We start from the raw sequence: 72,089 nt of genomic DNA on the forward strand, positions 1-72,089 counted from the left end.
ACCGCCGTCTGTTCCTAAAACAAAACCCCTTAGCGCCCCGGGACGGGAGTGGGGGACGGCCCTACGCAGACACCAGCAGCACTGGCTCTACGAAGTCCGAATCGAATACGGCTCTACGATGTCACACAAGATAAGCACGCCGCCCGCCTGCTGGCCAGGCGAATCGAAGTTATCTTCCAGTCAACTGTCCACCCAGTCAAGTGCAAAAAACACAGTGGAATCACGCAACGCACGCTGCTGGTGTGCTTCCTGCCCATGAGGAAAGAAGAGTGACAAGGTTCAGATTTGACTGTTTGCAGCATGGGAGCTGATTACCCAAAAAATCCCTGGGAAAAAAGAAAAGATATCTCGGTAACGAAAACCATAGGAGGCTGTATTGGCGAGATCCAAGGGTTCATAGCAGCCCAAAAGAAAAACCGCCTGGAAGTCCGAGGACCTTTAGTACCGTACCGAACCAGCAGCGTTCGCGCCAAGCGACGACCGCCCTTGTCCCTTTCCTTTTTCCATTCAGCCTACTTCTTAGCTTTGTTCCGTCAGTCTAAGGCAAAGCTTAAGTGGTTTGCCTACCTTACCCACTTGATGAAAGGTAACGAACTCCATTTCCTTGGCGGCTTTATGGATGGATTCAGTCAGAAAAAACTCCTTCCTTTTGAAAAAAGTGACGCTTTGCGTCTTCGCTTCCGAGGGTTAGGGTATAGGCCATTTCGAGCAAGATTTCGCTTTTTCTCCCAGCTTTCTACAACTTTCACTTTAGCTTCCAAAGGCGACCCAATGACCTTTCCGGAATTGGAAGTATTCGTCGCCCTACCCTAAGAAAGAAGTCACTATAAAACTGCTTGCCCTCCAGAAGTACCAAAGGTGCGCGGAGCCCGGTGAAAATGAATATGTTTGCTACTGAAAGAAGCCTGCCTATTGACTAATATTCATCTTTAGAATGAAAGTAGCTATGAAGCCCAATCTACTGTCGATTCAAAAGGGGGCATAGTCATATGGGTGGGGTGTTTATGGGGAGCTGCCTTGGATATGAGGAATTCCTCCAATCTGAAAAAAAGAATAAAGAAAAAGTCCGTGACGAAGATCTTTCTTTTCTATCAATAGATAGGAATGAGTGTTCGTTATAGGGGATAGGATCCATCTGCTCTCTCTCTCTCTATTTTCTTTGATGCAATTTAGAGAGAAAGAGCAGTGTGAATTAGAAAAAAGAGAATCGGGAGATGATTCCAAAATAGATACATAGACATCTAAAGTAAAGGGATGTATATATTATTCCTATATATATCATCTATCTATGAAAAAAGTAAACAGAGTTCGTTTTTGGGTTCCCCGAAGCCCCGAATGGATTGGATCGTTTCTGCTTCTGCCAACGAAATGAAGGCCTCGCCCCTTCCGAATGCTTCTCCGATCCTGAAGTTCTCGCGAAGAGAATAAGATGCAGCTCCCCCTCCCTCTGTCTTTTTCCACTTTGCTAATCTTCCCCTCTAACGCGGGCCGGGCTTAGGCGGGCGCGGGAGGAAGAAAGAAAGTCGAAGAGCGTCTTCTCCTTTGTCCTTTTTTAGTGCAACACAGGAAAGCACCCTCTTTTTGTAATCCCTGCAGCTTCCCAGAGGCTTGCTTTTTTTTATTGAACGCATGGCGTAGCTAGGACCCCTCCAATCATGTTTGAGCCTATGTTCACCCGGGGCCAAAAAAGGAGAATTCTGGAATGCATGCCGACGTTCAGATAAGGTGCATATCCCTTACCACTAAAGGAAAGGCTCGACGAAGGGGGGGATACTAGCTGGGTAAGGAAAACGCTTTCGGAGATTGAGATGTCGATTTGTTTTTCATCGAAAAGGAAGAAGGCCGAGGGGATAGCAGCCTTCCTTCGGGCTTTGCCTGCCGACGTTCTAATAAAGAATTCCGGCTCAGCCCGGGAAAGCACTGGCAACAACATAAAGAAAGGGGTCCATGTAGCTGCTGCGCCCGCCCACTGAGCAGCAGGTTCGGCATCTTCTACAAAAGAGAGAATCCACTTCAGATAACCACGTCTCTGCTAGGCAGCGTGTGGAATGGCCGAGAGCGGACCAAATGGATATATAATCCAAGCCGAGAGTGGAGTTACGTGAACAGCCGTCTGATGGAAAACAACTTTCACGTTCGGTTCAGAGAGCACTTTTTTCGTTGAGAATAAGTCCTTCCCTTTTGTGTGAATTCCCCAGCGGCGAATTAACAACTTGTGGGGCCCTATCTATTCAATCTCTCGAGCCCCAAGAAAACCCCCCTCTCCCTCGGACTCAATCTCTCTTTTGACTCTATATATGTGGGCACCTGATATCTATGAGGGTTCACCCACCCCGGTGACAGCATTCCTTTCTATTGCGCCTAAAATCTCTATTTCTGCAAATATGTCACGTGTTTCTATTGTTGCTTCCTATGGGGGTACATTACAACAAATCTTCTTTTTCTGCAGCATTGCTTATATGATCTTAGGAGCACTGGCCGCCATGGCCCAAACGAAAGTCAAAAGACCTCTAGCTCATAGTTCAATTGGACATGTAGGTTATATTCGTACTGGTTTCTCATGTGGAACCATAGAAGGAAATCAATCACTACTAATTGGTATATTTATTTATGCATCAATGATGATAGATGCATTCGCCATAGTTCCAGCATTACGGCAAACCCGTGTCAAATATATAGCGGATTTGGGCGCTCTAGCCAAAACGAATCCTATTTCGGCTATGACCTTCTCCATTACAATGTTCTCATACGCAGGAATACCCCCGTTAGCCGGCTTTTGTAGCAAATTCTATTTGTTCTTCGCCGCTTTGGGTTGTGGGGCTTACTTCCTAGCCCCAGTGGGAGTAGTGACTAGCGTTATAGGTCGTTGGGCGGCCGGAAGGTTACCATGAGTAAGGTTGGGAGACCGAAGGCAGTTTTCCGTGCACCAGAGATGTAGCTTACCGAATCAGTTGCAACACAGATGGGAATGCATGCTACGAAAGACAGGGTCGAGGCTGATACATCAACCGTCGACTCCATATCCTTGTACGAGTCCACAATCACTACACGAGATGAACCTGGGTTTGGTGAATGGAAGTTGGCCTTAGGTGTAATAGGACTCCCAGTTACTGCGCGTGATCGTATACTGAGGTGCTCCCCGTCGGTTGTTGGAACGACGCGAGCCGGGCCGGGCCTCGATTCCTTTAAAAAAGATGAAGGGACAGAGGTGACTAATTCCCCATCTCATTTGGGGCAGAAAACGAATCGACATCTCGATGTGATACAACCCTTTCCATTTTCGTTGGGAAAGAACGGCGAAGTCCATCCGAACCCTCCAATGAAGAAATAAGAGGAGAGCAAAGCGCCAATGGCGCGCGAAGCGCATGCGGAAGGGGCACGGAGAAATAAAGAAGTGTGGGGGAGAAGCAGCCGAGCTCATTCCCTTCGCTTCCTGGGCCCAAAGCAGTGCTTTGTTTCCTGGCCAAATCAAGGATTTGGGGCTGATTGCAAAAGATATCTGAATAGAAAGATAGATCCATCCATCTATCTAGATATCTAAAAAAGAATCGATTTCGATTTCATGAAACCTTTGATTCAAAGAACCGCGCTTAGCCCCCCCGCTCATGAAACGGCTCTGCTGCAATGGATGGCAGAGGGTCCGTAGTACCCGAAGCACTGGAGTGATCCAGTAGCTGGGAAGGGGCCTAGAAGTGCCTACTACTACACCACACTACACTTGGCTCTACACATTTACAGAGCTTACCCCTGTCCAGTGTCTGGCAGAACGTTGGGGGCTTCAATCGTCGACTCGTTATCCCCATCTCAGCCCAGGCTAACGGAGCCTGACTTATTCAGGGGAGAGAGTGGAGCCTATCGAAGCACTCTTGAGAGTAAGATCATTGGCTCCTCTTCATTCTCTACAGGGGTCTCTACCCACATGGAAGCGGGGCAGAGATGGATAAGATCAAACACGGGAATAAGAAGCATTTGAAATGCCTTTTTGATCATTTTGATAGAGGGGGATAGATAAAGTGGGCAAAACAGACTCACATTTTTCAATCGAAAAGATGGGTTCCTTTTTCGTCTCGACAAAGAAAGAATCATCTTGAAAACGCTCCTAACCCCTTCGTAGGGTCGTGTATAGTAAGTGATCCGAACCTGCCCAGAGCGAGCCCCCCTTAGAGGCAAGTGAAGTTGGTGAGCCGTATGATGGGCAACTATCTCCTGCGGTTCGGAGAGGACTCAGCTGTTAGTTAGTACCCCCTTGGTTTCGGGGTGGACCCTTTCACTCTATTTTATTATATACGCTTAGCGAAAAGAATGTTTTTTGATAGACCTAGGACATGGATTCTATATGAACCAATGGATCATGACAAGTCGTTACTACTAGCAATGACTTCCTCTTTCATTACTTCATCCTTTCCATATCCCTCTCCCTTGTTCGATCTTACTCATCAAATGGCACTCAGTTCATATCTGTAAGTTCGTTTGATCATTGACAAGGTTCAAAGAAAGGGTGGGCCATTCACCATGAAGGCTAAAAGCGAGATAGGCTTTACTGGACATTTTCGCTTACAAAGGAGAAGACAATTCCGCATTTTTTCAGCCGATTCTCCGAAATTTAAGACAATTATCCTCACTCAAACTTCAAAAAGTCCTTTTTTCTGATGTAAATTCTGTCTGTCTCCTTTGTCCTTCCTAACGCTAGTCTAGTCTCCGATTAAAGGATTGATATGGGCGTGCTTCCTTACAGAGGGTTGTTTTAGACACCTACCCACCAGAAACTTCGCTTTGCCACCCAGGTATAACCAAAGCCTTCCACAAAGGAATATTTACTACTGGGTCCATCACGTGTCCAGATACCGGTGCATCCCTTGCCGTTTCCCCATCGGCTGAAGTTGGATCAAAGTCCCCGGACGCGAATGCTCATTATAGAAAGAACTAGGCCTACTTAGGTAAACAGGCACCCCATCACTACCGTAGTAGTTGAAATCTCTAACTTAGGTGCGTTTGCCCATTACTTCTACCCATCTACGCGATTCTGAGATCCAGCCATTGGAACTGAGAGATCCCCGCTGTTTGACCTACTCAAGTAGGCTTTCTATTGAATATCCACCCGTGGTAATTGCTTGACTGGTAGAAGCACCAAGCTTTGGTACTATAGTCGTACTCGAGACCCTATTGAGCTGCTTAGTCTTCTCCTTTCTTTGGCTGGTGAAGGGACGGTGGACTTGTTGTTTCATTGCTCTCGCGCTCTGATCTTGATATTGATTGCCAACTCGGATAGAGGAAGTAAGCTGTTCTGTTTGGGCCATCGTTCTCTGTTCTATTGGATTTGACACTTTTTCTGATCTCCCTCTGCCTGTTTTTGAGCTCAATAAAAGAGAAAGTTTCATGCCAGTATGGGCGAAAACCATCAATTTTCACATTCCCCTAATAAATGGGTGTTTTTGAGGTCCTTTTTCCGATCAGTTTCATGCCAGTATGGGGTCAAAGTATACAAAAATCACATTCTCCCCGTAGAACGCTGTTTTTAGAGCTCTCCTTTTTTGGAAACTTTCATTGCGCATAGTACGAAAACCAACAGAAATCCCACTGGCAAGGGTGTTGTGCCGGTTGCCAACCAGGCGATCGACCAGCTTCCGACCAGAAGCGTTGGTCCAATGAGGTGAGCCACGACCAGAACAGAGCTGTTACAAAGGAAGCCCACTCCCTTATGTTCTGATGGGAAATAGGACTAGGATCTGTAATAGTTGTATCTGCTTTCCTTTGGTTTGCATGGGCACGTGATACATTCCTAGCATGACGTTGGAACAAGCAAGGACCCAGCGTGATCCAGAGGGCAAGCCCATCCCGGGTAACTTTGTATCCTGACCCAAGCCGGAAGTTTGTCGAACTTGTAGTCTAGGACATTGGTAGGGATCCGCATGGGCACGCTGAACAATCCGATGGCCACCCACAACACGAAACATCAGCCCCGCTCGTAGCGCTTGCCGATCATCCCTATCACTACCGGGCCCGTATTCCCCGCCTCGCTGATACTTATTCATTTCTTTGAATCGATAAAGATGGGTATCCATGCCTCTTAGTTCTGGGGAGATACTGGTTATGCCAGTGTGGACAAGTTTCAATGGAGCAAACCCGCAAGAGCATGGAGCATAGGATTTGAATTAGCCCAATGCGGATGGCAGCGATCGAGCAACTAAACGAGCGAACTCCAAATAGAAATCTTCTGCGCTTTCCTAATGTGTTCTAACAGGTGTTACAAGCTTCGATAATCTAGCGTGAACTAACCCGAACTATGGTTTCGCTTCCCTAAACTATGTGGTGTAATCACTTTAAGTGAAGCATGTCCCGATGATTCCCCGGATAGGAGAAGGCCAGCTGGGTCATTTGTTTGTATAATTACGAGTCAATTCACTCCTGCAGTTTTTGCCCGAGTCAAAAGACAAGCAAGTCCTTTGAGTACACAGCGAACGAAGTGCCAGAATGTGAGCCTAGGGTGAACAGTGGTGCTTCCATGGCAGTTGGATAGTAGATCAGAGAGGCAGGCCAGTAGAATATGGAGTTGTTTTCGTTCTCTTGTTATTCTTTTCTGGCTATAAGTATTTCTGTCTTGGATTCGTTTGGCCATTAGGTTTGAATTGCCTTCTCTTTCTGTCTTCCATTTGAATTCTATGATTTATCCTGCTATTTGGAGAGTAGTTGATATGGTCTTTCTTGGGTTTGGCTTTCAAAGTGCAGTTCGAAAAGAGTGAGTTGCTGTCAATGGCTGGAATGGAATATATAAATAAGATGGAAAATATGGCTTTCTTTCCATCTACCTATTTGAAGTAGTAAGCTTATCTTTTAGGTGGGAATAGTTTACAATCGAGTTTGAAAGCATTAATGAAGTGAGCCTATTACATCAAGTTCTTTTTTGACCTTTTCATTTGAAAGTAGCCATAGGCAAGGAAGGCTGCCTATTGATACGGAAAGAAAGCCATCTCTGGCTATTCTTTTTTAGGGTGGAAAATAGTGCTCCATATCCATATATGTGCTTGGAGGGAAGGCCACATCTTTAATTGTATTCTTTTTCGAGGTCATCCTCTTCAGCCTGTGTTAGTAGTGCTAGTTTTTTTTTTAGTACCTTACGGGTCTATAGAAAGGCTTAGAGGATCCTAAAGTGTCAGTTTATGTTGGAATTGCTTTGCTCTTTTTCAAGCAAATAAGCTTGAAAGAAAGTGCTTTTATTTGAGTGGAAATGAAAGAAGAAATCGTCTATCTAGACAGAGTATGTGTATTATTCGGTCCATGCTTGCCCTTCTAGCTAGGCCCTTTAGATCTATATCTATCTTACTATCGAAAAGGGTTTTAGGAGGAGCAGAGCAAGTCGCGTTTACAGCCAGCAGTTCTTATGGGCGTAACTCCCTCTAGTATTCCAATAATCTCCTTTCCTCCAATATGTCACTAGTATTCAAGTATGCGGCTCGTATTAGTATGCCAGGCGTTCGAGAGACCAGAATTCTTTTCATAGCCTTCCCTTCAATATGCCATCTTGTCTTGCGGCGCTCTATCCTTCCAAGCGAGCCTGTGCTCGAGGAGCACTCCTTCTATCATTCATAAAATATGCTTATCTCTCCTTGGTCGTAAAGCTTCGCTTTGCTTTCATTTACCGAAAATGCCATTGGAGTTTCCAGCCGGGAGGCGCAGTCTCGTACAAGCAACTTATCTTCCTCTTTCGAAAAGTAGCAAAGCGGTGTCAGGTTGGAAGCCTACGGGCTAGTCTGTTCTAGCGCCTCATTCTTTACATCCTTGCATTACTCTCTTCCTTTCCTCCTTGCCCTAACTTGAACTGGCTGAAACTAAAATGGCCGGACTTTCTAATGATGGCACTGGCTTGGCTGGATCGACATGAACTTCTATTAGGACAGCAACTGTTTTGCCCCTTGTCGAACTTTGACTGAGACATTGCCTTGCTGCTGCGGGGCAGCCGACTTATAATTCTAGTTACTGTCCTTCTTGTTCATGTAGTGCCTGCCTCTCTCCAAAACTCCTTCCCGCACTTGATTGAGCAAAAGATGCAGCTTCACTAATTGAGTTAGGCACCTGCACTTCCACTGCAGCTCTGAGTTCATTCTTCAGACCCAAAAGAAATTGTGTCACCAGTAGCAGTCCTCCTACATTCAGATCATACAATTTAACCTAGCGGAGCGGATTCAACTACTTAAGATATTCTTCCTCAGAGCCAGTCTGCTCTCTATCATCATCTATCGTCTAAATAAGTAAATAATGACACCGATATAGATCTTGTTGAGGACCCCCATCCAAGCCATAGGAAAGAAAGCCGCTGGAGTGCGACGCTCAAAGAAAAAGTAAGTAATAGGGAAACAAGGTTCTATTAGGCTTGCAGGGCTGCTGCTCTTTGAAAGACAAGGTCTAGTGGAAGAGGCGGGTCGGGCAAGTTGAGTACTTAGATTCAGCGCTTGCTTGACATCTCTCTTTGAATCTGAAACCTGACATGACCATTGATTCCGCCTCCATTGCCAGAAAGGATAACGATGGATCTTTAGCTAGCTCATAGGTAGAGGAAAGGTATACGTTAACAGATAAGGAAAAGTGGATCCGCTACCAAATACGTTGTGGAGCCGTGTTCTCCAGGGAGGTTTGAGGGTTCTTGGGATGGGTTCTATGTTGCTGCCCATTCATTTCCTATTAATAAGGAGATATGTAAAGCCAGTCATTCTATTAAAGAGAACTTCCAGTGGCAGATTTTAGATGGTAATTCGGTGAGATTGTTATAAGACCCTTGGCTCGGTGGGACTCCATTGAATAGAAGGCCTATTCCTATGAACATGTCAGAGCTGTTGGAAGGTTTGTCTCTCTCCCACTATCTCATCCCTAATAGGTATTGGCATCTTAGTTTATTAGCTTTTTTTCTCCCTGATGAGGTGGTGCGAGAAATTTCAGCTGTACCAATTCCTAGAAGCATCTGTTCTAATACTTTGACATGGGGGTCTTCTGTTCACTCTGACGATTAGGATGAAGGAAGTATACAGGGAGGTCTGCCAGCCATTTAATGAGGAAGGTGGTCTTCATTTCTCTTGCGTATGGAAGCTTAAGGTCATTCCCTGCATTCCATTTTTTTGGTGGAAAGCTTATTGGAATAGACTTCCGTGCAGAGAACGAACTTCTTGTCTCAAGGAATTTGCTCCCATTGTCTCAGTGTTTTTTCTATGTTCGTGAAGGGGTAGTGGAGGACATAGACCATGTTCTGGTGAAGTGCACAGTAGCTAATCAAGTGTGGATGGTTGGTCTTCCTGAACTCTTTGAGCTGGAGCTTTGGACTCTACGAGGTATTGGGTGCTTGCCCTATTGAGAGTATCTTACATTCTCTCTTCACCAGACAGATAGACAAATAGGCAATCCGATAGAAAGATTATGGCTTCCTTACTATCAGCAAGCTCCCACAGGCGATGAACTGCTTCTGACTTCTTCATTCGGTTTGTAGCCGTACCGTATAGAGTGAAAAATGCCTTTTTTTGGAAGTAGCTAGATTCAAGCAAGCATCCTAGCAAAACGATCTTTTGACAATGGGCTCTGCCCAACACTGGGACTGACTGACTTTATACAGAGATAGAAAAGGCTGCAATCCAAGTTTGATAAGGCGGCTAAAGACATTCATTGTGGTTGGTAACGTTGGTGAATTAGATGAACAATCGATATTACCATCTTGGACTGTGAAGTCATCCATCCAGACATACTTCTTAGGTTAAATAGCCAAACATCTGAGTGAGTCAGTCTACCAATGCCTTGTGACTCATGACAGTAGTCCACCAGATCCCTAGTTGCTATTTTTGTCCTTTTGGATACCACCTATTTTCATATTGAAAAGATTCCAGTACCTTCACCAAAACACAAGGCCTGCTGCTCCCTAAGTTGTAAAGTCGCCCGTTTGGTAATCGGAGTGAATCTATACTTACTCAACTACTAACTCTGAATGTTCTCGCTATCGAAGGATTTCTTTCTTTGCGTATGATGATTGAGGCTCAATTCCTTCCCGAAAGAATAGTAGACTGACAAACGTATCTTACTCGTTCCCTCAACTGCTCGACTGAAAGAACTCTTAGTTCTCATTCTGTTCTTTCTTGTTTTTTCAGGATCCAGGAAAGACTTTCTTTAAAAAGAGGAATCCAGATGGATAGATTGTGAAATAGAGTATCTCCTTCGATTGAAACATCAAGGATGAAATAGAGGACTTCTAACCGAATGATTGATGGAATTCAGGTGCGATTCCTAGTATTCAAATAAAAGAATATTAGATTACATACAAGTTATTCGTGTTCCTACTCCATTCTATTCTCTATTTCAATCTCATATGAGGTAGCTGGTCAAAGATAGGCTATGTCGACCCTTTCAAACTGTTTTCCATAAAAAAAGCATAAATCCGCTTATGGCATTCACCCAAGCATACAGAGACAGAGGAGAGCTTGCCTGCGGTAAAGGAAGGTTTTTACTACGAAGCATACGAGTCTGCTTTAACCAACAGGGGAGTGGGAAATACACTCCCCTGTTTGTTACAACTGATGCCCCGCCTATAAGCAGGTAGCTTGTGAGCTATCGATCAATTGTGAATGTTCTCATAGAATTGGATCTTATCTTATTCACATAAGTCTTTCATTTCGTACATGTTTCCAAGAAAGAAATTAGGACAACCAATTAAGCATTGGATGAGTCAAAGGCTTCTTCGAGCATTTCCAGATCAACTAGGACAAGACTCAATAAAGTCACCAATGTTGCTGCTTGCTTGACTTTGCTTTTTTAAATCTACTTCTTTGCTTGTCTCGCCAATGAAGATACTGCATCATCTCTATACTTGCTAGATAACCAACACTTTGCTTCCCATTTCTTTTGCAATTAGATCGATCTCCCAATGCTTATATATGTGGTGCCCCATAGTGATGAATGGAGCAAAAGCTAGGAAGAATTAGGAAGCATCAGCCCGGAATGACCCCAAGACTTATTTGCAGGAATCATAGCCAGCCAATAGAATTACTCTTTTAATATAGCAGCGGTGACGCCATGGATCAAGGAAGAAGGTTTTGTCTTATCCCAGCAGCAATGAGAGCCTCTTTCTTCTCCTGATGTGAATACACAAACCCCTATAGCATCCGACACCACTCACATACCCTGGAAATTCTTGTTGTAGGGAAAGTGAAAGTACTTTGATATGCCCCAGAGGTCTTCGAACCTTGGTATTTCGAATCAGATTGATAGCTTTTTGAATGGCTGCGGTTCCGGGACTCAAGTCTTTAGTTTACAGGTTCTACATTAGGTTCACGAAACGGATACCTATCTACACAGCAAGCTTCTTCAACAGGTCATTGGACATCACCCTCACTTCTTCTAGCAGGAAAGCGCATTAAGAGGTAAGATCGTACCTCAAGTCAAAGGGCCTCGTTATAGTTGGAGGCAACACAACACACGCTGAACAAACCTCAACTTGCCTATTTTGTGTAACTGGTTGAAACTACTAATTTCCAGTTCATCTTACGATGGTATACGGTGACGGGCCAACCTTCTATACTAGTGCATTCATAGGAGGACGAAGCAGGAATTAGGAAGCCTACACTTCAACCGGAGCGAACTTCACACTCGAACTTGGATATAGCAAATAGATCAAATAGGCTCAGAGAGATACGGGGCATAATCAAAAAAAAGAACCGTTGGAGTGGCAATACAGCTAGATAGATAGATAGATAGAAGGTCTGATTCTAAACGAAGTCTGATCTGTCACACCCAGCCATAAACAACCATTCCAGATTCCCAAGATGAAGTGGAAAGAAAAAGGATGCATTCAGGATCTCATACTTCGGCGAATCTAGGGGCTCAGAAGAGTGTCACCAACGACGGTAAATCGGTGGGCCAAACCAAAGAAAGACTGTCTCTTTGACGACGTGGTCACGGGGATACGATCCGACAAGAGAGATGCTGAAGAATATGCCCTCCTCAAGGGGTCAAGCACTCGATCAGAACTAAATCATCCTGCGTCACTCGCTGCATGAGCACATAGGGCAAGATGAAGAGAAGGATAAACGCTAAAGAGATCGTCAACTTCACCTTGGCATGCTTCCATCAGTGCCTCAAAACATTTGCTATTCTTATCTCTAGAAGGGTGCTTCTATTGTTGTAGGGTTTATAGCGAAAGAGGACAAAAGTCCAGCCGGACACCGTATAACTCCGGTATCGCGTCGCGGGTGAAAAGGGCCTGAATATTTCCTACCAGCAAGCACCCCCACTAACTCACATGTCATTCTTGCATCTCACTGACACTGGGCCCGAGAAACGGCAGAAAGGAAAAGGCGTGAACCTTGTAATCTTTTCTATACAGAAAAACAGACCCTCTTCGAAGCTGAACGTTGTGGGGCACTGCTGTCAGCAGAACATTTCCTAGTGTGTAAGCGAATTTTAAGGTGATAAAAAGGCAGCGAAGTGTTCCAGCGTCCAGCCACGACGCTCGCCCCACCGTCCAGACAGAGAAACCCCTCACCAAGCAGCGGAGCTCAGCATTTCCACCACACCGACGCCTCCGGTCTCCCCCGCGGTTCCCTTTCCCGAGAAGCAACTGATCTTGGCCATTGGATCGACGTATAAATAGCCACGGGCACGCAAGGCCGGACCTCTATTTCTTCACCTGCCTCCCCTCCCACCTGGGCATGGCGACCTTCTCCATGGAGGTGTTCGACAACGAGGTCGTCCCGTCCACGCTCAGTAGCATCGCGCCCATCCTGCACGTCGCCACCGAGATCGACCCCAAGCGCCCCCGAGTCGCTTACCTCTGTACGTGCATTCGTTTTCGCGGGGATACGTATGGTGCATTTCGCATGCTGTTTTGATGCGTTTGGGTTTGGATTTTGTGGCAGAGCGAGCACTCCTGGTTCATTTTTTTTGGCGTCGGATCAATGCCGCGTAGGCTGTGTGTACCTGGAAAAGTTTTGTGTTCCCACGTTCAAAAATGTTTGTTCTTATATTTTTTGGGGGGGCACATGCGCGCCTCGATTCGTGGTTTTCGAGGATGTTTTGCTTTTGATTCATAATCATACGAGTCTATGCAGAAAAACAGTTAGTGTGATTTCCTGGAGAACTTTTCTGGCTTTGCCATTTTTCCTTGCTTTGGAGAGCTAATTTTGGAGTATGTTCATAAGCGTCCGCATTATATTTTGCTTTCGGCGATCATCCATACGTATTACTTGTTCATTTCGGAGCACCTTTGTGTTTCACACTTGAGGGAGCAGATTATATGTACTAGATAGTGGTATTTCCGATACTTTCTTCGTTTTGTTGAAATCATGTTGCAATCGGATAGTTATGGTCAATTGGTTTGGCTAGAATAGTTTCCCGTATCTCGAATGGGGACTCGGGTAATTGGTTTCTAGTTTCTACTACATCCTGCAAAGTAAATGGAAGTTTCTAGCGTTTTGCTCGCTTTATTTTTCTTTTTTTTTGGAGAGGCAAATTGGGTTAGCCTTATTTTCTGGACGTCCTTTTGAAATGATTCAATTTTAATAGTTTGGAAAAGAAGCGGGGAAATAGACACGGTGAGAAAGATTGAAAGAAAATAAGATTGAATCTAACCTAAAAGCCAGAGCAAAATAGGGTCTAGGAGCAGGAAGATTGGGGGATTTTTTATCGGATTTTGCATAACTACCCTCTCGAATCCAAAGATGCCACTACATAATTTTATGTTTTTGCTCTTATGCAACACCACAGGATAATAGCCCCAGTCTCGCGAAGCGCGTGAAGAAGAGCGATGCCCGTGAAATTGAGAGTTTTTATCAGCAGTACTATGAGAACTACGTCCGTGCACTTGACAAAGGGGAACAAGCTGACCGGTAATTCTGAAGCTCCAAACCAGAGCTCTATCTCATTATAAATCTAATCCTAGCCATGACACACCCTGTCCCATGCCAATGTCGCCTTCAGGGCCCAACTTGGGAAGGCCTACCAGACCGCCGGAGTCCTCTTCGAGGTGCTCCGCGCCGTCAACAAGAATGAGAAGGTTGAAGAAGTCAACCTAGAGGTTTCGAGAGTGCCCAACTTCACCACCCGCTCTTAGATTCCAGAATTCGTGGTCTGAGCTTCATTCATTGATTTATTCGGGTGCATTCCTTTCGCACCCCGGTTATGAAATTCCGTACTCATTAAGTGCTGGCCAACTTCATCGTCAGATTTAGGTTCACTGCTAGCATAGCATTCTCAAATGCAGATTGCTCCCCGCTTGAGCTACCATACTTTGTTGGATTTACGACAGACCCCCCTATCATAGTTGTCCCTATAGATATAGAGATCGCCTTGGTGTTTTTAGTACACCTACCCTTAGCTATCAATATCAAAATCCCTACTTGTCTTTGGGTTCAACAATGCACACTAACGGGATGAAATCTACGCCCAGCGGGGCAGCTGTCCTTGTCCTCGGTTCAGTAACGGCAGTAGTGGAAATACCTGTTTCGGTTCCGGGAATCAGATCGGTTCCTTCCTCTGCTAAGGCTTTGGTTTCATCGTATTGACTACGAAAGGTACGGTGTAGGTTCCCACGATCTTTCCTACGATTTCTATGAATAGATGACTACGACTAATGCAAGAGGGATTCCTGCGACTAACGCTAGAGCAAAGGGAAAGGACAATGAAGCAGCAATAAACAGATTGAAGAGCTATTAGTATAGCAAGTATTAATTCAACAATTAGTTAGTTTGGGAAGACTGCTTTGCCTGGATTGATGGCGAGCCTGGAAGCCTTGCTTCTCCACTGGGGGCTAATTCCATAAACAAGTTGTTCTATCTCAAAAATCATTTTAGGAATGAATGAGAATTTCGTTAGATTTCGTATACAAGGTAATGCATCGTACCTCCGTTAAAGGCTCATTTTCTCCAATCTCTGAATTTCTGCGAAACGAATTGGCATATAGAGAATAGGTTTCTGGCATGACCAAAATGAACTTCACAGATCCGATACAAGAAAGGATCGATTCAAACAGCAAGTGTTAAGCGTCTCTGGATATTGTAGCAACCTACACGCCTGTCTAACCAATGTAGTTCTGTCGTCAAGTTGCTCTGCTTGTTCGTTCTGATCTTTCCATTTCATGTAAAGCACAGGAACGCGGTGGATCGTACCCCCCTGAAACCTACAGATAGGGAGCTCCCAATAGAAGGGAGTAACCGAAATCAAGCTTGCTCACTGAGCATAAGAACATTGAAAGCAGGCGGACTATCAGCAGCATTGCGATTCTTTATTTGGGCAAAGCCAAGGTATCACTTCGGGAAGAAATGCTGTTTCAAACCACAAATGAGTTGGAATGGTCAATTTGGTTTTTCAGCTACTAGTACACTCGCTATGAAATCCTAGATCTTCTTGTGAGCTGTCTCCACACCATTGAGAAATATTTGGATCAATGATAGCAGAGGCAGGCAAGAAAAGCTGCTCAAAGGGGACGGCACGATGATCGAGTTCGTGCTCGGGGAGTGCCATGTCTAGCTAGTTCGTGCAGACACCCGCCCTTTCCAATCAATGGAGAATGGTTACTAGAGCTAGCGCCTGTCCCACTTTAGAACACTAAGAACGTAATAAGCCTAGCCGGGACAAATGCACTCAGTGTTAGTCCGATCACCTCGGCTAAAATCATCTTCCCTTTATTAATGACCAAGGGTATCCATATCATGATATGTAGATACAAGAGGGCAGAGGCATTGATGCGGGTAGGATGCGTGTCTGCTTTCCTGTTGTTTGAAGGAGTAGGTACATTCATTTCCTTTTGCCAGAGTGAGAGTGAGAGTTGTGTGGGATGTTGACAATCACTATCTTGTCTAGTGACGAGTGCTAACCTTACATGAATCATGCCAAGCACAGAAGAAAAAGAGGGGCTGGTCTTAACTGAAAGTTGTCCTTGTCCGGCTGAGGAAAGAAAGGGATGACGAGACGGGGACCCAAAGGTTCCCGGTGAGGAGGCCCGATGCAATGTTCGAAACTGTTGTTCCAGTTGTTCCTGTATGAGGAAGAAGACTCCTTACGAAAGCTGGTTCAAACCTTTGTTCCTTGTTCCTCGGCCTTAGTTAGCATTTTTTTGAACAGTGAAATACACCTTTGTCCTGCGTTGCATGGTGAGAGTGTGAATGGAGATGGGGTGCCACTTTTAAATAGGGGCAATCCCGAATAAGAATTGAAGGAAAAACAGGCAAGCACTCAAGCGTGAGCTGAAATACCGGGTCCTCACATAGGAAAATTAGTATGATAGGCCGATAGATCCAGGGTCCCCAGGTCCAAATTCTTTCCAATCAAGTACGAGTTCAAAACAGAGTTTTCCGAGGCTATCGATTCGTAGTTTTCGAATCTATCGAGTTTCTCTGGATCAGGAGGCTTTACATACAAAGCCGACAACATGGTAACATTAAGCTTCTCTTTCTTATTCTTATTCTTATTTATATAATTTGTGCTACTTTCACATGAAGTGAAAGGGACGCTGTTCAGAAGAGCCTTCCTACATTTGCGCCCTGCTAAAAGCTATCGCACCACATGGTGCAGAGACACTCGACAAAAGACGAGCAACAGCCCTTGGCAGCCCCCATGGCTGCTGCCTCTGCGCCATCTTGCACTCGATCCTCCGGCCTTCTGCCTGGATCCAAGGATGAGGAACCTGGGGCGGGTTCAAAATGGCAGGGACTTCAACTGGTGGAGCAGGCAGAGCGGGGGGCGCATCCGCGGGTTGAGCCTGATCCCCCGCTGGATCTGGCAGAACTGGCGGCGCGTTTGCGGGTTGAGCCTGACCCCCTGCATGATTTGGTAAAACTTTCTCTCCGTCATCTAATAAAAAAGTTTCAAAACAAAATCCATGGGTAAACAAAAATCAAAGAAAAATAAAATGCAATTCGTGGGGGAACGGGTTACACGATGAATCATCCCCCTATTAAGAAACCAAAGTAATAATAATGATACGAAAATCAAAAGGAGAAGGAAAGACAATTCTAGGCCGATGGGAAAATGAAAAAAGAATTTCCTAAAAAAAAGGATGGGACCTGGAAATGGAAAACAAACCTACTATAATACGAATCCTCTGGTGTTAAGCTACTGTTGGTTAAGCTACTGTTGTTATGGTCGATGTCAGGATTACCAAGATCCATGGTGACAAGCATACCCTCATCAAAACCATACATCTTGCAAAATGCTTCCCAATTTTTGCAACCAAAATGGGTTACGCTCCCAGAATTATACAGATTTACTTCAAAGTCCACATCGTGATGAGTCCTTAGGTGAATTTTCTTTGTTTCAGAAATTTCATGGTCTTCAAAATCCATCCTCTCCAAGACATAGCGTCTTGCATGGCATGGGATAAGCTATACTCGAATTGTAAAGGATGAAAATTACACGTTGAAATAGTTGAAGTCATGCTTAATTATGAAAAAAAACAATTGTCGCCGTTGCGTACCATTTCAACTTCGAAGGTCTCCTCGAGCTTAATGCTGAAGATCCGATCATCGTCCAGGTGAGGCCTGTCGCACAGACCTCGATCGTCGTGGCACCAGTCGCACTCCCCCGGGAGACTTTCGTCGTCCGATGACGACATTTCCTATGTTCATAATTCAAAACTACATAGGATGAGTGGTTCCTCTTCCAGATTAGGGTTTATCGATGACGAGCAGCTGACATTAGTAATAACTATGAGTTGATATCACACTTCTATATGTATAACATAAGAGGCAGTTGATCCTACTTAATTAAGTACTAAGATACCACGGCCCATGCATTTGTCGCAAGTACCCCATATGTCCTATTTTTAGAAAAGTCATGCTAAAATTCACGAAAAATTTCAGCATGACCTTTGCTGAAAATAGGACATATGGAGTACCCGAATTTGCCGGAACGGAAGTTAATCGACATTCCGGCAAACTCAAGGGCCTCTCGGGGTACCTGCAAAATCATCACGACACGATGGTCGGAGACAAAACCTAGCAAACTCCTTCCCTTCACTCGGGGTACAACAATATATCTTCTACCATGAAAAATAATACCAACCAAGATCGGTATGACCTTCGTTTTTCATTTTTTGTATGATCAATTAAATCTTCTGCAAGCTTATATGAAAAGGTTCAGCAACTTGAAACGTAACTCTTGCTTGGTGTTCCAAATCATTTCATTTATATTTTAAATGACAATAGGAATTATTTCATAATAGAATTTACCCCCAAAACAAATTCCTTTAATGCCATTCTCAAACTCTGAGTTGCCTCTGTTGCACTAAAACTAATTCAAATAATTTTTATAAAATTGCCACAAATTTTTGGGGAGACCCTATAATTCCTATAAATCATTTTTGAACAAAGACCCATCCTACTCTTTTGAAATTTTTGAGAGAAACACCCACTTCGCGCTCGAGCTCCTCCTCCTCCTATTCCTCCCCTGTCCCTGCACTTGCCACATCCAGCAGCCTGGAGCAGACCCACCTCACCACACCATTCACCGCAGCAGGCAGCAATGCCTCCGGACGATGACGCGGAGCTGGCGGCGGACGAGCTGCAGAGCCTCAGCTTCGGCTCCTCTGAGCTTTCCCGCTCCGCCTCCACTGTCTCCACTGCCACGGCCTCCTGCTCCACCTCCTCCTCCTCGGGGCCAATCGCCGGCGTCCCCGCGTCGCACTCCTCCAACCCCTCCGCCCTCGCCCCGCGCCTCGGCACAGTGCAGCTCTCCGACATCCGCTTCGTGCGGCGGCTCGGCGCCGGGGACATCAGCAGCTGAAGGAAATATGCCCTAGAGGCAATAATAAAGTTATTATTTATTTCCTTATAATCATGATAAAAGGTTTATTATTCATGCTAGAATTGTATTAACCGGAAACATAATACATGTGTGAATACATAGACAAACAAAGTGTCACTAGTATGCCTCTACTTGACTAGCTCGTTAATCAAAGATGGTTATGTTTCCTAACCATGAACATTGAGTTGTTATTTGATTAACGGGATCACATCATTAAGAGAATGATCTGATTGACATGACCCATTCCATTAGCTTAGCACCCGATCGTTTAGTATGTTGCTATTGCTTTCTTCATGACTTATACATGTTCCTATAACTATGAGATTATGCAACTCCCGTTTACCGGAGGAACACTTTGGGTACTACCAAACGTCACAACGTAACTGGGTGATTATAAAGGAGTACTACAGGTGTCTCCAAAGGTACATGTTGGGTTGGCGTATTTCGAGATTAGGATTTGTCACTCCGATTGTCGGAGAGGTATCTCTGGGCCCTCTCGGTAATGCACATCACATAAGCCTTGCAAGCATTACAACTAATATGTTAGTTGTGAGATGATGTATTACGGAACGATTAAAGAGACTTGCCGGTAACGAGATTGAACTAGGTATTGGATACCGACGATCGAATCTCGGGCAAGTAACATACCGATGACAAAGGGAACAACGTATGTTCTTATGCGGTCTGACCGATAAAGATCTTCGTAGAATATGTAGGAGCCAATATGGGCATCCAGGTCCCGCTATTGGTTATTGACCGGAGACGTGTCTCAGTCATGTCTACATTGTTCTCGAACCCGTAGGGTCCGCACGCTTAAGGTTACGATGACAGTTATATTATGAGTTTATGCATTTTGATGTACCAAAGGTTGTTCGGAGTCCCGGATGTGATCACAGACATGACGAGGAGTCTCGAAATGGTCGAGACGTAAAGATTGATATATTGGAAGCCTATGTTTGGATATCGGAAGTGTTCCGGGTGAAATCGGGATTTTACCGGAGTACCGGGAGGTTACCGGAACCCCCCGGGAGCCATATGGGCCTTAATGGGCTTTAGTGGAAAGGAGAAAGGGGCAGCCCAAGGTGGCCGCACGCCTCCCCCCTCCCCTAGTCCTATTAGGACTAGGAGAGGTGGCCGGCCCCCCTCTTCCTCTTTCCCCCTTGGTGAATCCTAGTCCAACTAGGATTGGGGGGAGAGTCCTACTCCCGGAAGGAGTAGGACTCCTCCTGCGCCCTCCTCCTGGCCGGCGCCCCCCTCCCCCTTGGCTCCTTTATATACTGAGGCAGAGGCACCCCAGAAACACACAAGTTGATCCACGTGATCTATTCCTTAGCCGTGTGCGGTGCCCCCTGCCACCATATACCTCGATAATACTGTAGCGGAGTTTAGGCGAAGCCCTGCTGCTGTAGTTCATCAAGATCGTCACCACGCCGTCGTGCTGACGGAACTCTTCCCCGACACTTTGCTGGATCGGAGTCCGGGGATCGTCATCGAGCTGAACGTGTGCTCGAACTCGGAGGTGCCGTAGTTTCGGTGCTTGATCGGTTGGATCGTGAAGACGTACGACTACTTCCTCTACGTCGTGTCATCGCTTCCGCAGTCGGTCTGCGTTGGGTACGTAGACAATACTCTCCCCCTCGTTGCTATGCATCACATGATCTTGCGTGTGCGTAGGAAATTTTTTGAAATTACTACGAAACCCAACAGCAGCGTCTACCTGGCCGAGGTGAAGGGCAAGGGCGGGGCGCTGGTGGCGGCCAAGGTGATGGACCGGAAGGAGCTCCAGGGCCGCAACAAGGAGGGTCGCGCGCGCACGGAGCGCGAGAACCTGACGGGGGAAGGGGGAAATCGATCAAGGGCCTCACCGAGGTGCTCGACGATGATCTCGGGAGGTCGGGGGTGGCCGGGGCGGAGCGATGTGATGAGGTGGACGAGGGAGGCCGAGGTTGGGGAAGACGACGATGGCGACAATACGGTGCAGCTCCGGTTGATTGAGAACCCGTAGATGAAGAAGCAGTCGACGACGGTCCTCCTGGACGTCTCCGTGCGGCGTGGGGTGACTGGTGGCGGCGGAGCAGCAGGTCGAGGGCTCGGGTGATTGGGGATTGGGCTCGGCCGAGGAGGAGGCGGCGCTCGGGGGAAAGGGATAGAGGGGGGAAAGTTAGTAATGGCGCACCGTGGGAGTGGTGCGCCATTACTAGCCACGGTGCGCCATTACTAGTTTTAAAAAAAATTAAAAAAATTGAACTTTTTTTTTAAAAAAAACTTAGTAATGGCGGACCTGTGGACAGTGGCCATTACTAGTTTGTCTACTTGATGTGTCATTAGTATGTTTGGAAAAATGAAAAAAAATTGTTACTAGTGGCACACCATGTATCTGATGCGCCATTAGTGTCTTCCACACTAATGGCGCACCTACACATGGTGCGCCACTGCTATATTGTAGTGGCACACCACATGTCAGGTGCGTCATTAGTATCCATTTCATCTATAGACCTTTTTCTAGTAGTGGAGAGAATATGATTAGTGGATGAGTCATTGCACATGAGACAAATGATCATGCATAAATCGGTGTCACTATATGATGATGTTACGCCATGACTTCCTGTATACAAACCGGGGCAGTCAGTATATTTTGTTTTGCCTCCTTTTGACTTTCAAGGCCATTGACGATCGTACCATGGATCCCATGTATGGTCAAGCTGAAGCTTAAGTCAATAGAGGTCGAACAGTTTGTTTGAAATAAGACACAATTAGATAGGTAGACTACGTCCAAATGGTTCCAACTATCAGGGTTCTGAACATTTCGTGCAATTCATTTGAATATGATGTTTCAACACGTAGCATCTTAAACTGGTAGAAAAAGGGCCTGTTGTCCCGGTTCGTAAGGGCCTTTTTTCCCGGTTCCTGAACCGGGACTAAAGGGTCGGTACTAATGCCCTGCCCCTTTAGTCCCGGTTCAATCCAGAACCGGGACTGATGGGCCTCCACGTGGCCTGTGCGCGGAGCCCAGGCAGGAGACCCTTTGGTCCCGGTTGGTGGCACCAACCGGGACCAATAGGCATCCACGCGTCAGCATTTCTTTGGCTGGGGTTTTTGTTTTTTTTAAAGAGGGGGGTTGGGGGTTTTGGGGGTTTTGGGGGGTTAATTTAGGTGTTTCATATAGTGTTAGCTAGCTATAATTAATAGAGAGAAGTGTCCTCTCTTATGTCCGTGCTTGGTCGACGCTACGTACTATACATACGTATAGAGAGGACTAGACACGCTAGCTAGCTAGTAAGCAAACGAAGGAAACAAAAGATCGTCATGAACATATATGCATAAGGAGAGAAGTGATATCGACCACCTCTCCTTCTCCGAGAGATTGGTCGTACAACAAGTTCTCGTATATCTATCCGACACTACCGGCTACATATATACAATAATTATCTCTTACAAATATAATCATACAGACTCATGGTCCACATAGTATTCTCCGTCTTCAGCGATCACGTGGTCAAGAAAGAATGCCGCCAATTCCTCTTGAATTGCTCGCATGCGAGCTGGTGCTAGGAGTTCATCCCGCTTCCGAAACATCTAATTTGAAGAAGGGGGTCAATACATATATATATATGAATGAATGAAACTCAACACAAATGATGGTAATAAAATAAAATTGTGAATGTTGTTATTTACGTACTTCATATTGTTCGTCAGTGTAGCCCCGCTCACAGGTCGTGTGGCGGATGGACTCGCAAACATAGTATCCACAGAAATCATTCCTTTTTTCCTGCCACAACCACTTTACAAGAAATAGAGGTCAATCAAACTGATAAGCAAGAATGCCAAATCAATAGGATATGCGCGGAACATGCTACTATAGTACTTACTTTTGGGTGTATAAATTGCAGCTTCTTGGGGAGTCCTGGAGCTTTTTTGGAGAATTTTTTCCAAACCCTGCCAGACAAAGAAAACAATTACTTGATATATCGGGAAATGAACAAAGTTGCTGATATGGTGGATAATGATCGATTTAACTTACTTCTCGAGCATTTGAGTCATGTCTGCATAGTCCCGGGGATCTTTTCATCTTGAGTCTAAGACGGTTACTAGTCCCTGCTCAAGCTTAATGTCTAGGAGAATATAGTGGTAACTGCACACGCATGCATAACTCATCAATTACATTACTATAACCTTGACTAATATATAAGGAAAACCGAATACGCACAAGACAGTAACACTCACTTGAAGTTGTAAGGAAAGAATATTATATCTTTGTTTTTATTTATTACCAACGATCGTAGCAAGTTGGCGTCGGTATCTGCGGCATGAAATTTAACCTGAGTTGCATCTATGAGATATGTGTTAATCAACCCAATATCACTGACTTGTCTTTTCTTCAATTCGGCGATCTTCAATCTGCATAATATATTGAGGATGATTATAAATACATGCAATGAAAGAGCTGAGCTATATAGAGAGACTTAATGACAGAAGTAGTACTACTTACAGACAGTAGCAGGCGACCGTTGTTTTATCGAGGGCCAATTGATTGAAAAACTGAAAGAACTCCTCAAATGGAACAAGCAACAGTTCAATTCCAACAAGGTCATGCTCCTTTTTAACTTTCACATACAAAGTACTCCTCCCCCAGAGTCTCAGCAAATTTTCAAATACCAATCATGCAATCTTCGCATCATCGTTGATAGAGATCTTTCATCTTTGACAAGAGGCTTCCCGTACTCGTATCTTTGTATTTGCACCTCCATGAAATCATAATGTACATCGTCGGGCAGGTAATCGCCAAGATTGCTATAACCGAGCACCATCCTCGGATCATTAGCGACGTTGTCGCTAGGCACCTTGAGCGGGGGGCACGATTGCTTCGCTTGTTCGCCGAGCTAGGCAATTTGTTTCCCAGCTCGTCGTTCTTTCAGCCTTTGATCACTGACAGTACTTCCCGACCGCTCCGCTTCGGCAAATTCCTTTCCAATAATGCGCTGATAGTTTCCTTTCGGCGGAGACTTGGGTGGTTTTGTCAGGGCAGCCAGAGTGCGCTTCGCTTTCACCGGATCTACCTTCTCCTCCGGAGGTGGCTATCTCTTTGCTTTCAACCCTTGAAACCAGTCATCCACTTCGGTTTGCACGATCTTCGCGTTCTCCTCTGGGGTCCTCTTGTATGGTAACTTCTCTGGAGTCTTCAGAGAAGGACCGAATCTGTATGTCCTCCCGCCTCTGGCTGTACTGCTAGACGCCGGCTGAGTAGACGGAGCGGTTATCTTCTTTACTTGCTTACGAGGCGGAGGAGAAGGATTACGACGCGCCGGAGCAGCCAGAGCGGCGGCAGGTCTCTTCCGCCCTTGCTGACGAGGCGGAGAAGGAGGAGGCTGGCTGCTCGGGCGCGTTGGCGCAGGCGGAGAAGGAGGCGGAGTGCTGCCACGCGCCGGAGAAGGAGCCGGTCGAGTGCCCTGATCGTCACTCGCCGGAGGAGGAGGCGGTGGAGGAGGCGGAATGCCCTGACTCGCCGGAGGAGGAGGCAGTGGAGGAGGCGGAGTGCCCTGACTTGCCGGAGGAGGAGGAGGAGGCGGAGGCGTCCAGTTCAGAAGGTTGATGAGCTCCTTCCGCCATAGGCATGGAGTCTTCAGAGCAGACCCTAGCCTAGTCTTCCCTTCACCGGTAGGGTGGTCAAGCTGGAGGTCCTCAAATCCCTCCGTTATTTCATCCACCATCACCTAGCATATCCTTCTGGAATCGGCCGGCAGTGAAAAGTGTTGGGGAACGTAGTAATTTCAAAAAATTCCTACGCACACGCAAGATCATGGTGATGCATAGCAATGAGAGGGGAGAGTGTGATCTACGTACCCTTGTAGACCGACAGCGGAAGCGTTAGCACAACGCGGTTGATGAAGTCGTACGTCTTCACGGCCCGACCGATCAAGCACCGAAACTACGGCACCTCCGAGTTTTAGCACACGTTCAGCTCGATGACGATCCCCGGACTCCGATCCAGCAAAGTGTCGGGGAAGAGTTCCATCAGCACGACGGCGTGGTGACGATCTTGATGTACTACCGTCGCAGGGCTTCGCCTAAGCACCGCTACAATATTATCGAGGATTATGGTGGAAGGGGGCACCACACACGGCTAAGAATATGATCACGTGGATCAACTTGTGTGTCTATGGGGTGCCCCCTGCCCCCGTATATAAAGGAGTGGAGGAGGGGAGGGCCGGCCCTCTCTATGGCGTGCCCTAGGGGAGTCCTACTCCCACCGGGAGTAGGATTCCCCCTTTCCTAGTCCAACTAGGAGTCCTTCCATGTAGTAGGAGTAGGAAACAAGGAAGGGGCGCAGCCCCTCCCCCTAGTCCAATTCGGACTAGGCCTTGGGGGGGCGCGCGGCCTGCCCTAGGCAGCCCCTCTCTCTTTCCCGTATGGCCCAATAAGGCCCAATACTTCTCCCGGCGAATTCCCGTAACTCTCCGGTACTCCGAAAAATACTCGAATCACTCGGAACCTTTCCGATGTCCGAATATAGTCGTCCAATATATTGATCTTTACGTCTCGACCATTTCGAGACTCCTCGTCATGTCCCCGATCTCATCCGGGACTCAGAACTCCTTCGGTACATCAAAACTCATAAACTCATAATATAACTGTCATCGAAACCTTAAGCGTGCGGACCCTACGGGTTTGAGAACAATGTAGACATGACCGAGACACGTCTCCGGTCAATAACCAATAGCGGAACCTGGATGCTCATATTGGCTCCTACATATTCTACGAAGATCTTTTATCGGTCAGACCGCATAACAACATACGTTGTTCCCTTTGTCATCGGTATGTTACTTGCCCGAGATTCGATCGTCGGTATCTTAATACCTAGTTCAATCTCGTTACCGGCAAGTCTCTTTACTCATTCCGTAATACATCATCTCACAACTAACTCATTAGTTGCAATGCTTGCAAGGCTTATGTGATGTGCATTACCGAGAGGGCCCAGAGATACCTCTCCGACAATCGGAGTGACAAATCCTAATCTCGAAATACGCCAACCCAACATGTACCTTTGGAGACACCTGTAGAGTACCTTTATAATCACCCGGTTACATTGTGACGTTTGGTAGCACACAAAGTGTTCCTCCGGTAAATGGGAGTTGCATAATCTCATAGTCATAGGAACATGTATAAGTCATGAAGAAAGCAATAGCAACATACTAAACGATCGGGTGCTAAGCTAATGGAATGGGTCATGTCAATCAGATCATTCACCTAATGATGTGATCCCGTTAATCAAATAACAACTCTTTGTCCATGGTTAGGAAACATAACCATCTTTGATTAACGAGCTAGTCAAGTAGAGGCATACTAGTGACACTCTGTTTGTCTATGTATTCACACATGTATTATGTTTCCGGTTAATACAATTCTAGCATGAATAATAAACATTTATCATGAAATAAGGAAATAAATAATAACTTTATTATTGCCTCTAGGGCATATTTCCTTCAAAAAGTTGCGCCAAGTTCAGTAGGATAAACAGAGCCAACAGTTGCCTTGACCTTCAAATTCATCCATTGCGTCATAAGGTGGCAATTTTGAGACTCCGTGATAGCATCCACGGGATAGCTGGCAGGAGCCGTCAAGGCATGCTCCGGCTGAAGCAGCTCGGTGGAAGCCACGCTGCTTCTCCGCTGCGATGGCGGGGTAGCTTCGGGGGAAGCTTCGGCAGTACGTTTGCTGCGATTTGCTTCTCGTTCCTCTATCGCTTGTACCCTTGCTTGCAGCGCCTGCATTTGGGTCTACTGCAATTTTTTCCTCCTCTCCTGGGATTTGTAACCGCCTGCGTCCGGAAACCCAACCTTCCATTGAATGGAGCCTGGCGTGCCTCGTGTCCGTCCAGGGTGCTCAGGATTCCCGAGGGCCATTGTGAGCTCGCCGTTCTCTCTATCTGGAAAGAACGTCCCTTGCTGCGCTGCTTTGATATACTGCTGAAGCTTCCTGACTGGTACGTCCATTTGATCGTTCGTCCAAATGCACTTCCCTGTTACAGGGTCCAAGGTTCCGCCAGCCCCGAAGAACCAAGTCCGGCAACGGTCTGGCCAGTTAATTGTCTCTGGTTCGATCCCTTTATTAACCAGATCATTCTCAGTCTTGTCCCACTTAGGCCGGGCTACGAGGTAGCCACCTGACCCCGTGTGATGGTGATGCTTCTTCTTTGCAGCATTTTGCTTGTTTGTCTCCGACATCTTCTTACTCTTTTCTAATGTCTTGTGTGCCAAAAATGCGGGCCAGTGATCTCTGATCTTCTCATATCTGCCCTTGAATTCCGGTGTCTCTTTATTTTCGACAAACTTATTCAGCTCTTTCTTCCACCTCCTGAATAGTTCTGCCATCCTCTTAAGAGCAAAAGACTTGATTAATTGCTCTTTTAACTAGCTTCTCTAGATCATCCTCTGGCGGTAGGGTGAAATTTGACTTCAGCTCAGTCCAAAGATCATTTTTTTGCATATCATTGACATAAGACACCTCAGGGTCTTCTGTAGCCAGCTTTAACCATTGCTGGATGCTGATCGGGATCTTGTCCCTAACCAAAACCCCGCACTGAGCAACAAATGCTCTCTTTGTCTGGAGGGGTTCAATCGGTTGGCCGTCGGGCGCGATTGCTATGATCTCAAACTTTTCATCCGAGCTCAACTTTTTCTTCGGGCCTCGTCTATTTACCGAAGTTGTGCTCGATCCGGAGGGCTAGAAAAAAGAACAAAGACTTAATTAATATGTGTACATACCAAAACAATGAATGCATCAATTAGCTAGTTAACAGAAGCTTAACTAATATATATACCTGGCCGGACTCGGTTCGGTCACCGGAGACGTCATCACGGTCTCCTTCTTGCACCAGCATTGGGTCACCGGAGCCGTCCTCACGGTCTCCTTCTTGCACCGGCATTAGGTCACCGGAGCCATCATAATTATAGCCAGCTGCTTCCAGACCATCGGTGTCGTTGAGAAACAACGAGCAGATGGCATCACTTCCTCGTGCGATTATGTCCCCCAACAACTCTTCTTGTACTTCGTCTTGGGCGGTGTCCATAGTTTCTACAAATATTTACAACATGACAATTATTATTCAAACATGACGGATGGATATATTAGTGGCAAACATAGAACTAATATTAATTAGTGGCCTCGGTGCTGCTTCTCTAGGGTTTGGGGTGGCCTCGACGCTGCTTCTCTAGGGTTTGGGGTGGCCTCGACAACGCTTCAAGGATAAAAAAAGAAGAGGAAGAAGAAAAAAAGGAGGAGAAGAAAGAATACAGGAGTAAGAACTCCTCTATTCTTTCTTCTCCTCTTTTTTTTCTTCTTCTTCCTCTTTTTTTTTATCGGGAACGAGGGTCGTCGAGGGTCACCGAGCGGTAGAGGAAACCCTAAGTAGCAAGTATCTTGGGTGTGAGATACATGTGGCCGTCGGTGTCGGACACTACATCCACGTCCCACAAGTGACGTGGGCGTCAAAGCCCACGCCACTTGTGGGACGTGGATGTAGTATCCGACACCGATGGCCACATGTATCTCACACCGACGATACTTTCTATTTAGGGTTTCCTCTACCGCTCGGCGACCCTCGACGACCCTCGTTCCCGATAAAATAAAGAGGAAGAAGAATAAAAAAAAGAGGAGAAGAAAGAATAGAGGAGAAGAACTCTTCTATTCTTTCTTCTCCTCTTTTTTTCTTCTTCCTCTTCTTTTTTTATCCTCTTCTTCCTCTCATGTTCGACGACCCTCGACCCCTCGGCGACCCTAGACCCCCTCTCGACCCCCTCTTCTTCTCCCTCTTCTTCCCCTTCTTCTATTTTTCTCTTCTTCTTCTCCTCTATTCCTTTCTTCTTCTCCTCTTCTTTTTCTTCTTTTTTCTTCTTCTTATTTATTTCTCCTCGTCTTCCTCTCCCCTCTCGGCGACCCTAGACCCCCTCTCGACCCTCGACCCCTAGGCCACCGTCGACCCCTCTCTTTTTTTTCTTCCTCTTCTTTTTATCCTCTTCTTCCTCTACCGCTCTGCGACCCTCGACGACCCTTGTTCCCGATAAAAAAAGAGGAAGAAGAAGAAAAAAAAGAGGAGAAGAAAGAATAGATCTCCTCTATTCTTTCTTCTCCTATTTTTTCTTATTCCTCTTCTTTTTTTATCCTCTTCTTCCTCTCATGTTCGACGACCCTCGACCCCTCGGCGACCCTAGACCCCCTCTCGACCCCCTCTTCTTCTCCCTCTTCTTCCTCTTCTTCTATTTTTCTCTTCTTCTTCTCCTCTATTCCTTTCTTCTTCTCCTCTTCTTTTTCTTCTTTTTTCTTCTTCTTATTTATTTCTCCTCGTCTTCCTCTCCCCTCTCGGCGACCCTAGACCCCATCTCGACCCTCGACCCCTAGGCGACCGTCGACCCCTCTCTTTTTTTTCTTCCTCTTCTTTTTATCCTCTTCTTCCTCTACCGCTCTGCGACCCTCGACGACCCTTGTTCCCGATAAAAAAAGAGGAAGAAGAAGAAAAAAAAGAGGAGAAGAAAGAATAGATCTCCTCTATTCTTTCTTCTCCTATTTTTTCTTATTCCTCTTCTTTTTTTATCCTCTTCTTCCTCTCATGTTCGACGACCCTCGACCCCTCGGCGACCCTAGACCCCCTCTCGACCCCCTCTTCTTCTCCCTCTTCTTCCCCTTCTTCCCCGCCTCTCTCATGAATGTCCGACGTTCCCCCTCCCCCCTCATCATCATCTATCATCCCCCCTCTCATGTTCGACGACCCTCGACCCCTTGGCCGCCCTCTCGACACACCCACGACCTAAAATGATCTAAAATGAAAATAACCTAAAATTCACTAAAGTTATCGATGACCCTCTCGACACACCCACGAATAAGAAAATATATCATCTTCTTCATCTCCTCTTCTTTGCATATTCACATAGCCACATACACATACATAGCCACATACATATTCATCTATGAATAAAAAACATCATAGGTACAATTAATATCGACATTTATACATACATGAAAAAAATTATATGAACATCGTGAACAAAAAGATCATCGAGCAAAATTATTTTCCATGAACATACATATAGCCACATTCATATAGAACTTTTCCATATATGAACATATATAGATGATTTTCTAAAAATGTAACTTTTGCATATATGAACATATATACACAGAGAAAATACATGCATATATAGCCATATCCATAAACAGAGAGCAGCGGCGGCAATGGGTGGCATCGTCGGTGACGGGGATGGGAAAGGGGGGAGCTCACTGGGGGCGGGCGGCGACGGGGAGAGGAGGCCAGCGACGGGAAGGAGGACGGCGGGCTCAGGGATGCCGGCGACGGGGACGGCGTGCACGGGGCGGCACGCGGTGACGGGGACGACGGGCTCGGGGTGGCACACGGTGACGGGTACGGCCGCGGGCTCGGGGCAGCACACGACGACGGGGATGAGGAGGCGGGGCTCGGGGCAGGGCGGACGGCAGAGAGCTCAGGGCAGGGCGGCCGGCGATGGGCAGGAGGGCGCGACGACGACGCGACAGGGCGCGGCGACGGCGACGGGGCAGGGCGTAGCGACGACAAGCACGCGTGGATGGGGCAGGGCGCGGCGACGGCGACGAGGAGGACGAGCAGCCTGGCGGCGGCGGCGATGGGGAATGGAGCAGTTGGCGAAAATTTCCTAAGTGTGGACTTATATGGCAGAGCCTTTAGTCCCGGTTTGTGGCAGCAATCGGGACTAAAGGTGGGCATTAGTCCCGGTTGGTGCCACCAACCGAGACCAAAGGCCTCTTTTCAGCAGCCCAAAGGGCGGGAAGTGGCAGCCTTTGGTCTCGGTTGGTGGCACCAACCGGGACTAAAGGGGGGCATTGGTCACGGTTTGTGCCATGAACCGTGACCAATGCCCCCCTTTAGTCCCGATTGGTGTCACCAACCGAGATCAAAGGCCTTGTGCGGCTGCTGCGTCGAAAGTTTAGTCCCACCTCGCTAGTTGAGAGGGGTGCGCAGTGGTTTATAAGCCCCACTGTCGCACCCCTCTCGAGCTCCTCTCCATTGCAGGCTTACGGGCCTAATTGTCACTTCTATGCCTGTGGGCCTACTGGGCCTCCTGCGGGCCTGAATCCTGACCCTTGGATGGATTTCTAGTCGTAGTCAGGCCATGGGGGCCCAGTAGGTGGCATTTTTTTTGTTTTTTTGTTGCTTTATTTATTTTCTTTTGTTTTTTGCTTTATTTTAAATTCTTTATGCTTTTAGTTTTAGAAAAATTATAAACTTTTTGTCAATGCCATTAGTTTTCAAATTTGAAAACACTTTTTTTGTTTTTTGTTTTCTTTGTTGCTTTATTTATTTTATTTTGTTTCTACTTACAACAAAATACTTATTGTTGCTATTTTTTCCAGTTTTTTTGTTTTGTTTTCTGCATTATTTATTTTCTTTTGTTTTTTGCTCTATTTTTTTGTTCTTTTTGCTTTTAGTTTTAGAAAAATTATAAACTTTCTGTTAGTGCCATTAGTTTTCAAATTTGAAAACACTTTTTTAGTTTTTTTGTTTTCTTTGTTGCTTTATTTATTTTATTTTGTGATTAACTTTACTATAAAAATAGTTTTTTCCTGTTTTTTTGATTTGTTTTTTTGCATTATTTATTTTCTTTTGTTTTTTGCTTTAATTTTTAATTCCGTTTGCTTTTAGGTTAGCAAAATTATAAACTTTTTGTTAGTGCCATTAGTTTTAGAAAAATTATAAACTTTCTGTTAGTGCCATTAGTTTTCAAATTTGAATAGTTAAAATATGAATTCTTTGAAAATTGTTTGAATCACAAGTTTGTGATTAACTTACTAAAAAAATGAGAATAGATGCGCTTATAGAGAAAATTCAACCTAAATTCCTAGTAAATTTCTATGAATTTCAGAGAAATTCACTATGAATTTAGGTTAAACTTTTCTCTATTAGGGCATCTGTTTTCACTTTGAGAGGAGCTCAACAAGGCAGAGAGGGAAGGGCTTATAAACCGGTGTGAGCCCCCTTCGGTTGGCGAGGTGGGACTAAACTCTGCCCACAACGAGGACCAACCCTTTAGTCCCGGTTTGTGGCACAAACCGGGACTAATGGTCATGGGCCAGGGGCGAGGAGCAAAATTATAAACTTTCTGTTAGTGCCATTAGTTTTAGAAAGTTGAAAGTTGAAAGTTGGCATGGGCCAGGGACTAATGGTCATGGTATTACGAGGGCCGAACCATAAGACATGAAAGCATTTCAAATGAACTCTGAAAAAGTTGAAAGTTGGCATGGTATCATAATTTCACCCACATAGCATGTGCATGTACAAAACGGACAATGGTAGCATGTTCATGTGTTACAAAGTTGGCATGGTATCATCATAATAGTTGCGGGAGAAAGTCTTCACTTTTTCTTCGCTTGTGTCATTTGCTTATTGCGCCGTAACCATGGATAATCTTCATTGTTTATCAGGATGCTTGGGTCAGCCTTGACATTGAAGGGAGGAATTTCATGAAACTTTTCATAATCTTCAGACATGTCTGTCTTGCCGTCCACTCCCAGGATGTCCCTTTTTCCTGAAAGAATTATGTGGCGCTTTGGCTCATCGTATAATGTATTTGCTTCCTTATCTTTTCTTTTTCTCGGTTTGGTAGACATGTCCTTCACATAGATAACCTGTGCCACATCATTGGCTAGGACGAACGGTTCGTCAGTGTACCCAAGATTTTTCAGATCCACTGTTGTCATTCCGTACTGTGGGTCTACCTGTACCCCGCCGCCTAACAGATTGACCCATTTGCACTTAAACAAAGGGACCTTAAAATCAGGTCCGTAGTCAAGTTCCCATATGTCCACTATGTAACCATAATATGTGTCCTTTCCGCCCTCGGTTGCTGCATCAAAGCGGACACCGCTGTTTTGGTTGGTGCTCTTTTGATCTTGGGCGATCGTGTAAAATGTATTCCCATTTATCTCGTATCCTTTGTAAGTCAATACAGTCAAAGATGGTCCCCTGGACAACAAGTACAACTCATCACAAATAGTATTGTCACCTCTGAGACGTGTTTCCAACCAACTGCTAAAAGTCCTGATGTGTTCACATGTAATCCAGTCGTCGCACTGCTCCGGGTGTTTGGAGTGCAGACTGTTCTTGTGTTCATCGACATACAGGGTCACCAAGGTAGAGTTCTGTAGAACTGTGTAGTGTGCTTGAGACCAAGAATATCCATCCCTGCATATTATTGAGTCTCTTCCAAGAGTGCCTTTTCCAGTCAGTCTCCCCTCATACCGCGATTTAGGGAGACCTATCTTCTTAAGGCCAGGAATGAAGTCAACACAAAACCCGATAACATCCTCTGTTTGATGGCCCATGGAGATGCTTCCTTCTGGCCTAGCGCGGTTACGGACATATTTCTTTAGGACTCCCATGAACCTCTCAAAGGGGAACATATTGTGTAGAAATATGGGCCCCAGGATGACAATCTCGTCGACTAGATGAACTAGGACGTGCGTCATGATATTGAAGAAGGATGGTGGGAACACCAGCTCGAAACTGACAAGACATTGTGCCACATCACTCCTTAGCCTTGGTACGATTTCTGGATCGATCACCTTCTGAGAGATTGCATTGAGGAATGCACATAGCTTCACAATGGCTAATCGGACGTTTTCCGGTAGAAGCCCCCTCAATGCAACCGGAAGCAGTTGTGTCATAATCATGTGGCAGTCATGAGACTTCAGGTTCTAAAACTTTTTCTCTGGCATATTTATTATTCCCTTTATATTCGACGAGAAGCCAGTCGTGACCTTCATACTGAGCAGGCATTCAAAGAAGATTTCTTTCTCTTCTTTCGTAAGAGCGTAGCTGGCAGGACCTTTATACTGCTTCGGAGGCATGCCATCTTTTTCATGCAAATGTTGCAGGTCCTCCCGTGCCTCAGGTGTATCTTTTGTCTTCCCATACACGCCCAAGAAGCCTAGCAGGTTCACGCAAAGGTTCTTCGTCACGTGCATCACGTCGATTGAAGAGCGGACCTCTAGGTCATTCTAGTAGGGTAGGTCCCAAAATAAAGATTTCTTCTTCCACATGGGTGCGTGTCCCTCAGCGTCATTCGGAACAGCTAGTCCACCGGGACCCTTTCCAAAGATTACGTAGTGTAAATCATTGACCATAGCAAGTACGTGATCACCGGTACGCATGGCGGGCTTCTTCCGGTGATCTGCCTCGTCTTTGAAATGCTTGCCTTTCTTTCGACATTGATGGTTGGTCGGAAGAAATCGACGATGGCCCAGGTACACATTCTTCCTGCATTTGTCCAGGTATATACTTTCAGTGTCATCTAAACAGTGCGTGCATGCGTGGTATCCTTTGTTTGTCTGTACTGAAAGGTTACTGAGAGCGGGCCAATCGTTGATGGTCACGAACAACAACGCCTTAAGGTTAAATTCCTCCTGTCTGTGCTCATCCCACGTACGTACACCGTTTCCATTCCACAGCTGTAAAAGTTCTTCAACTAATGGCCTTAGGTACACATCAATTTCGTTGCCGGGTTGCTTAGGGCCTTGGATGAGAACTGGCATCATAATGAACTTCCGCTTCATGCACATCCAAGGAGGAAGGTTATACATACATAGAGTCACGGGCCAGGTGCTGTGATTGCTGCTCTGCTCCCCGAAAGGATTAATGCCATCCGCGCTTAAAACAAACCATACATTCCTTGGGTCCTTTGCAAACTCATCCCAGTACTTTCTCTCGATTTTTCTCCACTGTGACCTATCAGCGGGTGCTCTCAACTTCCCATCTTTCTTTCGGTTCTCACTGTGCCATCGCATCAACTTGACATGCTCTTCATTTCTGAATAGATGTTTCAACCGTGGTATTATAGGAGCATACCACATCACCTTCGCAGGAACCCTCTTCCTGGGGGGCTCGCCGTCAACATCACCAGGGTCATCTCGTCTGATCTTATACCGCAATGCACCGCATACCGGGCATGCGTTCAGATCCTTGTATGCACCGCGGTAGAGGATGCAGTCATTAGGGCATGCATGTATCTTCTCCACCTCCAATCCTAGAGGGCATACGACCTTCTTTGCTGCGTATGTACTGTCGGGCAATTCGTTATCCTTTGGAAGCTTCTTCTTCAATATTTTTAGTAGCTTCTCAAATCCTTTGTCAGCCACAACATTCTCTGCCTTCCACCGCAGTAATTCCAGTACGGTACCGAGCTTTGTGTTGCCATCTTCGCAATTGGGGTATAACCCTTTTTTGTGATCCTCTAACATGCGATCGAACTTCAGCTTCTCCTTTTGACTTTCGCATTGCGTCCTTGCATCGACAATGACCCGGCGGAGATCATCATCATCGGGCACATCGTCTGGTTCCTCTTGATCTTCAGCAGCTTCACCCGTTGCAGCATCATTGAGCACATCGTCTGGTTCCTCTTGATCTTCACCAGCTCCCCCCATTGCAGCATCACCGTATTCAGGGGGCACATAGTTGTCATCGTACTCTTCTTCTTCGCCGTCTTCCATCATAACCCCTATTTCTCCGTGCCTCGTCCAAACATTATAGTGTGGCATGAAACCCTTGTAAAGCAGGTGGGAGTGAAGGATTTTCCAGTTAGAGTAAGACCTCGTATTCCCACATTCAGTGCATGGACAACACATAAAACCATTTTGCTTGTTTGCCTCAGCCGCATCGAGAAACTCATGCACGCCCTTAATGTACTCGCAGGTGTGTCTGTCACCGTACATCCATTGCCGGTTCATATGCGTGCATTATATATAATTAAGTGTCCAAACTAATAGAAGTTCATCATCACATTAAAACCAAAGTGCATACATAGTTCTCATCTAACAACATATAGCTCTCCAGAGCATCTAATTAATTAAACCATACATTGAAACTATGTAAAACATTTCAATGCGAAAACAAATGCGATCATAATCGCAACCAAGGTAACAATTGATCCAACGGCATAATGATACCAAGCCTCGGTATGAATGGCATATTTTCTAATCTTTCTAATCTTCAAGCGCATTGCATCCATCTTGATCTTGTGATCATCGACGACATCCGCAACATGCAACTCCAATATCATCTTCTCCTCCTCAATTTTTTTTATTTTTTCCTTCAACAAATTGTTTTCTTCTTCAACTAAATTTAACCTCTCGACAATAGGGTCGGTTGGCATTTCCGATTCACATACATCCTACATAAATAAAATCTATGTCACGTTGGTCAGCATAATTTTCATAAACAATAAATGAACCAATAGTTATAAAGATAATATATATACCACATCCGAATCATAGACAGGACGAGGGCCGACGGGGGCGGATACCAAAACCATCGCACTATATAAGATGCAATAATAAAAGTAAGAAAATAATACAAGTATCTATGTAAACATACAAGTAAGAATATTTTTCTTTCAGAAAGAAGATAAGAACAAGAAGCTCACCACGGTGGTGTCGGCGATGAGCTCGACGCGGGTGATCGACGGCGGTGAAGACGGGGACGGGGCGTGACGGACCGCTAAACCTAGACAAATATTATGGAAAATGGAGTTTGGAGGTCGAGCTTGGAGAGGAGAAAGGTTAAGTAGTGTGGCTCGGGCATTTCATCGAACACCTTGTGTGCATAGGAGGTGAGCTAGAGCACCACCAAGCCCTCTCCCCCTCGGCCAGAGAAAAACAGAGCACTGGGGTGCTCTGCTCGCGAGCGAGGGGTATATATAGGCACCTCATTGGTCCCGGTTGGTGACACGAGCCGGGACTAAAGGGGAGCCTTTGGTCCCGGTTCAAGCCACCAACCGGGACCAATGGTGGTGGGCCAGGAGTGAGGCCCATTGGTCCCGGTTCATCCCACCAACCGGGACCAAAAGGTCCAGATGAACCGGGACCAATGGCCCACGTGGCCCGGCCGCCCCCCTGGGCTCACGAACCGGGACCAATGCCCACATTGGTCCCGGTTCTGGACTGAACCGGGACTAATGGGTTGACCCGGCCTGGACCAAAGCCCTGTTTTCTACTAGTGTTATGGTTTATGTTTCCTTCATTCATTTTGGATGCATTTCCTGTCGTCTTTTTGTTTGAACTCTCCAAGAAGAAAATGTTTGACCCACTAACACAAACAACTTCATCTTGCATAACAAAAGAGTTTAGGGTTTTTAGTTAATGTACAAGTTGTAACAAAATATGTAGAGGTCGAGAAGCAACAAAACTTCTACATTACCCCAATACAAAACAGATACAAGTTCAAAATATAAAATTTGACATTTTGTTTATAAAGTTCTATTGCCACTATGATTATAACTGGCCAAATGGACCGGTTTTTTCGGGCCGGCCCGTGAGCACGCCGGCACGGCTTGCCTTGGGCCAGGCACGACACGGGCTAAACGGGCCGGGCCCGGCACGAGGCACGCCCTAGGCCGTGCCTGGGCCTGGAGGCTGGGCACGCGGACCGGCACGGCACGACCCGATTAAGTTATTTTTTTTATTTTTTTTATACTTCTATATATGGCCCAACATGTAAAAATAGGCTAAAAACGCTCAGTGCGTAAAATAATAGACTGAAAATATGCAGCCCACCGTGCTAAACGGGCCAACGTGCCGGCCCGTTTATTAATTGGGCCATGCCTGGGCCTGAGGGCGCAGCACACGGGCCGGCATGGCACGGCCCGTATACTAATCGTGCCCTGGCGGGCCGTGCCGAGCCAGGCACGATTACGATGGGCCGGGCCGGCCCGTTTGGCCAGGTATAACTATGATTTGGGGGTATTTGGGGGAGAGGGGAAACCAGCAACGACGGGACCGGAAGAAGGAAAAAAAAACACGGAGACGAGTCATGGAGGCGAGGGTTGCAGCAGGGGTGCCCGCAGACGAGGAGTCCGGCCTCCTCCCCCGCGCGCGCCCGCCGGCGGCAGCAGTCCGAGGGCGGACGCCCTCCTCATCCTCCTCCGCGGCGGCCCCGCGCCGCGCCCCCCCGCCGGCGGTGTGGGCGACGGTGGACGGGCCCCTGGGGATGCCGCTGGAGGAGGCGGAGGGCCACGCGCGGCGCTTCTTCCTCTGGGGCTTCGCCTGCCTCCCCTTCCTCTGGGCCATCAACTGCTGCTACTTCTGGCCCGTCCTCCGCTCCCCCGCCGCCTCCTCGCCCACCGCCTTCGCCCCCATCCGCCCCTGTAAGCTAACCCCATCCGATCCCCTTCCGTCACTTTCTCCTGCAGTCGGAGTAGATCTCATCTTGTTGGTGCAAGCGTCTCTGGATCTGCCCGGATCGGCTTGCTAGGTTGGAGTGTGCCCTTCAAGCTTAATTTTAGTGCTGAGATTACCAATTTACTCTCTAGACCACGCTGCGATAACGCGCTATTTGGTCAGGACTTAGTCATCGGTTATTCTTAGGGGTTGAAACTATCTGTGTAGTTCTACTGTTCTAGCAATGTTTGGAGATTTGGGTGGTCTCTCTGTAAGTTGTGTTGTCCTGTTCAAACCGGAGGCCGCCGTTAGAGGTTGATTCTTGGCTGTTGGTTGTGGTCGATTGCTGAATTTCGGTTCAGTCTTGTGGACTCTGATTATGGTCTGGTTGCTTTGAGGCGCGTCTGTGGACTGATATGCTAGTCGGGTTTAAGGAGATGGCTAGTTTTTGCATGAATGTTGAATGTCTTGAGCCGAATCTGTCTAGTTAAGTCTTTTATCTCTGAATGCTGAGTTATCATTGCGAGAAACATACAGGTTCTTTCTTTGGCCTTTTTTCAGACATATTATTATTCAGTGAGGCTTACTTGTCTTCTAGGTTCTGTGACCCATAAGGACATGCTATTCTGCTTGTAATAGTGGACAAGATTCACAGTACAAACTCTGTTATATAGGTCAATGCGGTGTACATCTGGACATAGCAAAAGTTTACAGCTCATTGGCACTTTGGTGCTACAGTCTAAGTCCATGTTGCACACTGTTTGGTACTTTGGTCCTTCAAGAAAACCGAACTATCACAAAATAACCTTAGGGTGCAGGTGGTTAGGGAGTAAGAGATCAGATGAGCAAATGGTACAAGTTGCCATCCTCGTGATCAAATTTTATCACTGTTTAATTCAGCAAAACTTTCATCTTATCTTGGTACATTTATGTTTCCAAATGCCAACTAAAGCACACTCGCTATAGTCTTAAGCCTATAGTAGCTTGGAGCATCCTTGGTCGTCAGTTGTTCTTAGGGGGTAAACAATAGGTGTAGTTCTAGTGTTTTATGGAGATTTATTAGGTGGTCTTCGGTGCAGTCCGCGTAATTCGTAGGTCGGGTATTCAAATCTGAGCTACCGTTAGAGGTTGATCCTTTGGTTGTTAGTCGTGGTCGATTACTGAATTTCAGTTGAGTCGTCTCGAATCTGATTATGGTCTGTTTGCTTCGAGGCGCCTCTGTTGAGTGCTATCTTAGTCAGGCTTAACGGCTTAAGCAGATGACTAATCTTTGCATGAACTTTGGATGTCTTGAACTGAACCATTCTAGTTAATTAGTGTTCATCTCAGAATGCAGAGTTATCACCAGGGGAAACCTACAAGTGCTTCCATTGACAACCAAACAAATAATTGTTCAGTGAAGCTTACTTGGTTTCTAGGTTCCATGATCCATAAGGGCATGCTATTCTGCTTGTAATAGTGGACAAGATTCAGAGCACAAACCCTGTTCTATAGGCTGATGACGTACACATCTAAACATAGTGAAAATTTGCATCTAAACATAGTGAGAATTTGCAACTCATTGTCCCTTTGAGCTACACTGTACATTGCAACTGTCAGACCTTAAATAAATCAAACTGTCACGGAATGACCTTAAGTGCAGGTGGTCAGGAAGTAAGAGAAATCTTATGAATAAATGGTACTACCTCTGTAAAGAAATTTAATAGTGTTTAGATCACTAAAGTAGTGATCTAAACACTCCTATATTTCTTTACAGGGGGTGGGGGGTGTGTGTACAAGTTACCAACCTGACGATCAAATTTATCACTGTTTAATCCAGGAAAAGTTTCAGCTTTTCTTGATACTTTTATGTCACCAAATGCCAAATAAAGCACACTCGGCATAGTGTAATCTGGAGCATCCCTTGGATGAACATCTCAACAGTGCTACATGCAATCCAAAATGGCAGTGCTGTGTAGTAAGTTGTTTACTGTAAAACTGACACAATCATGTTGTCATATAAATGATTTCTTGAAATAACAGTTTTTTTCCTACACTCATTTGCATTGTAGTGAATCTATGAAATACCTGTTTTGTTTGCTGATATATCTTTGCGACAACATTTATTATGGCATATTGAGAAAATCTGGAAATGACTGGAGAAAGTTTGAGCTGCTTTTCAGAAACATCAAAAAGGTTGTTTATAGTTTTTTGTCATGACAAACGTGGACGGCGCAGTCATCTGAGCCAATTTGTGACTTCTTAGCATCATTTCCCCTGATGCTAGTACTTGTTACTGGACTTTATATTGGTATATATATGACCTTTTAGAGATGAGATAAAGCATTTTTTCTGCTCATTATAGCTATCTGTTTTCAGAACAGTAGTTGTCATATTTTGCTAAAACAGTTGTGATCATTTGATGGTATGTCCATCCGGGTTGCAAATAAGAAGGATTGATGTGTAAGGTACACGATAAATAGGAGAGTATAATCTCTGTTAGAGTCAGATTGGTGTTACACAAGTTTTACTGCTGCTCGCTCACTTGGACTTGAACTGTCTTATGTTGTGCATGCTATTTTTTGCAGTTCCTTACACATTCTCAATGACCCCCTGCAGATGTCGTGCGATCCGCGGTCGGCTTCACCATCTTCGCGGCGGTTCTCCTCACCTGGGCAACGACTTTCATCATCGGAGGCGAGCGACTGTTCGGCCCGGTGTGGAAGGATCTCGTGATGTACAACGTGGCGGACAAGCTCGGTCTCACCGGATTCATGGGGTAGATTCTGCCGCACACATCGCTTCGAGAAGGCTTACATGCTTTGCTTCGACCATTTGATGTCTCACTGGTAGTACCTTGTGCATGATGCTCTGTAATGTTGGTAGTCAATGGTTAGACTGAAGCTCCGTATGGGCACTTGAGCAGTTGTATTGCCACGGGCGCACAGAAGCCCGTTTCGAGTAATTAAGGTTTTTTGTGTGTGTAAATGTAGGGTCAGAACCAGCCCACTTCAGCTATGGGGAAAAAGTTAGCAAGAAATGTATTGAAGAGCTGGCTTGTTAGCTGCCTGACTGTCTCTTAACTACCGTGTGTCAAGCACGTTCTACCTAACATATTCAGGAAACATAATCTACGTATCCAACATCATCTCTTTTCGACTGAGGGATTGTTCAGCTCTTCACCCACCGTCTTTCTTTCTTACATCTTATAGTGTCTTGCAATGCTAGTAACAAATGTTTATCTTCTTCCTACGCTACCAACGCAATCCTCCATTCGGCGAGCATGAATGAGCAGGATTATTCCAGTCGTGCATCGCCACTGGGGATTCATCATAGTATTGTGAGCATAGTGCCTTCTCTGTAACAGTAGTGTGCCAAGCTGCATACAGCGTGCAGAAACCAGTGAAAAAAAAAATAGCGCGATATAGCATTGCTAATAGCATACTCTCAGGGGCGGTGCTATTTTGTATAGCACATTATTTTTTTCCTTGCAGAAACCTACTCCACACAAGCAAACCTTGGCAAGAAACTTCATGGGGAAACAAATCTCCAAAGGAACGCGCTTTTGGCCTGCTGCTGGAGAATTCCGAACTCAACTATTTTTTTGAATTTTGAATTTGAATTCGTTTTGCACTCCAACTGACCAAGAAAGAAACTCAAAAGGCAGAATCCAGCCCGTGCACGAGCCGGCCGGGGCGGCCGCGGAGCCCAATATAAATAAACGGGACCCCAGCCCAAAGCCCCGTCATCAAACTCATCTGCAATCGAAACCCCACACCGACCCAAGATCTCGAGGCGAGCGCACGAAAGCCGACCGAAACCCTAGATCAGATCAGAGCCGGAGCGGCGGCCGTGGCGATCATCTCCGAGGACATCATGCAGGAGGACGAGGCGTCACCGCAGCAGCAGCAGGCGGCGGCCGCCGTGAAGGATAACGGCAGCACGGAGGCGGAGAAGAAGGAGAAGGAGGAGAGCAAGGGGAGGCAGCCAAACTCCGGCAACGGCCTCGACCTGGACAACTACTCGTGGGCGCAGCAGCTGCCGGAGGTGAACCTCACCGTCCCCGTCCCCGAAGGGACCAAGGGCAGGTCCGTCGTCTGCGAGATCAAGAAGGACCACCTCAAGGTCGGGCTCAAGGGCCAGCCTCCCATCATCGACGGCGAGCTCCACAAGCCCGTCAAGGTCGAGGACTGCTTCTGGAGCATCGAGGACGGGAGGTCGCTGTCCATACTGCTCACCAAGCGCAACCGGAGCGAGTGGTGGAAGACCGTGATCAAGGGCGACCCGGAGATCGACACCCAGCGCGCCGAGCCGGAGAGCAGCAAGCTCTCGGATCTGGACCCGGAGACGAGGCAGACCGTGGAGAAGATGATGTTCGACCAGCGCCAGAAGCAGATGGGCCTGCCCACCAGCGACGAGATGCAGAACCAGGACATGCTCAAGAAACTCAAGTCCCAGTACCCGGACATGGACTTCTCCGGGATGAAGATGCCTTCTTAGATTGTCTCTTAGCTGGAGCCTAGAGGATCTAAGGCGATAATGCCGAAGATTTTAGATGGAGATAATTGCTTCTACTACCTTAATTAGTACTCGTACTTTGCTATTTCGGTGTCTTGTGGTTTAGTGTTTGTTTATTGAAGTCTATTATTGTGACTGTAAAAGTATGCGCTACGCTTCGGAAATAGTATAAGTGAACTATGCTTTGATGTTCTCGTCAACTTTCTCGGTACTCTTTTGTTTCAAAATTATTATTTTTCTTCATTCAGACTTCGTAAACTTTAATCAAGTTTACAGAAAAAATTGGATCGCGCAGCCAATCAGTGTGACATTGATCCAAAAGTTTCAGTTTCAGAAGGAAAAAAGTTTAGTGCATAGTTCTGGTTACAGAGAAAGTATTCAGTCAACAAGAACCTGGATGTCCTTTTCGAAAAACAAGAACCTGGATGTTGCTATGGCGTCGCCACACCCATAAGAGCATCTTCAACAACAGAGGCAGTAAAAAAAAACACGTGCGTGCTGTAAAAGGCGGTTTTAGCGCGCGGAGCTGTTTCGTGCGCTCTAGCGATGGCGGGAAACTCGGACGCGCGGGAAAAGATTGTGCGCGCGAAAAAGCGGCCGGACGCGCGCTAGTTTTGGCAAGCGGCGTGTCCGGCGTGCATTATAAATGCAGCGCCCACCATGCGCCCTCCCACCGCTCTCCACCTCGCCGCGCGCCCTCTTCTCCCGCTCTTTCCGCCTTGCTGTCGCCGCGCCACCATGTCGCCGCGCCGCCGGGGAGTTTTGGGCTACCGCGGTGTCCGCGCGCGCCGCTCCGGCACCTTCTCCGCCGAGATCTGGTCCGGCGACATGCGCCTCGGCCTCGGCACTTTCGACACCGCCCACGAGGCCGTCCGCTACTCGTATTTCTTTTGGTGAATGTGCGCTGATCTTTTTTAGCTGATGTTCGGTAATTATTACTAGCAGCAGTTTTTCTTTTCAGAATCCATTAGCCCCTGCTTCACTTTTCTTTTTGAGCAACTGGAGAATCTTACTGATCAATGCTTACAGGGATACAAGTAACCCTCCCGGGGAGCCAAAATGCAAATATGCATGTTTACCCATACCAAATACAGTGGCTGCCTTAACTATATTATGGGCGTAAAAATTTATTTTTCTATGCTCATTAGAGATCTCAACCCACTAAAATGTTCACGCTCCATGTCCATCTCCTTCATAATAGCCATAAAGTCAGACTGAAAGTTGAGTGTCATATTTGCCTCAGGATCCTCGGCCTAGGCCTGAACGCGCACAGAAGCCCTCATAGAGTATTAATTAGGTACTCCTTCCGTAAACTAATGTAAGAACGTTTAAATTACTATTTTAGTGATCTAAACGCTCTTATATTAGTTTATAGAGGGAGTACTAGGAAAAGGGCCCGTGCGTTGCAACGGGATAAAAAAATCATAATCTCCAATAGTGATGACCACATTTTGTTCACATATTATCACATGATTTTAAAAATTTGTTCAAAAATGCAAGAAAAACTTTGTTTTTTAAAATCTATTCACAAACTGAAGCAATGTTCACATTTTCAAAAAATATCTTGGTTGTAAAAAAACTTGTTAATTCAAAAATATTCCGAATTTCAAGAAACATTTAAAAAATACTTGCTTCAGTCATTTTGAACAATTTGAGGGCAAACTTGTTAGGTTGGATCACTTAAATGACTGAAGCATTAACTGCCAAAATATTTTTTGAATATTTTTTGAATTAACTGCCAGGGTGGATCAAAGTATTTTTTGAATTAACTGCCAGGGTGGATCAAAAAATGGAACATTTAAAAAATACTTGCACAGTAATACTCAAGAATTAACTGCCAGGGTGGATCAAAACATTTTTTGAATTAATGCTTTTAGTACACATTTTGAAAGATTTTGAAGTGCCAAATTATTTAAAGAATAAAAAACAAAAAATATAATAGAAAAGTAAAATTATAAAATGGAATTGAAAAAACATTTGCCCGCACATGGGTCGGCCCAAACAGGTGTCTCATCGCCAACCCATAGAGCGCAGTATAGTAGGTCCCTATGCTTGGGCTGGCCCGGGCGAGGAATTCCCTGCAAAACCTTTTTTGTCACTTTTAGGTGGCATTGGTGGGTAATATTTTGCAATGTTGGGGGCAATTTTAGCGATGTGCCGTCAGAAGCAATAATTCCTTTATTAGTAGGCATAGATTTCTTGGGATCTTTTGTATGTAGAGGGGCTCAATACATGACGAATAATTAGAAAATTTGTTGTTTCTTCTCCAGAAAACTTCTCAAGAGCTGGTATTTTCACTTTCCTTTTTGAAAAAGTTTTGGATTCCTCTCTTTATTTTTGTTGTTTTTAAACTATATAAAAGCACTCAACAGAAATAAATGACTCTCTAAAACTTCCGGGTTGTCTCCCTGGCAGCGCTTTCTTTAAAGCCATTAACCTAGGCATATAGTGCTCAAGTAATGGATCCACCCGGATCCCAAGGTATATCAAAGCTAATTTTAATTAACAATGATTTGTAATTTAGTAGTGAGCACAAAGTAACATATATCATGCAACAACGAAGTCTAACTCTCTTCCTATGCATCGGCATGTCATAAAAAACAATTCATGCACATAGTAAAGGCCAATGCATAGTATAAACAGTTTTTTGCAATTTTATCATGTGGAAAACATAGAGAGGTGGAGATATAGTTCCTCTCTTATAATAATTGCAAGTAGGAGCAGCAAGCACATGCATATTATATCTATCAAAATCATCATGTGTAGTAGTAAAACGCAACCCATCAGTGTAATCCTTAATAAGGGCAACCTTCTTCGATAGAGTGTAGTCGGGAGAATTCAAAAAGATAATAGGACTATCATGCGTGGGTGCAATAGCAACAATTTTATGTTTAACATAAGGAACTATAGCAAATTCATCTCCATAAGCATAATTCATATTGGCATCTTGGCCACAAGCATAGCAAACATCATCAAAAAGGGATATTTCAAAAGAATTAACGGGATCATAGCAATTATCACATCATTCATCCTTGGTAAGCATGAAGGAGAATTAAACAATGTATGAGTTGAAGAGTTACTCTCATTAGAAGGTGGACGCGAGTGATCAATCCGCTCTTCCTCCTTTTGTTCTTCGCTCTCCTCCTCATCTTTTTCATCCAATGAGCTCACAATTTCATCAACTTCTTCTTCCATAGACTCCTGCAAAATATTAGTCTCTTCTTGGACAGTGGAGACTTTCTCAATAAGTGCATTAATTTCGTAATTGTATTTATAATTCTCATAACAATATTTCAGGATAGCTAATTTTTCAGGTCTATAAACCGAATCATCAAAATCTTAAAACTCTTTAAACATAGATTCAATTTCATAAGCACCCATAAAAGCAACAAATTCTTCTATTTGTCCCACATCATAGTAATCATATATACCATTAGCATAAGAAGCTAAGGTTTTATTATCATTAAATTTGCATAAAAAGGGAAGGTGTGGAGCCTTCATCCTAGAGCAACAAGTATAATCATATCTCAAGCATAGTTGCCTAGCATACCAATTCAATATATGAATTTGATCCCATAATAGTTTCCCTTTTTGTGTCAAGCGGTAATCCCTAAAGTATTCACGTTGATCCAACGTTAATCCCATTACATAATTGAATGGGGTTTTCTCAGGATTATTAAAATAGTACATAATATCTTCCACATAACCAGCATCGAGAGTTTTAGGAGGTTCCCCATCTCCATGAGCAGAAAGTACACCTAATTTTTTTGGTATTTCGTGTTCCATATCCATAACTAAAGATAGAGAACAACTTAGAACAGCAAATAAAAATTACTTAGTGATAAAGCAAACAAGCACACACGAGAATATTCACGCCACGCTATTGCTCCCCGGCAACGGCGCCAGAAAAAGGTCTTGATAACCCTCAAGTATAGGGGATCGCAACAGTTTTCGATAAGTAAGAGTGTCGAACCCAACGAGGAGCTAAAGGTAGAACAAATATTCCCTCAAGTTCTATCGACCACCGATACAACTCTACGCACGCTTGACGTTCACTTTACCTACAACAAGTATGAAACTAGAAGTACTTTGTAGGTGTTGTTGGGTAGGTTTGCAAGATAATAAAGAGCAAGTAAATAAAAAGTAGGGGCTGTTTAGATAAAGACACAACTAAGTTAGTTTTAGTAAAGAGCTTTTTGTTACGAGAAAGTTATTTGTCCCTAGGCAATCGATAACTAGACCGGTAATCATTATTGCAATTTTATATGAGGGAGAGTCATAAGCTAACATACTTTCTCTACTTGGATCATATGCACTTATGATTCGAACTCTAGCAAGCATCCGCAACTACTAAAGACCATTAAGGTAAAACCCAACCATAGCATTAAAGCATCAAGTCCTCTTTATCCCATACGCAACAAACCCCCTTACTTGGGTTTGTGTTTCAGTCACTCACGCAACCCACTATAAGCGAATCATGAACGTATTGCAACACCCAACAGCGGGGATCCCTCACGCTTGCGCGACACGGAGAGCACCATAGGACAGCACCAATAATAAAACATGCAACTCAAACCAATCTTGATCATCAAATAGCCCATAGGACAAAACAGATCTACTCAAACATCATACGATAGCCATACATCATTGGGAAATAATATATAGCGTTGAGCACCATGTTTAAGTAGAGATTACAGTGGGTAAGAGAGAGGTTACACCGCTGCATAGAGGGGGGAAGAGTTGATGATGATGGTGGTGAAGTTGTTGGTGAAGATTGCGGTGATGATGGCCCCCCGTGGCACTCCGATGCTACTGGAAGCGAGGGGGGGGAGAGAGCCCCTTCCTTCTTCTTCTTCTTCCTTGACCTCCTCCCTAGATTGGAGAAGGGTTTCCCCTCTGGTCCATGGCCTGCATGGCACGAGAGGGGCGAGAGCCCCTCCAAGATTGGATATGTCTCTCTGTCTCTCTCTGTTTCTGCGTTCCCAGATTCTTCCCTTTCACCGTTTCTTATATTCCCGAAAATTCGTAACTCCGATTGAGCTGAAATTTTAACACGGTCTCTATCCGGATATTAGCTTTCTTGCAGCGAAAGAAGGGTATCAACCGCCTTACGGGGTGGCCACGAGGGTCAGGGGCGCGCCCCCTGCCTCGTGGCCCCCTCGGGCATCGTCTCGCGTGGATTTTTCTTCCCAAAAATCATATATATTCCAAAAAAATCTCCGTTAGTGTTTATCCCGTTTGGACTCCGTTTGATATGGATATTCTGCGAAACAAAAAACATGCAACAAACAGGAACTGGCACTGGGCACTGGATCAATATATTAGTCCCAAAAATAGTATAAAAAGTTGCCAAAAGTATATGAAAGTTGTATAATATTGGCATGGAACAATCAGAAATTATAGATACGACGGAGACGTATCAGGCGCCAAATTTGTTTTGTCAACATGGCCACGTTAAAACAGTGCAAATCCCCTTAACCCCATTCCACCCTGTTTCTTTGGGGTACACATCTTCCACCATGCAAATAAGTGAATATTTTGAAAGGTGAATATGCAATCACAAAAATACTTTGGCATGCAAACCATGTTTTAGATTACCTGCACTTTTGGGATGACCTCATTGTTCTTGTGAAATGAGAGTTCTAGCAAACAAAGATGGAATGCGATTTTTGAGACTTGACAAGGCAATACTTGTGGGTGTTAGGGAGTTACGCTAATACGTCATTTCTCGACATTCCCCTCACATCCTAAGTAATATTTTAGCTACAATTAAACTCAAATGAATAAGCTATTAAGTAAGAGTCCAAGTATTTGTTTTCATGATAGATTAAACATTGATAAGGAGCATAGAAATTTTTCTGAAGCTCTAGTGGTATGGTTATCAAAATATATTATATAAGTGAGAATGTGCTGCCTTGTACAAATATGTTCAATCTGCTTATAGTTTGCAGAGAAAACAAGGATACGTCTTTGGGCAGCTATCTTCATTGGTAAGCTAGATGTATAACTTCAATATGTTTGTCAACCTTTTTGCTCAAGGACGAGCAACATTTAAGTTTGGGGAGGTTGATGAGTGGACTTTTGCATCACTCTTAGAGCCTATCCATGCGCCCAAAAAAAAACATTCCCTCATACCATATCCATCTAGCAAATTTCATGCCAATGATGCATAGTTTCCGTTCTTTACCCATTTTACCAAGTTCGTTGCACAATTTTTATTTATTTTGTTCTGTTGCCTTTGTAGGTGTATTGGCATGTTTATAGAATTACCACATGAAAAAGGAGCAAGTTGGGGCGAATGGTAGAATTTCTAGGCATCAGATTCGGGCCATATGGAGTGTTTGATATTACCATGGGTGTATCGGCTTTCCAAGAAGAAACCAACGAGACCAAGAATGCCACTATCAGAGTTCATATGAAGAAACAACCACCAAAATACGAAACTGCATGTGCAGTGTCCAGAGGAGAAGAGGGCATTTGGTATGACCGCACATGGCCGTACCAGCGCTAGTACCTGCCTCTGGAGGATGCAAAATCCGCCATAACTTGCACGATTCTTCACCGGTACGTCCCGATTTGTTCCTACGCCATCCGTGGCGACCAAGGGAGGTATTGGGAGGTATCTCACAGTAGCACTGAAGCTGAAAAGTTGTAGCCAATGTCACAGCGGAACTTATTTAGGTACAATCTTTGCTTCGTGAGTTGGAGATCTCTCAGCAACGACATTTGTTTCTTGGACTAGGCAACACTAACACTGGTGCTACATACCTTTCATCTAATCTGGTATTTCATGCATGAAGAAAACACATCGAAGTGGATTATCATTTCGTCATGTTGCACAGATCAAGTTGATCTCTTGTAAAGATCAACTTGCGGATATCTTCACAAAGTCATTACCATTACCCTTGTTTAGAGTTTGCTGGCACAATCTCAACCCGCGTGACACGATTGATAGTGAGGGAGTGTATTAGTCTTGTAACTTATGATGTATACACAAATATACTTTGTTAGGTCTTGTATTTGTACATATTTACGAGTACGACCGTTTTGGGTCTCGGCCTTCATGGAGGGTGAATTTTTGAAAAAACTAAAAATTGAAAATTTTGGTTTCAAAAAGAATATGAAAAAGTTTGTACATGTAAACAAGGATGTGAGGTGTATGTGTGCAAAATTTCAGGATGAAATATGTTGAAATGCAACCTGTAGAAAAAAAATACAAATTCATGGTCTGGGAGGATGAACATCATCATGTGTTAAAAAGTTCTAGAGTTGTTTTTTTTTGACAGCCCTCATTTCAACGTATTTTGTCCTGAAAATTTACACAGTTGTGCATTATGCCTTCATGTATATATGTATATTTTTAGAATTTTTTGAAATGTAAAAATATGAATTGTCATGAATTTTGAATTTTGCTTTTGGAGGTCTTCATGGAGCTCGTCCTCCGAAAGCGATTTCTCCATATTTACACATTATAAATACACATGAGACGCGAACCAACCTGTGGTTGGATGGTTAAAGGGACTGTGGTATCCCCAGCCCATCAGGGATCAAATCCTGGTGCTATTTCTGGCGATGTGCATTCAGTGGGACGAGGCGTTCCCGTCTGTAGAGGAATATGATGCAACTCTCAATGTATTGATAGGTGCATATGCACAAGTATATATAGTACATAGGGCAAGTCATATCCTCAATTATACACAAGGAGGAGACTTGGAGTACAAGAATACATGTGCTAAATACATATCTCAACACCCCCCCCCCCCCCCCCCCCCCGCAGTCGAAGCGACACCGTTGCTGACGTAGAGACTGGACCGGAATTCCTCAAAAGACATCGTAGGCAAGCCTTTGGTCATGATGTCGGCAAATTGTTGGGAGGTGGGAACGTGCAGAACACGAACGTGGCCAAGAGTCACCTGATCCCGAACAAAATGGATATCAAGCTCAATGTGCTTGGTGCGACGGTGATGAACCGGGTTGGCGGAGAGGTAGACGGCAGAGACGTTGTCGCAGTAGACGGCCGTGGCCTGCTCACAGGACACGAGAGCTCGTGAAGAAGCTGACGAAGCCAGGAGCACTCAGCAACGATGTTAGCCACAACGCGGTACTCAGCCTCGGCGCTAGACCGCGAGACGGTAGGCTGCCGCTTGGACGACCACGACACCAGGGGATGGTCCAAGAAAGATGCAGTAGCCCGAAGTACAATGATGGGTGTCCGGGCAGCCAGCCCAGTCGGCATCGGAGTAGGCAACCAGATCAGTGGCAGTGGAGGCGCGCAGAGTAAGACCAAGATCCATAGCACCACGGATGTAGCGAAGAATCCGCTTAACAGCGGTCCAGTGAACGTCTCGAGGAGCATGCATATGCAGGAAGATCTGCTGAACCGCGTACTGAAGCTCCAGACGAGTGAGAGTGAGGTACTGGAGAGCACCAACAATGGACCGGTAGAAGCCAGCATCCGGAGCGGGAGTACTATCAGTAGCAGAGAGCTTGGCCTTTTTGTCGACAGGAGTGGCGGCCGGTTTGCAGTTAAGCATTCCAGCACGGTCGAGGAGCTCATGAGCGTACTTCCGTTGATGAAGGAAGAAACCATCAGGACGACGCACCACCTCAACGCCAAGGAAGTAGTGCAACGGACCCAAGTCCTTGATGGCAAACTCAGCACGGAGACGATCAGTGAGCCAGCGAAGGAGTTCAGGAGTGCATGCTGTCAAGATGATGTCATCAACATAGAGCAGCACGTACGCCGTGTCGGTGCCCTGGTGATAAACGAACAGCGAAGCATCGGAGCGTGTAGAGCGGAAGCCGAGTTGATGAAGAAACGCTGCGATGCGCTGGTACCAGGCACGAGGAGCCTGCTTGAGTCCATATAAGGAGCGTGAGAGCAGACACACATGATCAGGACACGCCGGGTCAACAAACCCCGTGGGCTGCTGACAGAAAACCTGCTCCTCAAGATGACCATGGAGGAACGCGTTGGAGACGTCCATCTGATGAACCGGCCAGGCACGAGAGACTGCCAACTGTAAAACAGTGCGGATCATCTCGGGCTTAACAACCGGAGCGAAGGTGTCGGTGAAGTCCACACCGGCGCGTTGCCGGAAACCACGAACAACCCAACGCGCCTTGTAATGATCAAGAGTGCCGTCGGGACGAAGCTTGTGTTTGAAGACCCACTTCCCGGTGATCACGTTAGCGTGCCGGGGACGGGGAACAAGCTGCCAAGTCCGGTTCCGCTGCAAGGCGTCAAACTCCTCCTGCATGGCAGCCATCCAAAGGGGGTCGCGGAGAGCAGCCCGAACCGAGGACGGCAGCGGGGAAGGAGAGGACGTAGAGGCGGTACAGACGTAGTCATCCGCATAGCGGGAGCTCGGGCGGAAGACACCAGTGCGCGAGCGGGTGATGGGCCCGGCCGTCGGAGCAGCCACAGGTGGCGGCGAGGCCGAGGCATCCACGGCGTCCACGGGAGAGGCGGTCCGAGCTGAGGTCGAGGCCGCGGCATTGGGAGAGCCAGGCGACAATGAGGCGGCGACCGCGTCAGCAGGAGACCGGGGCAGGGTCGGGGCGGGCGACAGAGGCAGGGTCGGTGTAGGCGACTGAGGCGGGGTCGAAGCCACGCTAGGAGAGACCCCGCCAGGGGAGGCCACACCAGAAGAGGCCGGCCCAGCTGGCGGCCCATCATGCGGTCCAGCATGCATGGCGGGGGGCCGGGGCGACGTCGACGCAGCGCCAGGCGACGAGGGCGTCGAGCCAGAAGAGGGAGCCGCGGATGGCCCCGATCCGAAGGAGGGCGCCGCGGGCGGGGCTGCCGGAACACCCAAGGCCGGCAGCGGGCGGCGGCGCGGAGGAGAGACCGCTGCGAGAGGGGAAGACGGCACCACATGTTCCTATGCAAAGGGAAACACAAGCTCATCAAAGTACACGTGCCGTGAGGTGATGACACGGTGAGACACGGGGTCATAGCAGCGATAACCCTTAGTGTTGGCCGGGTAACCAAGGAAGACACATGGAACGGAACGAGGAGCGAGTTTATGAGGAGTGGTGGCGGTGGTGTTGGGGTAGCAACGGCAACCAAAGATACGGAGACCATCGTAAGAGGGGGGAGTGCCATATAAGAGATGGTGAGGCGCATAGTTCCAGCGTGGACGGCATGGCCGGATGTTAAGAAGGAGGGTGGCGGTGGCGAGGGCATCTGGCCAAAACCGAGAGGGCATGTAGGCATGGAAAAGAAGGGTACGCACACACTCATTGAGGGTGCGTAGGATGCGCTCGGCACGGCCATTCTGCTGAGAGGTGTATGGACACGTGAGACGAAACACGGTGCCGTGGGAGGAAAGAATGTTGGGGAACGTAGCAGAATTTTAAAATTTTCTACGCATCACCAAGATCAATGTATGGAGTCATCTAGCAACGAGGGAAAGAGGAGTGCATCTACATACCCTTGTAGATTACGAGCGGAAGCGTTCAAGAGAACGAGGTTGATGGAGTCGTACTCGACGTGATTCAAATCACCGATGACCAAGTGCCGAACGGACGGCACCTCCGCATTCAACACACGTACGGTTGGGAGACGTCTCCTCCTTCTTGATCCAGCAAGGGGGAAGGAGAGGTTGATGAAGATCCAGCAGCACGATGGCGTGGTGGTGGAAGCAACGGTGATCTCGGCAGGGCTTCGCCAAGCGCTGTGAGACGGAGGAGTGTCACGAGAGGGAGAGGGAGAGGCCAGGGGCTTGGGGTGCACAGCCCTCCCTTCCCCCCACTATATATAGGGTGCCTAAGGGGGGGCGTCGGCCCTAGGAGATCCAATCTCCTAGGGGGCGGCGGCCAAGGGGGTGCCTTGCCCCCCAAGGCAAGGGTGGCGCCCCCACCCCTAGGGTTTCTAACCCTAGGCGCAGGGGGAGGCCCAAGGGGGGGGGGGCGCACCAGCCCACTAGGGGCTGGTTCCCCTCCCACTTCAGCCCATGGGGCCCTCCGGGATAGGTGCCCCCACCCGGTGGACCCCCGGGACCCTTGCGGTGGTCCCAGTACAATACCGGTGACCCCCGAAACCTTCCCGGTGGCCGAAACTGGACTTCCTATATATGAATCTTTACCTCCGGACCATTCCGGAACTCCTCGTGACATCCGGGATCTCATCCGGGACTCCGAACAACTTTCGGGTTACCGTGTGCTAATATCTCTACAACCCTAGCGTCACCAAACCTTAAGTGTGTAGACCCTACGGGTTCGGGAGACATGCAGACATGACCGAGAAGCCTCTCCAGTCAATAACCAACAGCGGGATCTGGATACCCATGTTGGCTCCCACATGCTCCACGATGATCTCATCGGATGAACCACGATGTCGAGGATTCAATCAATCCGTATACAATTCCCTTTGTCAATCGGTACGTTACTTGCCCGAGACTCGATCGTCGGTATCCCAATACCTTGTTCAGTCTCGTTACCGGCAAGTCACTTTACTCGTACCGTAATGCATGATCCCGTGATCAACCACTTGATCACATTGAGCTCATTATGATGATGCATTACTGAGTGGGCCCAGAGATACCTCTCCGTCATACGGAGTGACAAATCCCAGTCTCGATTCGTGCCAACCCAATAGACACTTTCGGAGATACCTGTAATGTACCTTTATAGTCACCCAGTTACGTTGTGACGTTTGGCACACCCAATGCACTCCTACGGTATCCGGGAGTTGCACAATCTCATGGTCTAAGGAAATGATACTTGACATTCAGAAAAGCTACAGCAAACGAACTACATGATCTTTGAGCTAAGCTTAGGATTGGGTCTTGTCCATCACATCATTCTCCTAATGATGTGATCCCGTTATCAATGACATCCAATGTCCCTAGTCAGGAAACCATGACTATCCTTTGATCAACGAGCTAGTCAACTAGAGGCTCACTAGGGACGTGTTGTGGTCTATGTATTCACACATGTATTACGATTTCCGGATAACACAATTATAGCATGAACAATAGACAATTATCATGAACAAAGAAATATAATAATAACCATTTTATTATTGCCTCTAGGGCATATTTCCAACAAAGAAGATGGCGGATGGTGTGATTGTCGAATTCTTTCCCGTTGTCGGTTTGAAGTGCGAGTATGGATCGCCCGAACTGTGTGGATACATAAGCATAGAATGCAATGAGAGTAGCGGAAGCATCGGATTTCCTACGAAGAGGAAATGTCCACACAAAGTGAGAGTAATCATCTAGTATGAATCAATATTCTAGTTTCATTGTGATGAATCGAACACCCATGCAGTTCTGGTGTTGATCATGTTTTGCTCTAGGGAGAGGTTTAGTCAACGGAACTGCTACATTCAGGTCCGTATGTACTTTACAAATCTCTATGTCTCCATTTTGAACACTTTCACGAATGGAGTTGAAGCGACGCTTGATATGCCTGGTCTTCCTGTGAAACCTGGGCTCCTTGGCAAGGGCAATAGCTCCAGTATTGTCACAGAAGAGAGTCATCGGGCCCGACGCATTGGGTATGACTCCTAGGTCGGTAATGAACTCCTTCACCCAGACTGCTTCTTGTGCTGCCTCCGAGGCTGCCATGTACTCCGCTTCACATGTAGATCCCGCCACAACGCTTTGCTTGCAACTGCATCAGCTTACTGCCCCACCATTCAAAATATACACGTAGCCGGTTTGTGACTTAGAGTCATCCAGATCTGTGTCGAAGCTAGCATCGACGTAACCCTTTACGACGAGCTCTTCGTCACCTCCATAAACGAGAAACATTTCCTTGGTCCTTTTCAGGTACTTCATGATATTCTTGACCACTATTCAGTGTTCCATGCCGGGATTACTTTGGTACCTACCTACCAAACTTACGGCAAGGTTTACATCATGTCTGGTACACAGCATAGCATACATGATAGACCCTATGGCCGAGGCATAGGGGACGACACTCATCTTTTCTCTATCTTCTGCCGTGGTCGGGCATTGAGCCATGCTCAATCTCGTACCTTGCAATACAGGCAAGAACCCCTTCTTTGACTGATCCATTTTGAACTTCTTCAATATCTTGTCAAGGTACGTACTCTGTGAAAGACCAATGAGGCGTCTCGATCTATCTCTATAGATCTTGATGCCTAATATATAAGCAGCTTCTCCAAGGTCCTTCATTGAAAAACACTTGTTCAAGTAGGCCTTTATGCTTTCCAAGAATTCTATATCATTTCCCATCAACAGTATGTCATCCACATACAATATGAGAAATGCTACAGAGCTCCCACTCACTTTCTTGTAAATGCAGGCTTCTCCATAAGTCTGCATAAACCCAAACGATTTGATCATCTCATCAAAGCGAATGTTCCAACTCCGAGATGCTTGCACCAGCCCATAAATCGAGCGTTGGAGCTTGCACACCTTGTCAGCATTCTTAGGATCGACAAAACCTTCCGGCTGCATCATATACAATTCTTCCTTAAGGAAACCATTAAGGAATGCCGTTTTGACGTCCATTTGCCATATCTCATAATCATAGAATGCGGCAATTGCTAACATGATTCAGACTGACTTCAGCTTCGCTACGGGTGAGAAAGTCTCATCGTAGTCAACCCCTTGAACTTGTCGATAACCCTTAGCGACAAGCCGATCTTTATAGATGGTCACATTACCATCCGCGTCTGTCTTCTTCTTAAAGATCCATTTATTTTCTATGGCTCACCGATCAACGGGCAAGTCAGTCAAAGTCCATACTTCGTTTTCATACATGGATCCTATCTCGGATTTCATGGCTTCCAGCCATTTGTCGGAATCCGGGCCCGCCATCGCTTCTTCATAGTTCGAAGGTTCACCGTTATCTAACAACATGATTTCCAAGACAGGGTTGCCGTACCACTCTGGTGCGGAACGTGTCCTTGTGGACCTACGAAGTTCAGTAGCAACTTGATCTGAAGTTTCATGATCATCATCAACTTCCTCTCTAGTCGGTGCAGGCACCTCAGGAACATTTTCTTGAGCTATGCCACTTACCGGTTCAAGAGGTAATACTTCATCAAGTTCTACCTTCCTCCCACTTCTTTCGAGAGAAACTCTTTCTCTAGAAAGGACCCATTCTTGGCAACAAAGATCTTGCCTTCGGATCTAAGGTAGAAGGTATACCCAACAGTTTCTTTAGGGTATCCTATGAAGACGCATTTTTCCGACTTGGGTTCGAGCTTTTCAGGTTGAAGTTTCTTGACATAAGCATCGCATCCCCAAACTTTTAGAAACGGCAACTTAGGTTTCTTCCCAAACCATAATTCATACGGTGTCGTCTCAACGGATTTTGACGGAGCCCTATTTAAAGTGAATGCGGCAGTCTCTAAAGCATAGCCCCAAAATGACAGCGGTAAATCGGTAAGAGACATCATAGATCGCACCATATCCAATAGAGTGCGATTACGACATTCAGACACACCATTACGCTGAGGTGTTCCAGGCGGCGTGAGTTGTGAAACTATTCCACATTTTCTTAAGTGTGTGCCAAATTCGTGACTCAAGTATTCTCCCCCACGATCTGATCGCAAGAACTTGATTTTCCTGTCACGTTGATTCTCAACCTCACTCTGAAATTCCTTAAACTTTTCAAAGGTCTCAGACTTGTGTTTCATTAAGTAGACATACCCATATCTACTCAATTCATCAGTGAGGGTGAGAACATAACGATAGCCACCGCGAGCCTCAACACTCATTGGACCACACACATCAGTATGTATGATTTCCAATAAGTTGGTTGCTCGCTCCATTGTTCCTGAGAACAGAGTCTTGGTCATTTTACCCATGAGGCATGGTTCGCACATGTCAAATGATTCGTAATCAAGAGACTCTAAAAGTCCATCTGCATGGAGCTTCTTCATGCGTTTGACACCTATGTGACCAAGGCGGCAGTGCCACAAGTATGTGGGACTATCATTATCAACCTTACATCTTTTGGTATTCACACTATGAATATGTGTAGCATTACGCTCGAGATTCATTAAGAATAAACCATTCACCATCGGAGCATGACCATAAAACATATCTCTCATATAAATAGAACAATCATTATTCTTGGATTTAAATGAGTAGCCATCTCGTATTAAACGAGATCCTAATATAATGTTCATGCTCAAAGCTGGCACTAAATAACAATTATTGAGGTTTAAAACTAATCCCGTAGGTAAATGTAGAGGTAGCGTGCCGACGGCGATCACATCGACCTTGGAACCATTCCCGACATGCATCGTCACCTCGTCCTTCGCCAGTCTCCGTTTATTCCGCAGCTCCTACTTTGAGTTACAAATGTGAGCAACCGCACCGGTATCAAATATCCAGGAGCTACTACGAGTACTGGTAAGGTATACATCAATTACATGTATATCACATATACCTTTCGTGATGCCGGCCTTCTTGTCCGCTAAGTATTTGGGGCAGTTCCGCTTCCAGTGACCACTTCCCTTGCAATAAAAGCGCTCAGTCTCGGGCTTGGGTCCATTCTTTGGCTTCTTCCCGGTAGCTTGCTTACCGGGCGCAGCAACTCCCTTGCCGTCCTTCTTGAAGTTCTTCTTACCCTTGCCTTTCTTGAACTTAGTGGTTTTATTCACCATCAACACTTGATGTTCCTTTTTTGACTTCTACCTTTGCTGATTTCAGCATTGCAAATACTTCAGGAATGGTCTTTTCCATCCCCTGCATATTGAAGTTCATCACAAAGCTCTTGTAGCTCGGTGGAAGCGACTGAAGGATTCTGTCAATGACCGCGTCATCCAGGAGATTAACTCCCAGCTGAGTCAAGCGGTTATGCAACCCAGACATTTTGAGTATGTGCTCACTGACAGAACTATTTTCCTCCATCTTACAGCTGAAGAACTTGTCGAAGACTTCATATCTCTTGACCCGGGCATGAGCTTGAAAAACCATTTTCAGCTCTTCGAACATCTCATATGCTCCGTGTCTCTCAAAACGCTTTTGGAGCCCTGGTTCTAAGCTGTAAAGCATGCCGCACTAAACGCAGGAGTAATCATCAGCACGTGTCTGCCAAGCGTTCATAATGTCTTGGTTCTGTGGGACGGGTGCGTCACCTAGCGGTGCTTCTAGGACATAATCTTTCTTGGTAGCTATGAGGATGATCCTTAGGTTCCGGACCCAGTCCGTAAAGTTGCTGCCATCGTCTTTCAGCTTGGTTTTCTCTAGGAATGCGTTGAAGTTGAGGATAACGTGGGCCATTTGATCTACAAGACATATTGTAAAGATTTTAGACTAAGTTCATGATAATTAAGTTCATCTAATCAAATTATTAAATGAACTCCCACTCAGATAGACATCCCTTCAGTCATCTAAGTATAACATGATCCGAGTTAACTAGGCCGTGTCTGATCATCACGTGAGACGGACTAGTCAACATCGGTGAACATCTTCATGTTGATCTATCTTCTATACGACTCATGCTCGACCTTTCGGTCTTCTATGTTCCGAGGCCATGTCTGTACATGCTAGGCTCGTCAAGTCAACCTAAGTGTATTGTGAAGGAAATATGCCCTAGAGGCAATAATAAAGTTATTATTTATTTCCTTATATCATGATAAATGTTTATTATTCATGCTAGAATTGTATTAACCGGAAACATAATACATGTGTGAATACATAGACAAACAGAGTGTCACTAGTATGCCTCTACTAGACTAGCTCGTTAATCAAAGATGGTTATGTTTCCTAACCATGAACAAAAGAGTTGTTATTTGATTAACGAGATCACATCATTAGTTGAATGATCTGATTAACATGACCCATTCCATTAGCTTAGCACCCGATCGTTTAGTATGTTGCTATTGCTTTCTTCATGAATTATACATGTTCCTATGACTATGAGATTATGCAACTCCCGTTTGCCGGAGGAACACTTTGGGTGCTACCAAACGTCACAACATAACTGGGTGATTATAAAGGAGCATTACAGGTGTCTCCAAAGGTACATGTTGGGTTGGCGTATTTCGAGATTAGGATTTGTCACTCCGATTGTCGGAGAGGTATCTCTGGGCCCTCTCAGTAATGCACATCACATAAGCCTTGCAAGCATTGCAACCAATGAGTTAGTTGCGAGACGATGTATTACGGAACGAGTAAAGAGACTTGCCGGTAACGAGATTGAACTAGGTATTGGATACCGACAATCGAATCTCGGGCAAGTAACATACCGATGACAAAGGGAACAACGTATGTTGTTATGCGGTCTGACCGATAAAGATCTTCGTAGAATATGTAGGAGCCAATATGGGCATCCAGGTCCCGCTATTGGTTATTGACCGGAGACGTGTCTCGGTCATGTCTACATTGTTCTCGAACCGTAGGGTCCGCACGCTTAACGTTACGATGACAGTTATTATGAGTTTATGCATTTTGATGTACCGAAGATTGTTCGGAGTCCCGGATGTGATCATGGACATGACGAGGAGTCTCGAAATGGTTGAGACATAAAGATTGATATATTGGAAGCCTATGTTTGGATATCGGAAGTGTTCCGGGTGGAATCGGGATTTTACCGGAGTACCGGGAGGTTACCGGAACCCCCCGGGAGTTATATGGGCCTTAGTGGGCTTTAGTGGAAAGGAGAAAGGGGCAGCCCAAGGTGGGCCGCGTGCCTGCCCCCTCCCCTAGTCCTATTAGGACAAGGAGAGGTGGCCGGCCCCCTCTCTCTCTCTTTCCCCCCTCGAGGAATCCTATTCCAACTAGGATTGGGGGGGGGGGATCCTACTCCCAGAGGGAGTAGGACTCCTTTGGCGCGCCCTCCTTGGCCGGCCGCCCCCTCCCCCTTGGCTCCTTTATATACGGAGGCAGGGGGCACCCTAGGACACACAAGTTGATCCTCGTGATCGTTCCTTAGCCGTGTGCGATGCCCCCTGCCACCATATTCCACCTCGGTCATATCGTTGTAGTGCTTAGGCGAAGCCCTGCGTTGGTATAACATCATCATCGTCACCACGCCGTTGTGCTGACTGAACTCATCCCCGAAGCTTTGCTGGATCGGAGCCCGGGGAGCGTCATCGAGCTGTACGTGTGCTAAGAACTCGGAGGTGCCGGAGTAACGGTGCTTGGATCGGTCGGATCGGGAAGAAGACGTACGACTACTTCCTCTACGTTGTGTCAACGCTTCCGTTGCGATCTACAAGGGTACGTAGATCATACTCTCCTCTCTCGTTGCTATGCATCACCATGATCTTGCGTGTGCGTAGGAAATTTTTTGAAATTACTGCGTTCCCCAACAGTGGCATCTGAGCCTAGGTTTTATGGTTCGATGTTATATGCACGAGTAGAACACAAGTGAGTTGTGGGCGATATAAGTCATACTGCCTACCAGCATGTCATACTTTGGTTCGGCGGTATTGTTGGACGAGACGACCCGGACCGACATTACGCGTACGCTTATGCGAGACCGGTTCTCCCGACGTGCTTTGCACATAGGTGGCTTGCGGGCGACAGTCTCTCCAACTTTAGTTGAACCAAGTGTGGCTACGCCCGGTCCTTGCGAAGGTTAAAACGGAGTCAAATTGACAAACTATTGTTGTGGTTTTGATGCGTAGGGTGAGATTGGTTCTTACTTAAGCCCGTAGCAGCCACGTAAAACTTGCAACAACATAGTAGAGGACGTCTAACTTGTTTTTGCAGGGCATGTTGTGATGTGATATGGTCAAGGTATGATGCTAAATATTATTGTATGAGATGATCATGTTTTGTAACCGAGTTATCGGCAACTGGCAGGAGCCATATGGTTGTCGCTTTATTGTATGCAATGAGATCGCGATGTAATGCTTTACTTTATCACTGAACGGTAGCGATAGTCGTAGAAGCATAAGATTGGCGAGACGACAACGATGCTACGATGGAGATCAAGGTGTCGCGCCGGTGACGATGGTGATCATAACGGTGCTTCGAAGATGGAGATCACAGGCACAAGAAGATGATGACCATATCATATCACTTATATTGATTGCATGTGATGTTTATCCTTTATGCATGTTATCTTGCTTTGATTGACGGTAGCATTATAAGATGATCTCTCACTAAATTATCAAGAAGTGTTCTCCCCGAGTATGCACCGTTGCCAAAGTACGTCGTGCCCAGACACCACGTGATGATCGGGTGTGATAAGCTCTACGTCCATCTACAACGGGTGCAAGCCAGTTTTGCACACGCAGAATACTCGGGTTATACTTGACGAGCCTAGCATATGCAGATATGGCCTCGGAACACGGAGACCGAAAGGTCGAGCGTGAATCATATAGTAGATATGATCAACATAATGATGTTCACCATTGAAGACTAATCCATTTCACGTGATAATCGGTTATGGTTTAGTTGATTTGGATCACGTGATCACTTAGAAGATTAGAGGGATGTCTATCTAAGTGGGAGTTCTTAAGTAATATGATTAATTGAACTTAAATTTATCATGAACTTAGTCCCTGATAGTATCTTGCTTGTTTATGTTGATTGTAGATAGATGGCTCGTGCTATTGTTCCATTGAATTTTAATGCGTTCCTTGAGAAAGCAAAGTTGAAAGATGATGGTAGCAATTACACGGACTGGGTCCGTAACTTGAGGATTATCCTCATTGCTTCACAGAAGAATTACGTCCTGGAAGCACCGCTGGGTGCCAGGCCTGCTGCTGGAGCAACACCAGATGTTATGAACGTCTGACAGAGCAAAGCTGATGACTACTCGATAGTTCAGTGTGCCATGCTTTACGGCTTAGAATCGGGACTTCAACGACGTTTTGAATGTCATGGAGCATATGAGATGTTTCAGGAGTTGAAGTTAATATTTCAAGCAAATGCCCAAATTGAGAGATATGAAGTCTCCAATAAGTTCTACAGCTGCAAGATGGAGGAGAACAGTTCTGTCAGTGAGCATATACTCAAAATGTCTGGGTATAATAATCACTTGATTCAATTGGGAGTTAATCTTCCAGATGATTGCGTCATTGACAGAATTCTCCAATCACTGCCACCAAGCTACAAGAGCTTCATGATGAACTATAATATGCAAGGGATGAACAAGACTATTCCCGAGCTCTTCGCAATGCTGAAAGTTGCGGAGGTAGAAATCAAGAAGGAGCATCAAGTGTTGATGGTCAACAAGACCACTGGTTTCAAGAAAAAGGGCAAAGGGAAGAAGAAGGGGAACTTCAAGAAGAACGGCAAACAAGTTGCTGCTCAAGAGAAGAAACCCAAGTCTGGACCTAAGCCTGAAACCGAGTGCTTCTACTGCAAGCAGACTGGTCACTGGAAGCGGAACTGCCCCAAGTATTTGGCGGATAAGAAGGATGGCAAGGTGAACAAAGGTATATGTGATATACATGTTATTGATGTGTACCTTACTAGAGCTCGCAGTAGCACCTGGGTATTTCATACTGGTTCTGTTGCTAATATTTGCAACTCGAAACAGGGACTACGGATTAAGCGAACACTAGCAAAGGACGAGGTGACGATGCGCGTGGGAAACGGTTCCAAAGTCGATGTGATCGCGGTCGGCACGCTACCTCTACATCTACCTTCGGGATTAGTGTTAGACCTAAATAATTGTTATTTGGTGCCAGCGTTGAGCATGAACATTATATCTGGATCTTGTTTGATGCGAGACGGTTATTCATTTAAATCAGAGAATAATGGTTGTTCTATTTATATGAGTAATATCTTTTATGGTCATGCACCCTTGAAGAGTGGTCTATTCTTGTTGAATCTCGATAGTAGTAACACACATATTCATAATGTTGAAGCCAAAAGATGCAGAGTTGATAATGATGGTGCAACTTATTTGTGGCACTGCCGTTTGGGTCATATCGGTGTAAAGCGCATGAAGAAACTCCATACTGATGGACTTTTGGAACCACTTGATTATGAATCACTTGGTACTTGCGAACCGTGCCTCATGGGCAAGATGACTAAAACGCCGTTCTCCGGTACTATGGAGAGAGCAACAGATTTGTTGGAAATCATACATACAGATGTATGTGGTCCGATGAATATTGAGGCTCGTGGCGGATATCGTTATTTTCTCACCTTCACAGATGATTTAAGCAGATATGGGTATATCTACTTAATGAAACATAAGTCTGAAACATTTGAAAAGTTCAAAGAATTTCAGAGTGAAGTTGAAAATCATCGTAACAAGAAAATAAAGTTTCTACGATCTGATTGTGGAGGAGAATATTTGAGCTACGAGTTTGGTGTATATTTGAAAAATTATGGAATAGTTTCGCAACTCACGCCACCCGGAACACCACAGCGTAATGGTGTGTCCGAACGTCGTAATCGTACTTTATTAGATATGGTGCGATCTATGATGTCTCTTACAAATTTACCGCTATCGTTTTGGGGTTATGCTTTAGAGACGGCCGCATTCACGTTAAATAGGGCACCATCAAAATCCGTTGAGATGACGCCTTATGAACTATGGTTTGGCAAGAAACCAAAGTTGTCGTTTCTTAAAGTTTGGGGCTGCGATGCTTATGTGAAAAAGCTTCAACCTGATAAGCTCGAACCCAAATCGGAGAAATGTGTCTTCATAGGATACCCAAAGGAGACTGTTGGGTACACCTTCTATCACAGATCCGAAGGCAAGACATTCGTTGCTAAGAATGGATCCTTTCTATAGAAGGAGTTTCTCTCGAAAGAAGTGAGTGGGAGGAAAGTAGAACTTGACGAGGTAACTGTACCTGCTCCCTTATTGGAAAGTAGTACATCACAGAAAACTGTTTCAGTGACACCTACACCAGTTAGTGAGGAAGCTAATGATGATGATCATGAAACTTTAGATCAAGATACTACTGAACCTCGTAGATCAACTAGAGTAAGATCCGCACCAGAGTGGTACGGTAATCCTGTTCTGGAAGTCATGCTACTAGATCATGATGAACCTACAAACTATGAAGAAGCGATGGTGAGCCCAGATTTCGCAAAATGGCTTGAAGCCATGAAATCTGAGATGGCATCCATGTATGAGAACAAAGTATGGACTTTGGTTGACTTGCCCGCTGATCGGCAAGCAATTGAGAATAAATGACTGACGCTGACGGTAATATTACTGTCTACAAAGCTCGACTTGTCGCAAAAGGTTTTCGGCAAGTTCAAGGGATTGACTACGATGAGACCTTCTCACCCGTAGCGATGCTTAAGTCTGTCCGAATCATGTTAGCAATTGCCGCATTTTATGATTATGAAATTTGGCAGATGGATGTCAAAATTGCATTCCTGAAAGGATTTCTGGAAGAAGAGTTGTATATGATGCAACAGAAGGTTTTGTCGATCCAAAGGGAGCTAACAAAGTGTGCAAGCTCCAGCGATCCATTTATGGACTGGTGCAAGCCTCTCGGAGTTGGAATAAACGCTTTGATAGTGTGATCAAAGCATTTGGTTTTATACAGACTTTTGGAGAAGCCTGTATTTACAAGAAAGTGAGTGGGAGCTCTGTAGCATTTCTGATATTATATGTGGATGACATATTACTGATTGGAAATGATATAGAATTTCTGGATAGCATAAAGGGATACTTGAATAAGAGTTTTTCAATGAAAGACCTCGGTGAAGCTACTTACATATTAGGCATTAAGATCTATAGAGATAGATCAAGACGCTTAATTGGACTTTCACAAAGCACATACCTTGACAAAGTTTTGAAGAAATTCAAAATGGATCAAGCAAAGAAAGGGTTCTTGTCTGTGTTACAAGGTGTGAAGTTGAGTAAGACTCAATGCCCGACCACTGCAGAAGATAGAGAGAATATGAAAGAAGTTCCCTATGCTTCAGCCATAGGCTCTATCATGTATGCAATGCTGTGTACCAGACCTGATCTGTGCCTTGCTATAAGTTTAGCAGGGAGGTACCAAAGTAATCCAGGAGTGGATCACTGGACGGCGGTCAAGAACATCCTGAAATACCTGAAAAGGACTAAGGATATGTTTCTCGTATATGGAGGTGACAAAGAGCTCATCGTAAACGGTTACGTTGATGCAAGCTTTGACACTGATCCGGACGATTCTAAATCGCAAACCGGTTACGTGTTTACATTAAACGGTGGAGCTGTCAGTTGGTGCAGTTCTAAACAAAGCGTCGTAGCGGGATCTACATGTGAAGCGGAGTACATAGCTGCTTCGGAAGCAGCAAACGAAGGAGTCTGGATGAAGGAGTTCATATCCGATCTAGGTGTCATACCTAGTGCATCGGGTCCAATGAAAATCTTTTGTGACAATACTGGTGCAATTGCCTTGGCAAAGGAATCCAGATTTCACGAGAACCAAACACATCAAGAGACGCTTCAATTCCATCCGGGATCTAGTCCAGGTGGGAGACATAGAGATTTGCAAGATACATACGGATCTGAATGTTGCAGACCCGTTGACTAAGCCTCTTCCACGAGCAAAACATGATCAACACCAAGGCTCCATGGGTGTTAGAATCATTACTGTGTAATCTAGATTATTGACTCTAGTGCAAGTGGGAGATTGAAGGAAATATGCCCTAGAGGCAATAATAAAGTTATTATTTATTTCCTTATATCATGATAAATGTTTATTATTCATGCTAGAATTGTATTAACCGGAAACATAATACATGTGTGAATACATAGACAAACAGAGTGTCACTAGTATGCCTCTACTAGACTAGCTCGTTAATCAAAGATGGTTATGTTTCCTAACCATGAACAAAAGAGTTGTTATTTGATTAACGAGATCACATCATTAGTTGAATGATCTGATTGACATGACCCATTCCATTAGCTTAGCACCCGATCGTTTAGTATGTTGCTATTGCTTTGTTCATGACTTATACATGTTCCTATGACTATGAGATTATGCAACTCCCGTTTGCCGGAGGAACACTCTGGGTGCTACCAAACGTCACAACGTAACTGGGTGATTATAAAGGAGCATTACAGGTGTCTCCAAAGGTACATGTTGGGTTGGCGTATTTCGAGATTAGGATTTGTCACTCCGATTGTCGGAGAGGTATCTCTGGGCCCTCTCGGTAATGCACATCACATAAGCCTTGCAAGCATTGCAACCAATGAGTTAGTTGCGAGATGATGTATTACGGAACGAGTAAAGAGACTTGCCGGTAACGAGATTGAACTAGGTATTGGATACAGACGATCGAATCTCGGGCAAGTAACATACCGATGACAAAGGGAACAACGTATGTTGTTATGCGGTCTGACCGATAAAGATCTTCGTAGAATATGTAGGAGCCAATATGGGCATCCAGGTCCCACTATTGGTTATTGACCGGAGATGTGTCTCGGTCATTTCTACATTGTTCTCGAACCGTAGGGTCCGCACGCTTAACGTTACGATGATAGTTATTATGAGTTTATGCATTTTGATGTACCGAAGATTGTTCGGAGTCCCGGATGTGACATTGGACATGACGAGGAGTCTCGAAATGGTCGAGACATAAAGATTGATATATTGGAAGCCTATGTTTGGATATCGGAAGTGTTCCGGGTGGAATCGGGATTTTACCGGAGTACCGGGAGGTTACCGGAACCCCCCGGGAGTTATATGGGCCTTAGTGGGCTTTAGTGGAAAGGAGAAAGGGGCAGCCCAAGGTGGGCCGCGCGCCTCCCCCCTCCCCTAGTCCTATTAGGACAAGGAGAGGTGGCCGGCCCCCTCTCTCTCTTTCCCCCCTTGAGGAATCCTATTCCAACTAGGATTGGGGGGGGGGGATCCTACTCCCAGAGGGAGTAGGACTCCTTTGGCGCGCCCTCCTTGGCCGGCCGCCCCCTCCCCCTTGGCTCCTTTATATACGGAGGCAGGGGCACCCTAGGACACACAAGTTGATCCTCGTGATCGTTCCTTAGCCGTGTGCGGTGCCCCCTGCCACCATATTCCACCTCGGTCATATCGTTGTAGTGCTTAGGCGAAACCCTGCATCGGTAGAACATCATCATCGTCACCACGCCGTCGTGCTGACGGAACTCATCCCCGAAGCTTTGCTAGATCGGAGCCCGGGGAGCGTCATCGAGCTGTACGTGTGCTAAGAACTCGGAGGTGCCGGAGTAACGGTGCTTGGATCGGTCGGATCGGGAAGAAGACGTACGACTACTTCCTCTACGTTGTGTCAACGCTTCCGTTGCGATCTACAAGGGTACGTAGATCATACTCTCCCCTCTCATTGCTATGCATCACCATGATCTTGCGTGTGCGTAGGAAATTTTTTGAAATTACTGCGTTCCCCAACATATTGCATGTGTAAATCTGTCTTACACCCGTTGTATTCGAACATTAGAATCTATCACACCCGATCATCATGTGGTGCTTCGAAACAACGAACCTTCGCAACGGTGCACAGTTAGGGGGAACACTTTCTTGAAATTATTACGAGGGATCATCTTATTTAAGCTACCGTTGTTCTAAGCAAATAAGATGTAAAACATGATAAACATCACATGCAATCAAATAGTGACATGATATGGCCAATATCATTTGCTCCTTTGATCTCCATCTTCGGGGCTCCATGATCATCGTTGTCACCGGCATGACACCATGATCTCCATCATCGTGTCTTCTTGAAGTTGTCTCGTCATCTATTACTTCTACTACTATGGCTAACGCTTTAGCAATAAAGTAAAGTAATTACATGACGTTTATGTTGACATGCAGATCATAAATAAATAAAGACAACTCCTATGGCTCCTGTCGGTTGTCATACTCATCGACATGCAAGTCGTGATTCCTATTACAAGAACATGATCAATCTCATACATCACATATATCATTCATCATCCATCACAACCTTTGGCCATATCACATCACAAAACACTTGCTGCAAAAACAAGTTAGACGTCCTCTAATTGTTGTTGCAAGTTTTTTACATGGCTGCTATAGGTTTCTAGCAAGAACGTTTCTTACCTACGCCAAAACCACAACGTGAATTGCCAATTTCTATTTACCCTTCATAAGGACCCTGTTCATCGAATCCGATCCGACTAAAGTGGGAGAGACAGACACCCGCCAGCCACCTTATGCAACTAGTGCATGTCAGTCGGTGGAACCGGTCTCACGTAAGCGTACGTGTAAGGTTGGTCCGGGCCGCTTCATCCCACGATGCCGCCGAATCAAGATAAGACTAGTAACGGCAAGCAAATTGACAATATCGACGCCCACAACTACTTTGTGTTCTACTCGTGCATAGTAACTACGCATAGACCTAGCTCTGACACCACTGTTGGGGAACGTAGCAGAATTTTAAAATTTTCTACGCACCACCAAGATCAATCCATGGAGTCATCTAGCAACGAGGGAAAGAGGAGTGCATCTACATACCCTTGTAGATCACGAGCGAAAGCGTTCAAGAGAACGGGGTTGATGGAGTCGTACTCGACGTGATTCAAATCACCGATGACCAAGTGCCGAACGGACGGCACCTCTGCGTTCAACACACGTACAGTTGGGAGACGTCTCCTCCTTCTTGATCCAGCAAGGGGGAAGGAGAGGTTGATGAAGATCCAGTAGCACGACGGCGTGGTGGTGGAAGCAACGGTGATCTCGGCAGGGCTTCGCCAAGCGCTGGGAGACGGAGGAGTGTCACGGGAGGGAGAGGGAGAGGCCAGGGGCTTGGGGTGCGCAGCCCTCCCTGCCCCCCACTATATATAGGGTGCCTAAGGGGGGGCGCCGGCCCTAGGAGATCCAATCTCCTAGGGGGGCGGCGGCCAAGGGGGTGCCTTGCCCCCCAAGGCAAGGGTGGCGCCCCCACCCCTAGGGTTTCTAACCCTAGGCGCAGGGGGAGGCCCAAGGGGGGCGCACCAGCCCACTAGGGGCTGGTTCCCCTCCCACTTCAGCCCATGGGGCCCTCCAAGATAGGTGGCCCCACCCGGTGGACCCCCGGGACCCTTCCAGTGGTCCCAGTACAATACCGGTGACCCCCGAAACCTTCCCGATGGCCGAAACTGGACTTCATATATATGAATCTTTACCTCCGGACCATTCCGGAACTCCTCGTGACGTCCGGGATCTCATCCGGGACTCCGAACAACTTTTGGGTTACCGTGTGCTAATATCTCTACAACCCTAGCGTCACCGAACCTTAAGTGTGTAGACCCTACGGGTTCGGGAGACATGCAGACATGACCGAGAAGCCTCTCCGGTCAATAACCAACAGCAGGATCTGGATACCCATGTTGGCTCCCACATGCTCCACGATGATCTCATCGGATGAACCACGGTGTCGAGGATTCAATCAATCCGTATACAATTCCCTTTGTCAATCGGTATGTTACTTGCCCGAGACTCGATCGTCGGTATACCAATACCTTGTTCAGTCTCATTACCGGCAAGTCACTTTACTCGTACCGTAATGCATGATCCCGTGATCAACCACTTGATCACATTGAGCTCATTATGATGATGCATTACCGAGTGGGCCCAGAGATACCTCTCCGTCATACGGAGTGACAAATCCCAGTCTCGCTCGATTCGTGCCAACCCAACAGACACTTTCGGAGATACCTGTAATGTACCTTTATAGTCACCCAGTTACGTTGTGACGTTTGGCACACCCAAGGCACTCCTACAGTATCCGGGAGTTGCACAATCTCATGGTCTAAGGAAATGATACTTGACATTCAGAAAAGCTACAGCAAACGAACTACACGATCTTTGAGCTAAGCTTAGGATTGGGTCTTGTCCATCACATCATTCTCCTAATGATGTGATCCCGTTATCAATGACATCCAATGTCCATAGTCAGGAAACCATGACTATCTTTTGATCAACGAGCTAGTCAACTAGAGGCTCACTAGGGACGTGCTGTGGTCTATGTATTCACACATGTATTACAATTTCCGGATAACACAATTATAGCATGAACAATAGACAATTATCATGAACAAAGAAATATAATAATAACCATTTTATTATTGCCTCTAGGGCATATTTCCAACAAAGAAGATGGCGGATGGTGAGATTGTCGAATTTCTTTCCCGTTGTCGGTTTGAAGTGCGAGTATGGGTCGCCCGAACTGTGTGGATACATAAGCATAGAATGCAATGAGAGTGGCGGAAGCATCGGATTTCCTACGAAGAGGAAATGTCCACACAAAGTGAGAGTAATCATCCAGTATGACAAGATAATAAAGATAACCGGAATTACTAGGTACTGGAGATGTCCATACATCGCTGTGAATTAACTCAAACGGAAAGGAAGCAACTGTGGAGGAGGAACTAAAAGGAAGGCGAACATGTTTGCCTAACTGGCAGGCTTCACAGGAGTGAGCGGCCGTTTTATTACATGAAAAGGAAAAGACTCTCATTATTTGACGAAGTGAAGAAGTGCTGGGATGCCCGAGACGAGCATGCCAAAGATCGACGCCGGCAGAGAAAGTTCGAGGACCACCCGGAGATGACGACAACTGAACTGGGTAGAGGTCGCCGGGACTGTCACAGCGGTGAAGAATCATCCTGGTGCGAGCGTCCTTAACAGAATAGCCAACTTCGTCAAATTCCACAGTTACAGAATTATCACCAGAAAGATTACGAATGGAAACTAAGTTCTGAATGAGATGAGGAGAAACAATGACATTATTAAGAGAGAGAGGTCTAGGGTTAGAGGGAAAAGGTGCAGAACCGACATGAGAGATGGGAAGACCAACACCGTTGCCGATGATGACACGGGAGGGAGTGGAAGTGGGATGGATGGAGGAGAGGTTACCCGGATGAGCGGACATATGAGCGGTGGCACCGGAGTCCATAATCCAATCGCCGCCACCACTGGAGTAGGGTGGCGGCTGCTGCAGCGCCGCTAGAAGGGCGGGGTCGTAGTAGGGGGTGCCGTAGGTGCCGTAGGAAGGCGCGACAGGAGGGGCGGGAGCCCCGCCGTGGGCGCCGAGAGGCGCGGCCAGGAGCGCCTGATGCGTGCTCGGGCGGGGGCCGAGGATGCCCGGGGCGGGGGGCCGCGGCACTGGCATACTGTATGCGTGCACGAACCCCGTCCAAGGGTTGTAGCCTCCGGCCCAGGGTGGCGGCTGCTGCAGCGCCGCTAGAAGGGCGGGGTCGTAGTAGGGGGCGCCGTAGGAGGGCGTGACAGGAGGGGCGGGAGCCCCGCCGTGGGCGCCGAGAGGCGCGGCCAGGAGCGCCTGATGCGTGCTCGGGCGGGGGCCGAGGATGCCCGGGGCGGGGGGCCGCGGCACTGGCATACTGTATGCGTGCACGACCCCCGTCCAAGGGTTGTAGCCTCCGGCCCAGGGTGGCGGGGGCTGCTGCTGGGGAGCTTGACCACCGCCGATGCCACCTTTCCCGCCGCCTTGGCGTGGACCGCCGCGACCGCGGCGGCGGTTACCGCCGTTTCCGCCGTTGCGCGGTGGTTGGGGCGGTTGTGGCGCTGGCGCAGGGTGCGGGGCGGCCGGAGGACGGGGCGCCGAGGGTGGTGTAGAGGCGCCGGTGGAGAGACCGGCGGCGAGCGTGGTGTGGACGGCGCGGGTGCGGAGGTGCTTCATCCGCCGCTCCTCAAGACGAAAATAGGCCACCGCCCGCTCGTAAGTAGGGTTGGCCATGAGGGTGAGGTTGGAGGCGGCGTTGCCGAAGTCCTCGTTGAGGCCGGCGGTGAGCGTCGAGAGGAGAAGCTCGTCGCCCACCTTGAACCTGACGTCGTTGAGCTC

The 72,089-nt window shown here is 46.3% G+C and overlaps 1 protein-coding gene and 1 pseudogene across 1 annotated transcript; both read left to right on the forward strand.

Moving 5' to 3' along the window:
• Nucleotides 1-37,562: 37,562 nt before the first annotated feature.
• On the forward strand, nucleotides 37,563-41,021 carry LOC147982059 (gamma-secretase subunit). The gene is made up of 2 exons (XM_087514211.1): nucleotides 37,563-37,946; nucleotides 40,558-41,021. Exons 1-2 carry the CDS (start codon nucleotides 37,613-37,615, stop codon nucleotides 40,719-40,721), a joined length of 498 nt encoding a protein of 165 aa, XP_087370337.1. The 5' UTR covers nucleotides 37,563-37,612; the 3' UTR covers nucleotides 40,722-41,021.
• LOC147982060 (protein BOBBER 1 pseudogene) lies at nucleotides 40,828-42,595 on the forward strand (annotated as a pseudogene).
• The last annotated feature ends 29,494 nt before the right edge of the window (nucleotides 42,596-72,089 follow it).

This window comes from Triticum urartu, chromosome 3A, assembly GCF_056163025.1.
Source record: "Triticum urartu cultivar PI428250 chromosome 3A, HENAU_Tu73, whole genome shotgun sequence".
In the NCBI taxonomy this organism is placed as follows: domain Eukaryota; kingdom Viridiplantae; phylum Streptophyta; class Magnoliopsida; order Poales; family Poaceae; genus Triticum; species Triticum urartu.

Excerpts from the sequence above, each read along its gene's own strand:
- LOC147982059 (XM_087514211.1), top strand. The coding sequence starts at position 37,613 with ATGGAGGCGAGGGTTGCAGCAGGGGTGCCCGCAGACGAGGAGTCCGGC. Across the intron at positions 37,947-40,557 it reads CTTCGCCCCCATCCGCCCCT|ATGTCGTGCGATCCGCGGTC; the intron begins GTAAGCTAACCC and ends GACCCCCTGCAG.